This window comes from Amia ocellicauda, chromosome 3 (genome assembly GCF_036373705.1).
Source record: "Amia ocellicauda isolate fAmiCal2 chromosome 3, fAmiCal2.hap1, whole genome shotgun sequence".
Lineage (NCBI taxonomy): Eukaryota > Metazoa > Chordata > Actinopteri > Amiiformes > Amiidae > Amia > Amia ocellicauda.
This window is the reverse complement of record NC_089852.1, coordinates 31,766,077-31,838,165: the sequence shown is the minus strand read 5'-3', so window position 1 is coordinate 31,838,165 and position 72,089 is coordinate 31,766,077. Positions and strand designations below refer to the sequence as shown.

At 41.9% G+C, this 72,089-nt stretch overlaps 4 protein-coding genes across 4 annotated transcripts in view; all 4 read left to right on the top strand.

Moving 5' to 3' along the window:
* Positions 1-33,108: 33,108 nt before the first annotated feature.
* LOC136747309 (olfactory receptor 52J3-like) lies at positions 33,109-34,041 on the top strand. Its single transcript, XM_066700246.1, has one exon. It carries the CDS (start codon positions 33,109-33,111, stop codon positions 34,039-34,041), a length of 933 nt encoding a protein of 310 aa, XP_066556343.1.
* Positions 34,042-38,338: 4,297 nt separating this feature from the next.
* LOC136747048 (olfactory receptor 52E8-like) lies at positions 38,339-39,271 on the top strand. Its single transcript, XM_066700003.1, has one exon. It carries the CDS (start codon positions 38,339-38,341, stop codon positions 39,269-39,271), a length of 933 nt encoding a protein of 310 aa, XP_066556100.1.
* Positions 39,272-64,304: 25,033 nt separating this feature from the next.
* Positions 64,305-65,237, top strand: LOC136747047 (olfactory receptor 4K14-like). The gene has a single exon (XM_066700002.1). It carries the CDS (start codon positions 64,305-64,307, stop codon positions 65,235-65,237), a length of 933 nt encoding a protein of 310 aa, XP_066556099.1.
* A 6,566-nt stretch (positions 65,238-71,803) lies between these two features.
* LOC136746536 (olfactory receptor 52J3-like) overlaps positions 71,804-72,089 on the top strand; it is a 933-nt gene continuing 647 nt past the window's right edge. The window contains exon 1 of the mRNA XM_066699107.1: positions 71,804-72,089. This exon is cut by the window's right edge and continues 647 nt beyond it. Coding sequence (XP_066555204.1) covers positions 71,804-72,089 — 286 coding nt within the window.

Sequence of the window (72,089 nt, the reverse complement as noted above, 5' to 3'; positions counted from 1 at the left end):
CCTATTTTAGTATCATCTGCAAATTTGACAAGTTTGCTAACTATCCCAGAGTGCAGATCATTAACCCTGCTGTGGTACCATGGGGTCTCTGTGACCCTACCCCAATGGTACTTTCAATGCAACTTTTTTCATGGTACCAGAGCAGGGTTAATATAGATTAGAAAAAGCAATCCCTGTGGAACTCCACTAACAACCTCACTGCAGTTAGAAGCAACTCTAATCGACACCCTCCGTTTCCTAGACATCAACCAGTTCATAATCCATCTACTTACATTACAATGAATGCCTGCAGCTTCCAAATTGAGGATCAGTCTTTTGTGTGGAACCTTATCAAACGTTTTTTGAAAATCTACGTCTATCATATCATATGCTTTCACATGAACTACAGCTGCAGCTGCATGTTCAAAAACTTCAAATAAATTAGTAAGACATGATCTGCCTCATCTAAATCCATGTTGACTATCTCCAAGAATATAGTTTTCATTAAGATGCTCCTCTATTTTCGGTCTAATCATTTTTCCCAACATTTTACTGGTGATGCAGGTGAGACTGATTGGTCTGTAATTTCCTGGCTCAGTTTGGTCCCCTTTCTTGTGGATTGGTATGACATTTGTCATCTTCCAGTCAGTTGGCACATCCCCTGTTCTAAGTGTCTTTGGAATATTTGAGTTAGCAGCCTATAAATATTAAGTACTAATACGTACTGTTGGAAATATGCCATCTGGCCCAGGTGATTTGTTTGTTTTTAATTCTGCTAGTCCCTTTAGTACCTCCTCCTCCTCCTCCTCCTCATTTATCCTGATCTTTCTTAGGGTTTGACTGGACTGATTGTTAACCTGTGGCATGTTATCTGTTTTCTTATTTTGTAAAAATACTCATGTAGAACATTTGCCACATCTTGTCTGTTTTCAAAGATACTTCCATTTTTACCCTTTATCTGTTTCACTTCCTCCTTTATTGACCTCTTACTGTTGTAGTATTGAAAAAAAGCTATTTGCATTAGGTTTAGCTCCAAGAGTTATGTTTCTTTTCATTTCCCTCTTTGCTTTCCTGATTCCTTTCTTAAGATCTGTTTGCATTTCAACATATTCTTTGTATTTTGTTTAATCTCTATCCCTTTTTTATGCGCTATACAACATTTTCTTTCTCTTGATATTTTTTGCATGCTATTAAACCATTTTGGCCAGTGTTTTTTGGTCCTCAATTTGCTAAGTTTTGGTACAAATTACTCCTGAGCCTCAAGTAGTACATTCTTAAAATATAACAGTAAGATATTATTTGTTAGAATATATTTTTCTATGGGAAATTCTATACCATCTGGTTTGGTAGAGGAAACAAACTTCCTCCCTTTTATCTGGTAGCCCCAGTAACCCCATATAACCTTATCTGTATGTCCAGAAGACCAAAATGGACCTGTCCTCTGATTGGCTCCTAGCCAAATTGGAAATGACCCCCACTTCTAAATTACTTTAGCATAAGGCACCCAAGTCATGGTGGTGGCAAAATGCTATTGGTTGGAAGGAAACCTTATAAAAGGGAAAACAAAGAGAATTTTAGTTCTCTTAACTTCTTCATTCTGCAACGAGACACACCGCTTCCTGCCTGACCAGACTGACCTATAAGCTGTACTGTGAGGAGAAAGAAGAAAATGGGTATTATCTGTTTCTTACTGTAATCCAGCAGAAGGTTAATATTACTTAAGTAGTAAACAAGTCCAAAGAAGATGTGAGATAGAACAGTGCAGTCTGAATAAGTAAAAGAATACCCTTTTACTGTGTTCACAGGTAGGCTGGCATTTATATTATTATATATAATCTACTTAAACATGTTTAGGACCATTTTCATTTTTTAATTGCATGTTAGATTGTTGTATTCAATCGATAAAACTACCACGTGAATACCCAATAAGATGTTTATGTTTAGCCTAAGGCCTAGCGAGTTTCATGCATAATGATAGTTCTTGTTATGTCGATATGTTCCTAAATTATTTCATAGTGTAAATAACTTAATGTTATGAGGTTGATAAGGTGCTGCTTGATTGTATAGAGTAAATAACTGACTGTTATACTGCTAATAAGATATTACATGACTTGAAAGTGTAGCTCTGAAATGTGTCAGTAACGCAGTAGTCCAAAGAAGACGTGATAGAACAATAGGTTGCGTATGCAACCCCGGTTATCTGAAAAAGCAAGCACTGCCCAAGGGGGAGGGGTTTCTGCGTACTTCAGTAGGAACCAATCGAAACGTCACTCTGTCAAAGCTGCTATTGGCGCCTGCGCTCGTCACTCAGAACATGTCCCTTCCCACTTCCTGTTCTATAAGACGTGACGTCAGTGCAGGTTCGTCCTCTTTTGCAGGGAGCCAGGACTCCCGCGCGACCTTGCAACCCTTGGGCAGTGCTACCTTTTTCAGATAACCGGGGTTGCATACGCAACCTATCACTATCTTTCAAGTTGGAAGCACTGCCCAAGGGGGAGGGGTTACTGCATAACAAAACCGTCACAAGCGAGGAGGCAACAAGCTGATAACGGAACCTGCCCCGAGGTGCAGGGGGCCTCGGCAACACAACTCCAGACAGTAACCTCAGGGTCCCCATAGGGCTGCACCTGAGCCGTCCAGGAGCAAGGACTGTAGTCACGCTCTACTGTGAACTGTCTGAAATCAGCATATACAAAGTGGGGCTACAGAGGTTAACTCCTACACCCTCCGCTTACAAGAGCAAGGCCGGCTGCTCTACAAGTGCAGCTAGGAGCGAGGCCGTAATTTACTTGCACAATGTCTGGCGCGGGCAATCAAGCACTTGTGCGGCCTCCGCGCAATATCATGGCAGTGGAACCCTGATCCAATAGGATCGGGGCCACAGACCCAATGAGAAAAATACAATATTATACTTAGCTGGCTAGTCAACAGAGTAGCCGAGCTGAACAATATACAATGTATACATATCGCCTGACAGCAAGACCTTCATGCTGTCAGCGTGCAGCACAAGAGCATCCAACTCAACTAAACATTACAGAGAGGAAGAGCTCCATTGTGCTGACAATTTTGATTTCGTACAAACGATCTATATAAACCATGGGGCGCAGGAACAAACTCATGCGCTGCCCATGGAACACAGGAGCAGTTGATTATATACACAGTGAGGCAGCGAAACTCAAGTGCCATCAGCTGGGAACAGCGTCAGTGAGCTCCATCCTACAATTTCAGAATGGAGCCACAGTCCTGCTGTTTAAAGAGGAACTCCCTGAGGTTGGTTCACAAGTTATGTTTAAAATAATCCCAATCAGACCAGGGCTCAGGCCCAAATGGACAGGACTACATAATGTCCTTCTTTTTACAGACACTTCAGTCTGTATTGACAGACAGGAGGGGGGTACTAGGTGGAAACATTGGTCACAAGTTAAAAATTATAATCCAAGAGAACTGTGTACTAAACCTCTATCTTTTGTCATTCCTAGGAAAGCAACAGTTGTGGATTTCCTGACCTTTGAGCGTCAATTCCCTAACTCGTAAAGATTTTGTCCCCCTGCAGGTACTAAGAGATAATCCAGCATGAAGATGGCTGTGTACACCACAGTATTTGGACCTGCCTGTCCTTAGCTGAGTCATGGACAGATAACAAATTCATCCAAATGACAAGCACCTATGCAAATGCCCTCAACAAAACAAAATGTTGGGTTTGCTCCCACATTCCACACGACACCAAGAAAGGGGTTCAAATGATCCCCATCTCCATTCCGGTAAGCTTTAATTATTCACATCTCAAGGCAATCTCTAATGTACGGTATGCATATGGTTATATCACAGAGGGGTGGTACCTTAGACCAAAGATTAATCGGAGTAGAAGGAATTTTAAAATGCCATACATCGACCTAGCCCACAGTAACATAGGATCTGTGTGCGTCTCATATTATAACCAAACCTGTCAACAGTACTTTTAATCACATTGTATGCATAAATGGTTCTGAACTAGTATATCAGACTTGTAATTTCTATTCCCCCTGGAACAGGACCTATTGGGTGTGTGGCATGCGGGCATATTGGGAACCCCCCTGTAAGTTCACCGGTTCTTGTTATATAGGGTATGTTGTGCCAGCTATGCCCCACACCAAAGATAAATACCTTCTAGATGCAGAACAATTTACTCACCTTAAGATTGAGATAGGGGAAGGGGGCCTCCATACTATTCCATATGTATGAGCAGAGCAATAAAATAAATCAGATTAATAGCTAGTATGTTAGAAACTGTAAGAAACACCACAACTGAAGCTCTCAGCAATATAACAACTGAAATGGTGAAATGTGAACTGTTGCCCTCCAGAACAAGCTAGTTCTAGATTTCTTGCTAGCAGCCCAGGGAGGGACATGTGCCATTATAGGATGGGAATTTTGTACCTACATACCAGATAACTCAGAATATATTGATAATCTTATAGAGCACATTAGGAAAGCAACTACAAAGATACACCAGTCCACAGGAGGGGGAATCCCCTGGGGATGGCTCGCTGACACCTGGGTATGATTCTTCTGCATGGATTGATAACTGTAGTCGTTATTGTGTTATGCCTGTATGTTTCTTTTTTTTGCCTTAAAAGCACTGTTCAAAGAGCATCTCAACAATTATGTTAAACTTATAATGGATCTTCTCCTGAAAGGTCACTTTGGTCCATGTGATGCCCTCAGAACATTCTGCACATTCACATTGATGGGCACACACCTATCGCTCTCTCCAACAGCAGGGACACGCTTACACTCGCTGAACATATACACCCCACGGGGAAGGGTTGGGATGAAGGAGCTGAACACGCAGCGTTCAAGCTTCCTAACCACTCAGGGGATTTGCTTGTAACATCTTCTTTCCGCTATGCTCTATTGCCAACAGCAGGGATTGAAGAACCTGTATTGGAAAGTTGAAGAAAGTGTTTTTTAAGTAACTATATGATGTTTTATATTAAATGCCTAATGTTTTATATTAATGTTAGCATTATATATAATAGCATGTATAAAGACCTAGCAAATTGGATTCATCAAGCTTGCAAAAGCCAATAAGGTGGTTGTTAAGGGTACATCCTCTTGAAGTTCCTCTCTCTGCTTCCATTTCTGTTTTTTTATTTTTTATAAGTGAACAACCAGTTTGCTTAGTGTCCGTTTGTGGATTTCCTGTTCTTTTCTCAAAGCTGAAGATGTTACCTCATTGTCCATCATTAAAGAAAACCGTGAGATCGGGCAGTTTGTATGCCATAACAGGAAGACACCTGTTTCCATGATGACCCTCCAACCTCTGGGAGAACAGCCTACAAACTTTGCAGAACTTGTACCATTTGAAGCTTTTGATGGGATAAACAGTCACAGTACCCGACGTCATTTTTCCTTTAAAACTGTACTAATTTCTGTTAAGAATTAAGTCTGACTGAGGGAATGTCCCTGATGTGATGCTTACAACTACCTACAAGCACCAAAGCTTTGAAACCGATAGCTCTTTAACAGCTGTGATATGACAATCAAAGGCAAACCGTCGTATAAAACTCATACGTTTTATTCATGAACATCAAATCCAACATTTATGTAGCACAAATGTAGTATTTAAATTGAAATATGATCATAATACATTAATATTATTGCTATAAATAACAACACACTTTTTTCAGTCAAAGCATGAATAACTATATAGCCTACAATGAGCAAAAAGCTAATAAAATTCATACAATAAGAGAATGAAACAAGTGTAAACTTTAATATTGGAATAATGCTCAAAAGCAATTTTTTATAGTTCAAAAATAACTATTGCATTTATCAAAACATAATTGTACACTAAAGTAAACATTTTCAACACCGTGTAAACTTTCTTTTCAACAAACACTGCTTTTATTCACTGTAAGCTTTGTATTTCAATAAACTATTTACTCTATTTATATAAAGCCTGCATACCTGACCGCTCGGGATAGTCCACACAGGACATGTTTCTGCACTTTTCCTGCATGAGCTTGTACCTCACACTGCATTGACAGCCTCTCCAGGTCAACTCTTTTTCTCCACGAATATATAGCATTTCAATACATGCTCCTCCTCTGATAATGTCCATGAATCATAATTGTGCGTGCAATGTGCTGCGCTATTGCACTCTGTACTATGTGCAGCAGCAATCACGTATTGATCAGTGGAGTAAAAGCACTAGGTGCCATTTGGACCTGGTGTTTCACTCGCAATGTTTTCACAACACTGGCACAAACCCATGAATGATCATTGCCAGTATCACTGATGCCCCTGAATCAGTCATGTTCATATACAGGGCATTTCCAAAACATGCTCTCTTCAGTCTCCATTTCAATCCATGTTTATTTGCGGGTAATCACTGTATCCACTCAATCTGAATACAGCTGTAAGAAAACACCTGTAATGCTGTACAATGCGTGTGTTTTTCAAGAACATGAAAGGCTGTAGACAGGTAGAGATCACCATTGGAGCACCAGACTGTTTTGTAATGAGAACACAGGATTATGTGTTATATTTGAGTTATTATGTATTTAAATGACCGGTCAAAATAACCCGATTTTGACTATTCTAGGTAAATGTGTTAATAACTTATTTATTTTCACATTTATGCAGCTAAAACACTGTAGGCATGTTTAATACATATAGTTAGGAAAAGTCACGCATGGGTATGTGCAGTGTATTTAGGAACACAGAGTAATTCAAATTTTAATATCCAAATCGGTCAAATTGACCGGCTTGGCACTTCTAGTGTTAATAGAGTTTCTATTTGCTTTATTTCAACAAACTTTTCCATTAATTTACAAGAAAGGCTCAACAGGTACCATATGATGTGAGCAGATAAAACAAACGTCAATATTTACAAGTCAACTGTGTGTTTAATCTCATCCATTTTGTTTTAAAATAATTTATAAAATTGTTGACAGTAATATTAATCACATTGCAGACAGAATAAGCATTACAGTATCAACAAACACACATTACTAGCAGATAAATAATCAGGGTTGAGGGGTTGTTTATTAATGTTCAGGCATTGAAATACACATAATTGAATAATAGGGCTTTTTTCAATGTGGTGCCTGTTATTTCACCAGGGACACCTCTGAAATGTTAACAAACCTTTAAATTGGATTATAAACTTAAAAATCTCATGTATTTATTATTGAACATGTTTTATCACTCAATCAATAAAACTTTAGGTTGTGAATGCAACCCCAGTTATCCGAGAAAGAGAAACCCCACAGAGCTGGGTTGTCGCGTGAAAGTCTAGCTCTGGCAAAAGAGGAAGTATAGGGGTGTGTGTCTCACTATATATACCAGACACAAGAGGGGGTCTGCTGGGGTGTCACACTCCCATGGTTCAGTACACAGCTTTGATACACATACATTCCCATGGGTAACTGCATAGTCCCTCCCCATCTGGGTGGTTTTCTGACTCAATGGATAACTCTATTCCACTTTCTACACTTGAAATCATTCTGCAGAATGGGGTCTTATTCTTCTGCTCTTTTTCTAAACTTTGACTAAAACGCTAATCACATGTTAGAATTCCAACACTAGATAGAGGCATTTGTGTCTCAGAAGATTCTTCAATCTACAGTACCTAATGCAAACCAGCTATCAAGTACTGTCTTCTTCACTTGTGATTGGCGTGTAGGTCAATATTATGAGGTGCTCCAGGCCCACCATTTTATATGAATTGGCTGTAAGTTGTTTTCCTATCCTGTACATTTTCAGTGATTTTGTAGGGTAATTTAAAATACTCAAAATACATATTGTCTCTTTCACAAACCTAACACCCTGTGGAAACGGTACCTGATTTGTGTAGCAATGCAGTAAGGGAAGGTTTAATAATGAATGACGTTGGAGCTCCTGTATTAAAGGGGAAGGGAACCCCATTCATACGAGCCTGTGGTTTCCTAGTAGGAGGGTTTTAGAAACAAAGTATTGAGCAGTGGTGAGTAATCAGACAGTCTCTTTTACATTTTTGAATGCTTCCTTCTGTTTTATAGGTCTGTTTTAACTCGCCACTTGTTTGCTGATGAGTTTGCTTTATTTTAATTTAGGATGGTGATGAATTGCTAGTCGAGATCTTATAGACACAGGAAGGACAGAAAGGGGGGTGAAATGCAAATGTTTTATTTAAACTTTAATTAATGGGGATTTGCTGACCGATGTTTTACACCATATTACCAGCTGTGACCAGGATGTGCTTCGTGTGGGGAGTTTAATTAAAGCTGCTTACGATTGGGGTATGTTTTTCAACATTTTAATCATCTCTTATTGATGAAACTGTAGTTTTAAAATGTATTTTATAATAGAAGCAGTTTTGGGAATATGGTTTTCATTTTCTGAAGTTTAGATTTGGTTATCTCATGGTTTGGTTAAATGTTGTCTTTTCATTTTCTTTCAGAATGGAGAGTCATGCAGGGGCAGAGCCAGGGGTTGGGCCCATGCTGAAATCTGATTGCTCCCCTGTTTCATATTGGAGTTTTGATTAACGGGTGTTGCAGAGGGAAGACCTCAGATATACGACTTTGTGTGAAGGGAACGTCCATGCAACAGTTCAGCAGGAGACATTTGTGTGTTAGGATGTGGAGTAGTGAGGTATGTTTGTAAAAACTCAGTCACAAAGGACATCCATGGTTTCCCTTCAATTTCTGCAGTCTGTAGGCAGTATTTTAGCACTCTGTTGAATCTCTCAATTTCCCCATTGGCCTGTGGGTAATATGCGGAGCTGTGGCAATGTCTATATCGCTGTCAGTCAAAACCTTTTCTAATTCAGCTGAGACCAATTTAGTTGATTTCTATCTTCTCCCAAGCTGCATTGGGAGTGGGCACAGGGTGCAATGGAGCAGCTTGTGTGATGGCAGTCTTTAAATGCTGAAGTAAAGTAATGCAGGACTCAACGGCAGCTTCAAATTGAGAGTACATGCATGGCCACCAATAAAGATCCCTGCTGCTTCATTCTCACAATTCCTTGATAGGAGCCATGAGACAGCTGACTGAGTCTTGATTGTAAGTTTGTTGGTACAATTACAGAATGAGTGCCACGAATTATGCAACCATCTTGTATTGCATGTGCTGTCTGTATCTGGAAGTAGGGCATGATAGCAGGGTCCAGGCCTTTTGAACTGCGTGGAAACCCTTTCAACTTTTGCAGCACAGGGTGTGAGCTTGAAGAGCTCTTGAATTATTCAGCAGTAACAGCGGCAAAGTCAGATACCAGGGCAACCATTTTAATGTCTAGGTCCTGGTTGAGCTCATTGTCAGGAAGCGGCAAGCGTGATAAGCAATCAGCAGTAACGTTTTCACGTCCAGGTTTGTATTCAATGTTTAAATTGAAACAAAGCAATTGCGCAGACCATCTCGCAATTCTCATACCTGCTCGTCCAAGACCCTTAGTAGAAAACAATGTTGGAAGTGGGCTATGGTCCATCCGTAGAGTTAACTGGTAACCCCAAAGGCAAGTACGCCATTTTTCTGTCACCCAAATGCAGGCGAGGCACTCTTTCGCGCTCTGATAATGTACGAGAAACAAATGCAATGGTTTTCTCAGTGTCCCCATGAACTTGGGCAAATACTGCTGCAACACCATAATCTGAGGCATCTGTAGTAATTTTTGTTGGCAATGACGGTTCAAATAATGCAAGGGCTGGGCTATTAGAAATCAGGTCTTTGTCATGGTCAAAAGCTCTCTGAGCAACGTCTGTCCAGAGAAACACAGCAGATTTGTGCAGAAGAGCACAGAGGGGCTCCACCATCATGGCATAGCTGAGAATTAATTTGGAGTACCAGATGGTCAATCCCAGGAAAGAGTGTGCATCATGAAAAGCTTGTGCATCATGTGGAGGAGGAACATGTCTGACAGCAATCACATGGTTTGGGTTAGCAGCTGACTCAGCAGCTGAACTGAAATGACTTCAATTAAGGCAACTACAGACAATGGTAACTTCAATTAAGGCAAACTTAAAACAAAATGAGGAATGCTAAGACAACAAGAAGGTTGCCTCTAACCTGTACTCTCCTGTGTCTGTCTGTGGCAACTTGTAAATATACAAGTGTCTCTCATTGAAGAAACCCTCTTGAATTGACGAAAACGGCAGCAGAGTTGTGTTGCAAATGGTAAAGAAGTCTTTTAATCAGGCCGGCCCGGAAGAAAACCAGAGTGAACTCGTGTTCAAACAGCTTTCTTACAGATCTCTTCCGGGTTTGCATTTTTATACAGTTCTAAAAAAAAGGTGAATAATGTCCAATCAGCAGATACTGTTTTATTCTCAATGATGCCCTCTGTCTCAAATCTCTGTAGTTCTGTAGCAGATGACGTAGTTCTTGTTGAATTGGTAACAATCTTGACCTTGTGCTCAAAGCCATCAAGCACACCTACAATTTTAGATGTGTCTGTATTAACCACAGAGGTTTGGTGCACACACTCACTTGGGGTAGTAGCAGGAAAAATGCATCCCTCCTTAATCTCCATCTGAAGTGCAGTAAAGAGATCCATTCCAAGCAGGGGTGTTCCAGATGGTACAATGTAGAAATCTGCTGCTGTGCAGTGATTGGAATGTGTGACATTAAGGACAAGGCATCCTAGCACTGGAATAGGCTTCTGCATGTAAGTCACCAAATGCACTTTGGGCTCTGTTATTGGTGTGTTTTGGAAATATTGCATGTGAATGTTGTAACCCTGAAAGTAAAGATGATTGTGAGAACAAGACTCAGCACAGTGTTTCCTCAACAAAGGCTTGAATGAATGAGGAAAAACAGCATAACTAATCAATCCTGGTGGATTAGTTTCTACCAATCGATAAATGATATAGGACAATTATATTTTTTAAGAAAACAGCATGAATTCCCACCAACCAACATAAAGCATATGCATATACTGTTAATGGCATAATGTGCACTGATTGGATTTCAAGTGGCAAATGGTCACATGGCATGAAAAGATTGTGATGTAAGACTCTGGATCGCCCTTTACCTTGTTCTGGCTTTACTTCATAGATAGGTAAGTCACTTGTCATCTGATGTACTACAATGTGAATGCAGTCTTCCCAATAATTGCACAGTTACTTGGGCCTACTCTGGGTGTACATTTTAAGTACTCGATCACCTGGCTGGAGCACAGAACTTCTCACCTTGCTATTGTAATGTTTCTTGCTATTTTCTGTGGACTTCTGAGCTCTATTCCTTGCTATCTCATAGGCTTCTTCCAATCCATGTTTCCACTTTTACACATAATCTCTCAGATTACTGGCACTGATCTCCAAGTTCAACCCAAAAAACATATCGACTGGTAGTCATGGAGATCTCCCATATAACAAGTAAAATGGAGTTGGACTTGTGTTTCTGTGAGTGTTTTGAGCATTTGCAATAGCGTTCTATTAAAACGCTCCACCTGTCCATTCCCTTGCGCGTGGTAGGGCGTAGTTCTGAAGCTGGCAACACCGCAGTGCTTCTGTAACTGTGCAAAAAGTTGATTCTCATACTCTCCACCTTGATCATGGTGAATATGAGAAGGAAAGCCAAACTTTAAAGCAAAATCATTAAAGATGCGGTCTGCAGCAGTCTTGCCTGACTTAGATGTGGTTGCATATGCTTGGGCAAAGCAAGTAAAATGATCTATAATGACAAGAATATACTCGTATCCTCCTTTGCATCTGTCGAGATGGAGAAAATCAATCGAGACAAGTTCGAAAGGCTGAGTGGTCACAATACTTGTTAGTGGTGCTCGTGTTTCATGACAGGGCTTTTTCTGTTTTAGACAGACACAGGCTTTTGTGATGTAATACTCAATGTCAGCTTGCATATATGGCCAAAGAAATGGCCACCACAAGGGATGTGGTATGGTCGATGCCTTAGTGGCCCATCTCATGGAGTTCTCTAAGCACTGTAGCTTTGTATTGCTCAGGTAGGACTAATTGTGTGCAGGCTGTTGTTTTGAGCTGCAGGATACCATCATCATCCAATATTAGTTTCTCCCACTCATGAAACAGGCACTTAGCTTTAGCACTGAGTGTTTTACGCTCTTTTACTGGTGGCTTATATCCTTATCGTTTACATTTAATAATGGGACTAATACTCTGATCATTCTTTTGTACATCTCTCAATTCCTTTGTGACAGTGGCATGACAGGTATGTTTGTGGATGGAGTTTCAGTTGTGGGACACTCACCAGATGCTGAGATGGACAAGGACCAAGGGACGGATAGTTCGGCTACCCATCCGCACCCTGTTTGCATTTTACTTGGCTGTAGACAAAACATATGTGAGTGGGTTATTGTCACTAGAAACTGTAAATGTTGGGGCATAATACAAATAGTCTCTAAACTTTTCTATGATTGACCATTTCAGGGCGAGCAATTCGAGTTTTCCTGAATGGAGATGGTAGTTTTTCTCTGCATTTGTTAGGGTACGGGATCCATAAGCAATCACTCGCAGTTTCCCGTCTGCTTTTGATATAAAACTGTGCTTAGGCCTTGGTTAGATGCGTCCGTGTGTAGAATAAATGGCTGTGAAAAGTCACTGTTCTAGTGTGCTCTGCTGCAGGCTAGTCCAAATAATTGGTTTACTCAAAGGCGTGCAACTGGGTTTGTTCTTTGACTAGGCTGTTCTAGCATTATGTAGTACAGGAGTGAAATCTCCTGGATTTGCCTTAAGTAGGTCATAAAGGGGGTTGGCTATAAAGGAAAAGTCACAAATATATTGCCTGTAGTAGCTCAATAGGCCTAGAATTTTCCTAAGCTCACCTACAGTTTTTGTCTTTTTGTCTTTAAGAGCTCTGACAGCTTCAGTATCGGCGGGATCAACTGTACTTCCCTCAGACTATTCTACGTAGTGGACTTCAGATTTGAAAAGGTCACACTTGCTTGGCTTTAGTTTAATGCCATGCTCTCTGAGGCATTACAGCACTGTTCTTACGTCATTGACATGGGATTTGAAGGTTTTGCTGATAACCAAGGTGTTGTCGAGGTATGGTATGCAGATTTCATCCCTGAGACCTTCTAAGCACTCTTCCATACAACGCTGAAAGGCTGCAGGGGTATTCATCAATCCAAATGGGACCCTTACCCATTCTTATAGCCCCTAGGGGGTCACAAAGGCAGTCATAGGCTTGCTATCCTTTGCCATAAACCCCAGGTTATATGCTTTTCTCTGATCCAGTAGGGTGAACCAAGAGTTACCTCCAAGGCTGTCCATGATGTCCTGAACTCTGGGGATGGGTTGGCCATCTGGATGTGTCTTCGGATTTAAGTCTCTGTAATCAATGCAAAGTCTGAGACTGACATATTTTTTCCGGATACACACTATGGGGGAAGAATACGGGGAAGTAGACTTCTCAACCCAGCCTTGTGTTTTGAGATCCTGCAAATACTCCTTCATCTCACGATATAAGGGCTTAGGGACAGACATGCATGTGCATGAGACTGGCTCAGTATTTTTCAGTGCGATGCTCAATTGTAGGTTTTTAATGCAACCAATGTCATTATCTGACCTTGAAAATGAATGGCACTCTTCTCTGAGCATCTGCTGTACAATCTGTCTCTCTTGTTCACTCAGGTGACTAAGGCCAATGGGTAGAACCCACACATCTTCAGTGGTTGCAGCATTGAGAGCCATGTCAGTTTGTACGCTGTGAACGGCAACAGGAGATGCTGAGGAGGTGGGAATGCCTAAGATGCTGGCAGGAAAGACTGTTTTAACTGGCTGTACCGTTCCAATTAGTGTTTGCCCTCTTAACATGAGGTCATGATCGATAGCATTATACACAATAATGTATATGTGGGGTAAAGTAAATTTTTTTAGTTAAACTACGGTCTCAAAGCACTCAAGTCCTTCTGCCCACTGATTAATATCTGGCTCAAAGATGAGAGTTGAGTCATCTTTGAAAGGCTGTGAGTACACATGACACTGGATTTGAATGTCACCGTCTATGGGGTGCGTAGGGGCGACATACTCACGACCATGCCACCTCTTTTGTTTAATGAGAGAGCACCTCATTCACCCCCGTCAGTTCTCTCCCCAGGCAGGCTCGACCAGACCCCAGAACACCACCACACGGAAGGCAAGTTCACAAAAAGTAACAATTTATATTTAGCTAGAACAGGGTATGAAGACTGTACTAGCACAGAACCTTAGGAATTTGGCATACATGTAATTCTAAAACCCTATATTAAAATGCCTTTAATAAAATGGGCACATAAAACACTAAAAACCCTACCCAGAATAACACAAAGAAAATAAGAAAAAGACTGAATAGAATAAATAAAACCCAAGTTCCTAATATACAATACAGAATGCAATGACAAGGTTTTAAAGTCTCTTCTGTTCACAATAGGTGACACCACATTGAAGAATCCCCCTTCCCCTCGGAGGAAACCCGTCTCTTTGCGGCTGGGTTGGAACCCCGTATGCCAATTGGGACCCCAGCAACTGCAGGTAGGAACATATATTATCAAATCTCAAATTACACTAATTCAAATATGATTAATGAATGTCTTTTCTTCTATCCCGCAGTCACCTCTCTGCCTCACAAGGACCGTAAAATAAATCACAACAGGTAAGTCTCTAACCTCTGGCAGAGTAGATCTCAACAAAGTCTTAATAAAGAAAGTTCAACCTCCACGGCGTGTGGCTTCTCCTTTCTAATTATTCCTTGCTAAATAAATACAACCAGGTACTTAACACTCCGTAGCATGTGCCGTCATCTCCAGCAATCCAATGTCCGTCGTTTTCAAAGCTCCCTTTATAATCCGTGCTTGGAGAAATCTTCGCCATTCACTGCTTTCCCAGTCTTCCACTCACTCTGCCGGTTACTTGACTCCAGCATTGCGGCTTGGTTCCTCTCTCCGCCAAATGTCCCACTCAATAATCCATTGCTCTCTCTCAAATGACCATTTCCCCAGGCTTATATACTAAAAAGAGAAATAGGGGCACAGGTAAGGCGACCAATGAGAAAACGTGCAGGTAGTCCATGTGGGAAAATGGTCTGGCAGCTTGTCTTTGGCAACAAAAGCAATGAATCAATGAAACCAATAATAACCCAATTACCAAATTAACCATAAAAATAGAAACAATAAGGAAGTAAAAGGAACATACTTCATAAATAAAACAATCGTGAATAATAAACACAGTGCACAACACAATAATTAAATTAAAAGAGTGATAATAAGTAAATAAATAATAAGTGATCAATTAACGCTAATGGCCAATCACGCCCCGCCTGTGACACGAACACTGCTGTGTTTTGGGACAATTACTGGTTCTTTTGCTGTTTTGATTGCATATTCACACGGCTGCTCCGTGCTAATCAGTTTTATGAAGGCATTGACTTTGTTTTTCTTAAGGCTGGGGAAGGCTGCTCTCACGGTTTGATTCAACTGACCAATACTTTTGCTATGTGACTGCTGCTGTTCCGTACACTTTACAATCTGCTCAATTACATTAAAGCCCATAATGGGGCGAAAGAGATGTGTACATTTCATGACGAGCACTGGGCTGCTTCAGAAGCGAGCTTGAAAGTGACTTCAATCCAACCTGTGTATGGTATGTTCATCCCATTTGCAGCCACAAGTGTCAGCGCATCAGGCGTATCCAGGATCTCTGAAACATTTCTGATGCGGGACAGTGCCCTGTCTGAAAGCCAAATATATTATATTCACACCATTGTTGCAGCAAGATTGTGTAACCCATGTATGAATTTAAGCTTTGTGTATTGCTCCGGAGACGCCAGGTGCAGTAGTTCTGTATAGCTGATTTTTAGAAAAACATTTTCATCCAAGGCCAAAGAGAGGACAGAAGACAAAGGATAAGTGTGTGATCAAGTTAAGGTACCTCACTGATGTCATCTAGTTGCCCAGCAACCAAAGGGAGTCATCTTGTGTATGATAGCATGTTCTTTAGAAAAACTTTAGATGTGTCTTGCCAACTGACCATCTCCGGAGCGCTTCGTTGTAGCTGAATAAACTATTTTGGTATTATTTCAGTTAAATCGGGTCCTGAGTATTCCTCGTCCGCCTGTTTATTGAGGGAGTAAAATTTCTCCCTATCATTTGGTGCCGAAACCCGGAAAGCCAACAAACTGTCTGCGCAGATATCAACAAAGCACAGTAAGAAGTATTACTTGTGTTGTTTATGTGTGTGTGTGACCGGTCGCTTTTGTGTGAGAGTGTTGATTGAGTTTTGGGCTACGTTGTAACCGTTTTTACGTGTCTTTTGTGTGTGTGTCTGGAATTTGGAGGGAGTGCAGCTAGTGATCATAGGTCACTGAAACAGTCTGCTGAGTCCAAGCTGCGCAGAGGAGTGCCTCTGTATATGGCAGCCGGAGTCAGTGACTGTGATCAGGTGATTTCTGATGTACTTAGACGTCCGTTCAATAAGGCTGGCTGGACGGCACTATAGAGTATTGTAGAGAATAAAGGAATTAATATGAGGTGTAAATCAATAATAATTATAATATATATATATATATATTATAATTATAATAAAACAATATAAAATAAATACATAAATAAATAAAATCAGAAGACTATGGCAAGTTTAAAGTTACCAAACTCCATGGAGGTTGTACATTTCATGAAAGAAAAGTTGTAGACAATAAGAAACAAGGCTGTAAGTAAAGGGTGGGACCCTGAATCTCCAGTTCAGATACAAGTTCAGTGGTGGAGAGGTTTACAGTTGGGGGAAAAAGAAAAATATGCTGTGGTGTTGTTTATTCAGTGGATAGAGGGACAGGAGGGAGTCTGCTGTGGAGTGGTAGGCACAGTTTGTAGCTTGGAGGCTGCGATAAGGGAAACAATGGGGATGGTGCAACAGAAACTGTACAGAGTTATGTGACTCAAACCAGGAAGTCTGAGAGAGGGGAATGAGGAAGGTGGAGACTGGGAGAGAGGATGGGATGACATCATAGCTGAAGCAGAAAGGCAGTACCAAGCTGATAAGGGATACGTTCCACCTCTCAGGAGAGGGGGTTAGTTACAGTAGCTGCAGCCTCTGCTCCCCCGCTGAATGCTTGCAGGCTCAGATACAGAGAGAGCTAGTAGCTGTTGGAGAGGAGAAAACAGCCACCCGCCAAGCGGCAGGCCAAGAGGCATCCCTATGGCACCATATCGGGTAACAGGACACCGAGGAGGGGAGGAATTACAGACAACATATCCCTTGAGCCCTGTTGAACACCCTTCCTAATCTTAAATGGGCTAACCCTAATACCAAATTTTGGAAGGGAATTGAAGTTTTGGGTAAAGCACATCAGTTAACATTGAAGAATGTTCACACATTGATCAAAGCTAAGTGTCCACATGACAAATGGGAAGAAATGTCTGATATAATCAGATGGGGAACATGGCCAGAATGGGTAGGACATGATGGGGAGTCAGTGGGATACTGGCAGGCAATATAAAGACTGAGAGAGGAAATGCAAGGTGTGTTGGGCAATGGACATGCTAGTTGGTCTTATGTTGTGGGCATAACTCAGAAACCAGATGAATCTGTTGTTGATTATGTGGAAAGGAAATTTCAAGCTTATGAAGAATGTAATGAAGCAAGTGACTCCCGGTGCCAAGTTCACGTTTGTGAAAATGCTCAATGGAGGGCTGGGCCCAGAGCACAGGAAAATTGTAGATATGGGAATGCCAGTGGGAAAGGATTATGATGCAGTCATGACATGGGCCACTGAATTGGAAAACAAAATAAATACAAAAAGCATGAAAGGGAGAAAGAGAAAAGAGATAAAGGAAAAGATAAAACTAAAGTTGCAGTAACATGAGGACAAGAAGAGTGTGGTGATGAAATGACACGTGTCAGCAACAGGGCCTGCTGATTCAACATGTCACGTGTGTAAACATGCTGAAAGAAGGGAGGGAGGAGCAGAAGTGCTTAAATGGAGTGAACAAACCAAAAAGGCCTATGAAGACCTTAAAGGGGCCCTTGCTATAGCCCCAGCTCTTGGACTGCCAAATGGCACTATACCTTTCCTCTGTGGACAAATGTGGGACAAACACATTATAGTGCAGTTTTGGCTCAAACACATGGAGACAGCTATCAACCTGTGGGATATTATTCAGCCAAAATCCCTGGAGCAGTCAAGGGCCTACTGCCTTGTGTGCAGGCCCTTGACCGTGCATCCTGGGCCATTCAGACTACAAAGTCATTGGTGGGAGCCAATAAAGTTGTATTGCACACCCTGCATGGTGTAGTAGCACTTCTGCATAATGCTCGAATCAAATCAGTGACGGATGCTCAAAGAGCCAAGTGGGAAGCTACCCTGCTGTCCAAAAATGTGAATAAGAGATGTGAATTTGAATCCTGCCAGCATGATGTTGGAGGAAACTGAAGGGGAGCCACACCAATGTGTTCTAGTAGTAGAGGAGGAAGAACAAGGGCCACTTCAGACAATTCCAATAGCAGACACAGAACTGATGCTCATTGTAGATGGTTCTTGGAAATGCAGGCAGCAATGTGGAGTAGTGGTTAGGGCTCTGGACTCTGGAAGGTTGTGGATTCAAATCCCGGGTGGGGCAGTGCTGTTGTACCCTTCAGCAAGGTACTTCACTTAGATTGCTCCAGTAAAATACCCAGTTGTATAAATGGGTACAAATGTAAGTCGCCCTGGATGAGAACATCTGCTAAATGGTAAATAATGTATATATGGATGGAAAACTATACACTGGGTGGGCTATGACTGATGGACATGGAGAGGTGTGTCACTCTGGACCCTTATTTGGCCCTAGTAGTTCTTATGAGGGCCCTAGAAATGGAGTGAGGCACAATCTGCACAGACAGCCATTGGGGTGGTACATGATTATGCTAAAACCTGGCAATGATGTGGCTTTTGTACTGCAGAAGAAAGTGAGATTAAGCACCAAGATATAATTAGAAAACTTGCTGCTGAAATAAAGGTCAAAGCTCACCAGAAGGAAGACACAATGGAAGGGAGAGGAAATGCAGCTGCTGACAGGTCAGCAAAGGAGGCAGCGCATGCAGTCCCAGCTTCACCAGTAAAAGTACATTCACCAGGAGAGGGAAGATTAACACTAGAAGACATTAGAGACTGAGAAGAGAGGGCTGAGATGGAAAAATGGAAGAAAGCAGGAGTTGCATATGAGGAGGATGGACTCTGGAGGGACCCTATGGGTAGAGTTGTTGCTCCCACATGCATTCGACTGGAGTTGTTAAGCATGTACCATGGGATAGCCCATACAGGACGAAATGCTATGCTACATCAATTAACGAATACTTGGTGGTGGCCTGGGGTGGGACGTGAAGTTGCCAAGTACTGTCAGCAATGCCTTGTGTGCGCAGCCTGTAATGGAGGAAAATTCATCAAAGTGAAACTTAAACACATGCCTCGACCCACGGGGCCTTGGACCCAGCTTTAGATAGGTTTCACAGAGCCTTTACCTCCCAGCAAAGGCAATCAATATATTGTTGTCATTGTTGACCAGTTCACACGATGGGTAGAGGCATACCCCACCAGAAACTGTACTGCTGAGACAGCAGCACAGATATTGGCAGAAGAATTGTTCCCACGATGGGGTGTACCCCTCCAAATAGACTCTGATAATGGCACACATTTTGTGGGAAAGCAGAAATTCCACATCCCCTATTATCCCCAGAGCTCTGGGATGGTGGAGTGCATGAACAGAACAATTAAAACTGGATTGATCAAAGCCATACAGACTGCAGGGGAAACCTGGGCTCAGGTTCTCCCAGCCATTTTATGGAATATCAGGGCACCGAACAAAACCACACACTTGACGCCCTATGAATTGATGACTGGCAGAGCTATGAGACTACCACCCAATGCCCCTCCAGGGGGCACAGGATTGTCAGGACCTTTCCGAGACCAATTGAGACATTATCTGGTGACATTAGATAATGTCTTAAAGACCTTTCCAAAGCTGCGAGGTCAGAACAAGCAGAAGTGAACACTAAAATGGATGACGCACAATCAGATCTTAAAGGTCAACTTCCTGAGGTGGGCAGTCAAGTCATGGTTAAGCGCCTGCCTCGCAGGCCAGGACTAGAACCCCGTTGGGAGGGACCATTTGAGGTCAGGTTAACAGACACATCTGTGTGTGCGGAATAAGGCTGGCGAGCGATGGAAGCATTGGACCCAAGTGAAGCCATATTTGGCTAATTAAAAGGGATTCAAGTTAATTTTGTGTACTAATACTAACCTAAGTTCAAGTGTGTTTTTCTTATTTTACAGATTTTGGGCCCACAACGAGATGATCAAGGAGAACACTTCAATACAGCAGTGCACTATAAACCAAATTCATATAGACAATGGGGATAAGCCAATCCTTGAGCCCAACTGTATGTTTTATGTTGTGTCTTGTCCTGTGTTTGTCTTGGATCCACCAATAGTTAATATTACTCAGTCAACATGTCTAAAGATAGGTCAGTGTAGAACCGTGTGGGAAATAAGTGGAGAAGTCGTGGAGATAAAGCAAATAGAACTTTAATCGAGCCGACTCAGAAGCTCCACGTCAGAAATAATTCCTTCAGTGAGACTTAATGTTTACAAACATGAGTACAACTTTATAGGAAAAATGACGTAACATCTTATGGCCGTTCATCCAATCAGAAGATACAAGTCCGGGTCCGTTTTACGATCTGTCCTCCCGTGAAGAGGTGATGGATCCAAAGCAGATGTCCGTCTTTGATGTGCACTAGGAAGATGTGATCCCACGGTCGTCATTTACCTAGTGTCAATCGTTCTTTAACAGAAACAATTCCTGCCTATCTGGAGAAACGTCATAAACAAATTCTCAGCAGACAGCTGTAGGCTATTTCGGCACTGTGTAATCTTTCATTACTGACAGGAGTTTCTAACAAATCGACCTTGTTGACCCTTTACTTGTCCTGCTAAATCGAATCTGCTCAGTCTGTATACAAAACTACTTCTAATGCTAGTATTAATATAAAACATTATATAATAATCACAAAAACACTTTCTTCAACTTCCTATACAGAGTCTTCATTCCCTGCTGTTTGGCAATAGAGCAAAGCGGAAAGAAGCCAGAAAGTTATGTTTATCAGTTACAAGCAAATCCCCTTAGGGGTTAGGAAGATTTGACGCTGCGTTTTCAGCTCCTTCATCCCAACCCTTCCCCGTGGGGTGTATATGTGTGTACGGCGAGTGTAAGGGTGTCCCTGCTGTCGGGGAGAACGATAAGTGTGTGTCCCTAAATGTGAATGTACAGAATGTCCTGAAGGCGTCTCATGGAGCAGAGTGACTTTTGTAATAGTATCTTTCCAATGCATCCTTTGGTTTTCCTTGAGTCATGAGATTTATTGCCTTTGATACTAAATCCATTTGTCCTCAGTCACATGGAGCCTCCAGAACCAAGGGGATAGAATAAGATTTGTGTCAATGGGTGTGTGAGTTTTGCTCCTCCCGAGTGAGGGACGGTGTCGTTTAGTAGAAATTTAGAGAGTCTGCCAACGAGGGTGTTTTAATTGCAGCTGTAACCATAGTAGATACATTATGAGGTTTACAAAGTTGTTGAGATGCTCTTTGAACAGTGTATTTAAGACATAAAAAAGAAACATTCAGACATAGCAGAATAGTAACTACCAATATCAATCCTTGTAACACAATCATACCCAGATTACCAAAGGTATCAGCAAGCCATCCCCAGAGGGTTTTTCCTCCAGAGGACTGGTGTATCTTTGTAGTTGCTTTCCTAATGTGCTCTATAAGATTATCAATGTGTTCAGAGTTATCTGGTATGTAAGTACAGCATTCCTGCCCTATAATGGCACATGTCCCTCCTTGTGCTGCTAGCAAGAAATCTAGAGCTAGCCTGTTCTGGAGGGCAACAGTTCGCATAGCCACTATTTCAGTTGTTAAATTGCTGAGAACTTCAGTTGTAGAAATACTTAATGTTTCTAATATAGCAGCTACTAATCTGATTTCCTTTATTGCTCTTCCGACTCCATACATAGGAAATAGTATGGAAGCAAACCTGTCTCCTTCCCCTATCTCACGTTTAGGGTGAGTAAATTGTTCTATATCTGGAAGGTATTTATCTTCAGTGTGGCGCAAAGCTGGCACCACAAATCCTAAATAACAAGAACCTGTGAACTTACAAGGAAGTTCCCAATATGCCCGCATGCCGCATATCCAATAAGTCCCATTCCATGGAGCGTAAAATCGACAAGTCTGATACCTAAAGTCAAGACCATCGATAGCCACAGTGTGATTACAAGTACTATTACCTATAAATTGGGATTGCATGGTTTGGTTATAGTATGAAACACACACAGATCCTTTGTTACTGTGAGCCAAGTTAATATATGGCATTTTAAAATCTCTTCTATTCTGATCCATCTTCGGTCTAAAGTATCATTCTCCTGTGATGCCTAAGGCATAATCATATGCATACCGTACATTAGAGGCAACTCTAAGTTGTGAATAATCAGAAAATACTGGAATTGGAATGGGGATCATTGGAACCCCTTTCTTAGTGTCGTGTGGAATGTGGGAACAAACCCAACATTTCGTCTTGTTAAGGGCATTTGCATAGGTGCGTGTCATTTGGATCAATTTGTTATCTGTCCATGATTCAACTAAGGACAGGCAGATCAGTCCAAATACTGTAGTGTACACAGTCATCTTCATGCTGGATTATCTCTTAGTACCTGTAGGGGGACAAAGCCTTTACCAGTTAGGTGAATGTCTCTCAAAATTCAGGAAATCTGCAACTGTTGCTTTCCTAGGAATGAGAAAAGATAAAGGTTTAGTACACAGTTCTCCTGGATTATAATTTTTAACTTGTGACCAATGTTCCCATGTAGTACCCCCCTCCTGTCCTGTCTGAAGTGTCTGTAGAAGGAAGGACATTATGCGGTCCTGTCCATTTTGGCCTGAGCCCTGGTCTGCTTGGGATTATTTTACACATTACTTGTGAACCAACCTCAGGAAGTGTTGTTGGCATTTCCTCTTTGAGTTCCAAGTCTCTGAGGGACTGGAGATCACGTGCTTGTGATCTAAGTTTTTTTAAGTGTGTACATAGCTGTGCCACATACTGTTTAAGATAGTCTTTGAATGGACCACTGGGATCAATGGGACCCCAGAGGCCAGCAGGGAGTTGCATACCTCTCCCTGTCATTAACTCATATGGAGAAAGCTGAGTACACCGATTAGGTGACGCTCTAAGTTTATACAGCACAGCGGGGAGTGCTACTGTCCATCCCTTGCTTGTAGTTAACAGGGCTTTTGCCAAACTTTCCTTCAGTGTCCGGTTAGTGCGCTCCACTAAGCCTGAACTCTGAGGGTGATAAGGTATATGAAATCGTTGTTTTACCCCTAGCAGTAAACATGCTTTCTTCATTACCTTACCGGTGAAATGAGTCCCTTGATCTGAGTCCATTTGATGGGGCACACCCCATCGAGGAATAACCTCAGTTGCTAGGACTCGTGCTGCAGTGGTGGCAGAGCAGTCCCTGCAGGGGAAAGCCTCAACCCATTTTGTGAAATGGTCAATTATTACCAAGCAATAGGATTTCCCATGACATTTTGTCAGGGGTCCTGTAAAGTCAATTTGAATATTTTCCCACGGACCTTGAGGCTGGGGCTTGTGTGATTTAGTGACTTTGATCGGTTTACCTGGGTTTACTTGTGCGCAAGGAATACACTGTTGACACCACTTCGCAGTGTCCCTGCCTATGCCAGGCCACCACCAGTGTTCACGCAATTGAGTTAACATGGCCTTGCGACCCGTATGAGCTGGCCCATGGTACTGGTCCAAAAGCGTTGACCTAATACACTGGGGTGCTAATACACATTGTAAGTTAGGACTTCGCCACAAACCGTCTGAGTGTACTGCACCTCCCTTAACCCACTCTTGTACTTCATTCTCCTCACAGTCTTTCTGTAGCTGTGCGAGGTCAGTAGTTTCTGGTTCTAGGATACTCGCAAGTTTACTAGAGCAGGGGAATCCTGCTAACGTCACATGACTGCCTGTCTCTGCTGCCTTTTTCGCAGCTAGGTCTGCAAAGTTATTCCCACAGGTGCGCGGGCATCCATCATCAGAAAGACTCTGATGAGCTTTCACTTTAACTACTGCTACCTTTTCTGAAAGGTGTGCCGCCTCAGCTAGGGCTATAACATACTCATAATTTTTGATTACTTCTCCTGCTGTTGTTATAAACCCTCTACGTTCCCAGGTTGCCATATAGTCGTGTACTACTCCAAATGCATAGTGACTGTCAGTGAAAATATTAACTTTAATGTCTTTCGCTATTTTTAATGACTCAGTCAACACCACGAGTTCTGCCACTTGGGCTGAACAGTGTCCTGGCAGGGATCCAGATTTTACAACGGTGCTGTCATCCAATACCACCGCCCACCCAGTGTGGAGGATTCCATCTATTATTTTCCTGGATCCATCAACATATAGTTCCAAGTCAGGGTCTGTGAGGGGGTTTTCTAGGAAGCGACTGTGGTCCTCCTGGAGCACCAGCTCAGAGCATGTATGCTCTTCTCCCTCCCCTAACATCCCATCTGCTGGGTTTACTCGTGTGTCTTTTATTATTTGTATGGATTTATCTCTGGGGAGCAAAACGGCTTCCCATCTAGCTCGTCTACTATCGGAGACTGAACGCAATTTGCCGGTGTGTAATAATTCAACTAACGTGTGTCCTGTATGCAGAATCAACTGTGTGTTCATTACAATCGGCTCGCATGCCTGCACTGCCCAAGAGGCGTAGTCTACTGCTGCCATACAGCGATGCATGCCTGCTGCTACCGTAGGTTGCTTTGTGGAGTAATAGGCGACGGGACATTATCCCCATGTTCCTGTGTCAGAACTGCTGTATAATAGATCTCATCTTGGGAACAGTAGAGGTGAAATGGTTTAGTATGATCTGGTAACCCGAGGGCGGGGGCATTGCTGAGAGCCTGTTTTATTACATGATAGGCTATTTCCTGTTCATGTCCCCAGTCTATGGGGTCCAAGGGAGCCGGGCTTCCTTTGATTAACGCCTGTATCAGACCTGTGGCTTGTGTGAAATTAGGGATGAAAGTGCTGCAATAATTAAGGAGCCCCATAATTTTACGCACAGCCCTAACATTATGTGGTTTTGGCATATTTAGAATGGCTTCTTGCCTATTATGCGTCATAGATGTTGTGTCCGAGATATTCAACCTTAGTTAGGCCTATTTGTGCTTTCTTAGGGTTTGCTTTAAATCCTGCCTTTTGTAAGACACCGAGGACTGTAATTAATGCGCCTAAGTGTGCGGTCTCATCAGGAGACGCAATCAAAAGATTATCCACGTACTGGATGATTAAACTATCCCAGGGTGTCAGATCCATTCCTTCTAAAGTCTTGGCCATTGCCTGGTGAAAGAGTATCGGGCTGTTGTGAAATCCCTGTGGCACTCTAGTCCATGTGTACTGTTTGTCGCATACAGTAAACGCACATTTATTTTGGGAATCAGAGTGGAGTGGCAGGCTCCAAAATCCATTGCTAATATCCAGGACCGTAAAAATAGAGTGTTCGGGTTTCAAATCGTTTAATATAGTGTTGGGATTGGCTACAATTGGGTGTAATCGGGGTGTAACTTTATTCAATTGTGTGTAATCAATTGTAAGTCACCATGAGCCGTCTGGTTTTGCCACTGGCCAGATTGGAGAATTAGTGGTTGAATGCGTTTCGCGTATTATTCCTTCATTTTGCAATGTTTGAATAATTGTCTAAACTGCCGTAAAAGCTTCTGGTTTAATAGGATACTGTTTATGTGCTTTGTGTACTGGACCTGGGATAACTATAGGTTCAATTTGTGCCAGACCACAATCTTGTTTATGTGTTGCCCAAACATCAGGAAATGCCTGACATACGTGTCCAAGTGGTGTGTCTGGCCATATATGAGGTGTTGACGGTGTGAGTGAGATACTAGCACAATTTGTTGCGTATCTTTGTGTATCCTTTTTATTCCCGTGTGTATTGGTCAATATTATGCGATTATTATTAGCATCCACTAGTGCGCCAGCTTCTCTAAGGATATCTATGCCTAATATTGTCCCCTCTGGGTTTTTAAAAACGCAAAAAGACACTGGAATTAGGAGAGCGCCTATTTCTAGAAGTTGAGGTGTGCTGAGTGTGGCTGTGATACATGCGCCGCCTACACCTGAGATCTGTAGTCTGCGTTTAGTCAGTGGGAGGGGGAGATCGGTTATCGAGACAGAGGCGCCTGTATCCATCAACATTGAACACTGCCGACCCCCTAACAGTGCGGTTATGTGGAGGCGGGGATCTTCCACTGTACCGACCTCGGGGGCCGAGGCGACCTATTTCCTATTTAGTTTCTCTGTCAGATCTCGGATGATCTGCAGAAGCTCTGCGTTTCCACTCGGCTGACCGGGGTTTATCTTGGTCTGATTCCAGGGTGCTTCGTGTTCGCCTGGAGCGCCTGCCTTCCAGCAATTGTCTCCCGTGTGCCCTGTCCTCCCACAGAAAGTGCACTTAGGGCAGGTTGATTTAGACCGACAGTCTTTAGCGACATGTCCTATTTTTCCGCAATTGTAACATTTACCTCCGTTTTGTGTTATGGCAGATATAGCTGCCACAGCATTTATTTTAGCTTTTGACTGCTTGTTTTCTACCTCTGAAGCCCATTGTACAATCTGCTGATATGTATTTCCTACAGGCACACCCATATTGAGGAGGTCTTGGTGTGCTTTACTAAACCCTTCTTGTAGTAATTTTAAAAAGATCGCATTATCATGTTCGGTGTCCGGCATTCCGGAGTGTTCTCTAAAAGTAGTGTACTTTCGTTCCGCATAATCGTAGCAAGTCTCTCCTGGCTTCTGTACGAGGCCACAGACTATACCCCAATTTCCCTGTTCTGCTCCGAGAGCTGGAAGTTAGTGATCCTTAGATTATTATTATCATTTCCAGCTGTTACCCAGGTACCATCCTGCTGGGCGGCGGTTAACCCGTCCCAGATTGGCCTTGGACATTTAGTTTTAATTATTATTATTATATATCTAACATCTCATTAAATTTTTCCCAGAAATCCAGATTCCCATGATTGGGTTTAAGTTTTAAATTGTGTGTTTCTCTCCGGGTGTGAAGGGGCGATGCACCGACGTTGTTAATGCATAAAATTGTCCGTCAGCATCGCGGTGTTGTCTAGTGCGCGTGTCTATAGGTGCTAATTTTACTTTCTCTGACTTGAATGAACTCAAATCTGGGTAAAGTTTAGACTCTGTTCTTTATCAGTGGGGTTGTCTGAATGTTTATATGGTGGAGGGGCAGAAGCAACAAATCCACATCCCCCATATTTTTTGCATTCATGTTCCCAGGCTTTCGGTCTAAATCGTCCCAGTCGGGTTAATCGCCTTCTATATGTGCCCCCAGGGTGCTTGTGCATCGTTTCCCTACATTATTAGTTCGTTCTTTATTTTTCTCTTCCTCATTTCTAATTCTTTTCTCATTATCTCTATTTGCATCTTAGCGACTTTCTCTTTTAATTATTTTATTGTTGCTGTATTTTCCTCATCCATTGCGATTAGTTTCTTCTCTAATTTCGCACTATATTGACAAAGAATTACGGAAGCTTTATTGGTTTTCTCTCTCTTTTCCTTATTCCACCATTCTCTATGCTGTTTGGGAACCCAGTTAGGATCCCATCCTGCCTTTTCCATCTTAAGTTGAAGTTTCTTAAACATCTCTTGTAGGTATTCACATATAGACACGTCTTGTAATGCCATAATGCCAACCCTATCTTTGCCAACGATGGGGCTATATCGTTGGACTTTACAGTACCTCCGGTTCCGTCTGGTTACTGACTGCCACTAACTCTGGCCCTGGCATACAAGGATATCCTTGCTTCGTCGTACCTTTCGGTTCCTTTGGTATCTCTCCCCGCAGATCTGTCTTACCTGGAGTTCACCCTACTGTGAACCTCCGCTGTACAGTCAACCTTTCTATTTGTTTTACCTCCACCTCTCCACAGGTTCTCTATAAATTACAATCTGATAGCCAAACACAATCCCGAGATCAAATCTAAATATATAGGCTGGTAATTTTTAAAGGTACTCACCCTTGCTTTGGTCCCGGGAGTGGAGGCAAGTTCAGATTCTCGTTCGTGACACCAAGTTGTAGAACCGTGTGGGAAATAAGTGGAGAAGTTGTGGAGATAAAGCAAATAGAACTTTAATCGAGCCGACTCAGAAGCTCCACGTCAGAAATAATTCCTTCAGTGAGACTTAATGTTTACAAACATGAGTACAACTTTATAGGAAAAATGACGTAACATCTTATGGCCGTTCATCCAATCAGAAGATACAAGTCCGGGTCCGTTTTACGATCTGTCCTCCCGTGAAGAGGTGATGGATCCAAAGCAGATGTCCGTCTCTGATGTGCACTAGGAAGATGTGATCCCACGGTCGTCATTTACCTAGTGTCAATCGTTCTTTAACAGAAACAATTCCTGCCTATCTGGAGAAACGTCATAAACAAATTCTCAGCAGACAGCTGTAGGCTATTTCGGCACTGTGTAATCTTTCATTGATGAAAAGATTGAGTTTCTAACAAATCGACCTTGTTGACCCTTTACTTGTCCTGCTAAATCGAATCTGCTCAGTCTGTTTACAAAACTACTTCTAATGCTAGTATTAATATAAAACATTATATAATAATCACAAAAACACTTTTTTCAACTTCCTATACAGAGTCTTCAGTCAGTATGTTAGGTTGCCCCAAGGGGAAAAGGGGAACGGTTAAAGAAACCGAATATGTGGCTATCCACCTTTAGTAATAAGGCTCAGTTGTAATAGGCGATACTTCAGCTCAGACTGTGTTTATTCCCCAGGTCGGTATAGGACTATGGTTACCTAAATGTGACCCTGCTGGAAATAAAAATGATACCTCCTTAGAGAAAATGTCATGCAGCTGGAGGTACTGTCCTCAGTCTCTTATCATTTACTATGACATGACCTGGTCTCAGATCCCCGTTCCTCTTGGTACAGACCCTTTGGGGGCATTATTCAAACCCTTATCTTCAACCAATATTTCTCACATTACAGCTTCAGATGGAACAGTTGATATTCGGAATGTATATGATGAGGATACAGGATTAGGTAGTTGTGTATGTGTGTGTGCAACTTTTTCTTATCTTAACTCCACCCTCCTTGATTTTGGACAGATAGTTAATGTCACAGCAGGCTGGACCCACCTGCCACCAATCTTATGGGAAAATGGCATGTCAGGACAATATTGTCAGGAGTATTGTGTAAAACCCTACAACCCACCATGGGTGTACAGATTTAGCTGTTTTAATTTGTTTACATGTGGATATGAGCCTCCAATTACATGTCACCACTTATATGACCCACCTGTGGATGGCATCATCCGAATAGGCCCTAATAAAACTCTTTTATATGGCGTTGTCATTCTTAACTGTGCAGGTGGAGTATGACCTTTCAACTGTAGAAGCACCTCTCTTAAACATTTGTAAAGATCATCTAGCTTCGGCAAAATGGCTTCAAAGGCAAATCAGAACACAAGTAAAAGCTTATAACACTCACGCATCACATATCCAAACACATACATCAGGTAGTAGGAAGAATTATTGGCGATATTGGCGGATTGTTTGGTAGTACCAAGTCAATGATGAACTCTGTTAATGCAGATATAGATCGGCAATATGTCCAGTGGATTAGATCCAAGACCGCACAAGGGCTGGGACACAACTTGAGGAGCCTTACACACACTCTTACTGCAGTGTAAATGACAGGGAATTCATTTATACAATATTCAGAAGCCATGATTTATGTAATCACAAACATTACTATTTCAGTCTAAAGGTCGAGCTTGTGATGTTTTAGCGAGAGACCTTTTAGATATGTTAAAGGATTATATGCTAGATGTGAGAGTGGGACTGCCACCTTCTTATACTACAGCAGACACCACTCTTGCATTTTTGGCAAATGTTTCTACTCTACTGATTGTAGCTATACCTCAGATTTCCTCTACATCTTCTTTTCGTTACCTTTTAGTCTATCCTGCAGTTATAGCTTCCCAGACCTTCTCTAACTCTTTTCACTTTAGATCTATAGGTAACCCTTCTAACGGCACTGTATATCACCTGGGGACCTCTGGATACATGTCTCCATCTTTTGCAGGGTTGCTTATGACCACTGCTGACTGCTGCACAGAAACAGTCTCTTTTATAATTTGATCCTGTTCTACCCTTTGGCATTTTAGTAATACTTCAGCAGCCGTGATCACAGTTACCCCTCTGTCTGTTTCTCAGACTGCTGTACAAGTTTCAGTTATTCAGTGGTGCTTTATTACTCCCCTGCTATCCTATCAGTATGGGCCTTTGACATGCCCCCCTCAACCTGCTATGTGTCTACAGATCTCGGACTCATTTGCTTTTGGGGATTTTCATCTACCAGGCAGGGTGTTTACTGGCATGATTGCTCTGCCTTGGTGGCACGGGCATCTCATTGAAGACGGTACTCCTGTTGCTATAGCCCGCCGGTTGCTCAGTGTCACTCTACAGGATGTGTGGAGGGTGGTATCACTGGTGGTGGTCCATGGAAGGTACCAGGTAAAATTGGGAAATAGTGTGGTCATGGCCTTGTCTTCATCATTAAGTGCTGAGGGGAATCGAACATATATTACTTGGTGGAATATTTGCCGTATGTTAGCGGCTGCCGCATCAGTAGTGGTCTTAATGATAACCCTGTGTCTATGTTGTTATTTTCTGTTTGCTTACTCACGATAACAAATTTACTCCATATTCAGAGCTCAGCTATACTTCTGCTACTACCAGGGAACTGCCCCTTAAACGCCAATATGCTCAAATAGTGTAGTTTTCTTTTATAGCCGATAAAACTCCGCCGTAATTATTCACATAATTGCACACACATAGGTACAATTTTATACACTACATACACCCTAGGGAAAGTTAGCGGGCAGAGGAGCAGAACACACAGTGCTGCTCGCTGTCAATCCCCAAAGGAAAAGAAGAGGGAAGAAGAATATAACACAGGGATGGGGATTGTAATCTTTCTCTTTGTTTCCTTTGACAAAGCAGTGTTTCTCTGACCTGGTGTCCCTGTCCAGCAACGTGTGGCAGGGCCAAAGGGGGGTCTGATGTGGGACAGTGCCCTGTCTGAATGCCAAATATATTATATTTGCACCATTGTTGCAGCAAGATTGTATAATCCATGTATGAATTTAAGCTTTGTGTATTGCTCCGGAGAAGCCAGGTGCAGTAGTTCTGTGTAGCTGATTTTTAGAAAAACATTTTCATCTCCGGAGCTCTTAGTTGTAGCTGAATAAACTATTTTGGTATTATTTCAGTTAAATCGGGTCCTGGGTATGCCTGTTTATCGAGGGAGTAAAATTTCTCCCTATCAATTTCTCAACATCACATCAGGTAAATACTCATTTTTCCACAGTTCATCAATGATGCACACTTGAGAGCCAGTATCCCATAGAGCTTGAACCCTCTTGCCCTGCAAATAACATTCAACAAGACATTGCCTTCCCACTAATGACGTGACAGTGGAGTGCAAGTTTACTTGTGAGCACTAGCTTTCATACATGAATATTGTTTATTTGGTTTTGGCAAATGAGCACATTCTCTTTTGTGGTCAGCCCAGTGACATGTCTGACATGTTTTAGAGCAGTACAGAGTTATTTTGTATGCAGAGCACTGTTTCAGTCTTTTGCTTCCATTCAAAATTCCACAGTTGGCACATTTTTGGGACTGATAAACAGCTCTGATTACTCCCTGTCACACGGCGGAAACCACTGTGAGTTTAAAGCACGCTCGTTGGATGGTTATATCCCTATGCTATGACAGCCTGCTTGGAAATGCTCACTACTGCCACACCTATAGCAATGTGTGCAATGGTCCTCTATTAATCTTTGCTGACAGTTAAAGCATCTCCTAGTTGAAGCTCGAGGAGTAGCTGGGTGAAACTGCCCAAGCATGTTGGGGTTGGGCGTGTTGGGGTTGGAACTGCACAGGCTCTCTGGCTTGGCTGGGGCTGTGGCTTGGCCAGTACTCACAGGGTGTAGTAAGAATGTGGTGAAGTGCAGGTTCTCTATCAGATACTCTTGTGACAGGTGCAGGGCATGGCTTTGGCACAAAAATGGGCTAATGCATTGTTTCTCTAATTTGAGCTATCTCAGCACTGTGAGTCTTCAATGAAGCAACATCAGTCCTCAGTTCATTGAATTAAGCATTCAGAGCAGCTGAAAAAGTATTGCCATCAACTGTAAACATGTAGAAGATTCACTGAGTTTCAGCTACAAAGCAGTGGATTAACAGAACTTGTATCAGAAATGTCTGTATCAGTAAGAGCAAGAATGTAATGATCAAACAGGCAAATCCAAGAATTAAACAATATTGTTGGCACACCCAGGGTTTTGGGGGAATGCAGGAGGCAGCGAAAGTGCAAACAGAACCATCCTTGTCGCCAATATGTTATATGTTTGTAAATAAAAGCTAGGCAGATGGGCATAAAGTAAACTGGTATTTTATTGATGTAACTCTGAACTCAACTGAAATTGTCCTACTTCCTTAGGTAGCATCCTATCCATTCCTTTAATTCCTTTTGAATGTCTATTGACACATATTGCAATATACCACAGTACAACTCTGGTATATTCCTTAATTAGGACTGGTACTGTACCAATGCAACACTTATTTGTAATATTTTCTACCTATTTAGGGCTAATTAACTGGGCTAATTAACCCAGTATTATAGAGCCAGTCTCAAAGGCCTGTTTTCAGGCTGCAAATCTCAGTAGCCTCCCTCCTGAAGGAGCTCCATATATGAAGCTTAACACTGAAGTGCAGACTAAGAAACAGGGACTCTGCAGCAATCCTTTTTCAGATTAACATCTGTGAGTATTTTCATACTTTGTCTTAGTAAAGAAGATATAGAGTCTATAGAAACAACAGAAGACCAGAATTAACTGAAACATTATGGTTCATTGCAGTGCTTCTTATATTTTAACCATATTATTGTTATTATATTTTCACTTAATTGATCTTCTACTTATGTATGAAGGGACTTATTGTTTCTCATTGCTTATTTAGGTAAAGGTTTATTTGTATATTCCTGAAACATCTCTAACTACAATGCAGAACTCGTCCAGTGTTACAGTCTTCACACTCCATGGATTAAATGAAACAGCATCTCATGAATACACCTTTTTTGCATTTACTCTTCTGGTTTACCTTTTCATATGTCTTTTCAATTTGACACTGATCATTACAATCTTCATTGAGAAAACCCTCCATGAGCCCATGTACATCTTCCTCTGTAACCTGTGTATCAATGGACTGTATGGAACTGTTGGTCTGTATCCTAAACTCCTGTCTGACTTCCTCTCTGACTCACATGTGATCTCATACGCTGAATGCTTGACTCAAGCATATGTGATCTACACGTCTGTTCTGTCTGAATTCACAATTTTAACAGTGATGGCTTATGACAGGTATGTGGCAATATGTAAACCTTTACAGTACCATTCTATTATCACAGCTCGAACTGTCAGCAAGTTTCTGTTGATTTCTTGGATTCTTCCTTTCTGTGAAACAACAACTGCGATATTGTTAACTATCAGACTGCCTCTATGTGGATCCCACATTGATAAGTTGTACTGTGATAACTGGTCAATTGTAAAGCTGTCTTGTGTAGATACAACTGTTAACAATATCTATGGTTACATTTTATTACTTATACACATTTGTCAAGCCCTTTTTATTGTATATTCATACTTCCACATTGTTAGAGCTTGTGTTAAATCTAGTGAAGAGATGAGTAAATTCATGCAGACCTGTTTTCCCCATTTGACATCATTAATCAGCTTTACTATTACCATACTTTTTGATATATTGTACAGTCGCTATGGCTCAAGGAACATGCCACAGGGTCTTCGCAACTTCCTGGCAGTGGAATTTCTAGTCATCCCTCCTCTTTTAAATCCCTTCATATATGGCTTGAAACTGAGTCAGATTCGCAGGAGAGTTATGTTGGTGTTCAGTAGAAAAGTACATTTTCTGAAGTGAGGGACAGCAAAATCAGCAAAACGTTAAATTTGGAAAACATAATATATATGTATATATATATATATATCTTGGATATTTTTCTTCCCTTTTTTCTTGAATTTTCTTAACTGATTTAATTTGCTTTTATAACTAAGTGTATGTTATATTAATATACAGTAATGATAAAAACATAGTTTAAACTATTGATTAAAACATTCATCACCAACATTGGTTTTAATTAAAGTTAATTGCTTCTTGAATCAGATAATGGGGTAATAGATCTTAAATACATAGGCTGCGACAAGGATTTGAACACTGGATTTTAGCCTGTATACATTATATTCAAATCTCAACCAGCACAATAATGTACTGAATCACTCTCTTGTCAACATCAATACAATTCAGCTGTGTGTTTAATCTCATCCATTTTGATTTAATTTAATTTACACAATAGTTCACTTAAAAATAATATTAATCACATTACAGACAAAAAAGTATTACAGTATCACCCAAGACACATTACTAGAAGATAAATAATCATGGTTTGGGGGTTGTTTATTAATGTTCAGGCATTGTAAATACACATAATAGAAGAATAGGGCTTATTTCAATGGGATGCTTGTTATTTCACCAGGGACACCTCTGACATGTTATCAAACCTAAAGGATTATAAACTTCGAAATCTCAGGTATTTATTATTAATCCAGTTTTATCTTTCAATCATTAAAATGATAGGTTGGGATTGCAACCCCAGTTATCCGAGAAATAGAAACCCCACAGAGCTGAGTTCTCACGTGGAAGTCTAGCTCTGGCAAAAGAGGAAGTATAGGGGTGTGTGTCTCACTATTTATAACAGGCGCAAGAGGGGGTCTGCTGGGATGTCACACTCCCATGGTTCAGTAGGCAGCTTTGATACACATACATTTACAGAGTTCCCATGGGTAACTGCATAGTCCCTCCCCATCTGGGTGGTTTTCTGACTCAATGGATAACTCTATTCCACTTTCCACACTTAAAATCACTCTGCAGAATGGGGTCTTATTCTGCTTGTTTCGATGCTCTTTTTCTAAACCTTGACTGAAACGCTAATCACATGTTAGAATTCTAACACTAGTTAGAGGCGTTTGTGTCTCAGAAGATTCTTCAATCTAGAGTATCTAATGCAAACCAGCTTTCAAATAATCAAATGAATCTTTTCAACATGGAACAGAGGAGACTACGTAGGGACTTGATTCAAGTCTTCAAAATCATGAAAGGCATCGACCACATCAAACCAGAGGAGTTTTTCCAGATCAGAAGGGATACACAGGCCCGGGGACACAAATGGAAATTGGGCTGCAAGGCATTCAAGACAGAAAACAGGAGAAACTTCTTCACACAGAGAGTAATCACAATCTGGAACTCCCCAGCAATGTGGTTGAAGCTGAAAATTTGGGAACATTTAAAAATAGACTGGATAGTATCCTTGGATCACTAATGCTGGGGTCAAACTACATGATTTCTACAATCCGACTCAATTTTGTGAACAGTGGGCAGATCACACTTAACGACTATTTTGCACCGAATTTATGTCTTTTGCATCGTGAAGGAGTGCACACTACATGATCGCTTAAGTACAGGGGAACACACTCTTATCGACTGATCTGAAATCCTTTGTCGTGGAAATCTCCGACACAGCCTCTAAACTCCCCACATCTCGCAGAAACACACGTGATCCATCCAGAGAAAAGGTAAACAAACACGGACGTGGACATTTACAGGTCACGTTTGTGTAGCGCAGATCTGCGCTGCTCCACCAATGGGATCAATGCATTCTTGCAGATCTGTGCAATACTGCGGAATGAACGCACCAACGAGCCGCTGTTGCTGTTTGTGTTAGTCTGTGCGGACAATCACAAAAAGCAGAAAAAAACAACAACAGGATGTGTGTGAAGACATGGCTGGGGAGGCAAGAGCAATAGCCTGTGTTTAGAGCTGGAGGTGAGCAACACACAGGCTATATCCATCCCACAATATGACCATCACATAGGGATCGATTTTGCACAGACCTGGGTCAATTACAGATACTAATTGGTATTTATATTTGAAAATATTATTTTCCCTGTATTATAGTATTTTAAAATAACCTGCCCCGAAACAACCATTGGTAGTTGAAGTATTTTAATATATACTTCGGAAAATGTTATTCTCCTGTCATGTTTATTCGTCCTGTTTCTTTTTTTTTCTTCAGTCAGCTCAGCTCTCATTCACTGCTGATTACATCACCCTCCACGATCCGTGCCGATTGAATTGTAAATATTGAACATGTTTAATAAAATCATGTCGGGGTTCCGACTAGCTTACGATCTAATTAATTGGATGGCAAGCGATTGCATCGCAGCCGGTCTCACACTACACAACCATCAGTGGTGGGGACGCACCCCGACCAGGCTTCTTGTCATGACGATCAGTGCCGTGAGGGCCAAATCGGGCTCAAATCGGGCTTAAAATCTTGTGTGACCCCAGCATTAGTTATTAATGGACACCAAACAAGCACCATAGTTCGAATGGCCTCCTCTCATTTGTTAACTTGCTTGTGTTCTTTTGTTCTAATCAGAGGTTCTCTTTTACTTTGTAATACTCCCTTCTGTTTGTAGGTCTGTTTTAAATATTGTTGGCTGACGAGTGTATTTTAATTCATAATGGTGAAGAATTGCTAGTCGAGATCTTATAGACACGGAGAGGAAATAAATTAGAGTAGTAGGCAGACCTAGCAGAGGATAGGGCCTTCTTATATCTTATTATACTGTCATTCCATGACATATGGGAGACCTCTAATTTTTATGCTCTCCATTTACATTAATATCTATGGCATTCTGTTTTGAGTGAGCAAGGTGACAAACGCAGGGAGCCTGCGTGGGGGGCATTGCCGGATGGTCCCAGGTGGCTCTCAGGTCATCCAGGAGGTCAGGTAGCAGTGTGAGGGACTGCGTGGGCTGCTGCGGCCGGTGCTCCTTCTCGAACCTGGGGCGTCGGGGGGTGGGGTCAGAGGACCGGGAGATCTGTGAGCAGGCCACGGCCCTCTGGATCAATGCCCAAAACTCAGAGTCCAGCGGCACATGGGCCAGTGGTGGAGACTCGAGATATGGGGGGGTCAGGGCCTGGGCTGCTGTCTGTGCTGCCTGCATAGAAAGGAGGGCGCATATGTGGTCCATCCTACTATTCAGCACAAAGATGGCCACATCTCACTCTCTGTCTGTGGAGCTGGACCTCTGTCCCTAAAGAGGGGGAGGGGGCCCATGGTTGTCGCTAAACCACTCTTCCCTGTTCATGTGCTCAATCATGGCAGCGATGTGCACTGGAGCCAATTGCAGCTTAGATAGAGTGATGTTTTCGATCGTGTTCCTACGGAAGTACGTAGAAACCCTTCCCCCTTGGGCAGTGCTTCCGACTTGAAAGATAGCCTGGGTTGCATTCGCAAACCTATTCTTATGAAAATTGAACAAGTTTTATCTATTCTATTCTATTATATATTCCACATTCCACAATTTAAATCATTCTGCAAGATTCTGATTATTTCATTGGTTTGATTATATTTTTCTAGACATTGACCCAAACGCCAATCATGTTAGAATTCCTGCACTAGATAGTGGCTTTTGTGTCACAGAGGATTCTTCATTCTACAGTACCTGATGTAAACCATCTATCAAACTGTGTCTTCTTTAATTGTGATCAGCATGTGGGTCAATGTTATGAGGTGCTCCAGGACTAACCACTGTATATTAATTAGCTACAAGTTGCTTTTCTATACTATACATTTACACTGCATTTTTTGATCATTTGAAATACTCAAAAGGCATATCTTATCTTACACAAAACTGAAACTTCTGTACCTACATACAAACATTTTCTGGTAAATAAAAACCCAGCTTGTTTTAATAATCCTATTTGTAATTTCTTCTAACTCTGGCTAATTAACCCAGTATTACAGAACCACAGGCTCAAAGGTCTGTAAATCTCAGAAGCCTCCCTCCATATATAAAGCTTAACACTGAAGTGCAGACTAAGGAACAGGGAATCATTCTCTCTCTGCAGCAACCCTTTCACAGATTAACGTCTGTGAGTATTTTCATAATTTGTGTCATTAATGAAGAAAATATATAAAACCTACAGCTCAAACATTATGGTTCATTGCTGTGCTTGTTATATTATCACACTATTATTCTTATTATATTTCCACTTAATTGATCTTCTATTTATATATGAAGGGACTTATTGGTACTCTTTGCTTCTTTAGGTACAGGGTTGTTTGTATATTCCTGAAACATCCCTTACTGCAATGCAAAACTCCTCCAGCGTTGCAGTCTTCACACTCCATGGATTAAACGAGACGGCATCTCATAAATACATATTTTTTGCTTTTACTCTTTTGGCTTATCTTTTGATATGTCTATTCAGTATGACACTGATCATTACAATCATCATTGAGAAAACCCTCCATGAGCCTATGTACATCTTCCTCTGTAACCTGTGTGTCAATGGACTGTATGGAACTGCTGGTCTGTATCCTAAACTCCTGTCTGACTTCCTCTCTGACTCTCATGTGATCTCATACACTGGATGTTTGATTCAAGCATATGTGATCTACACTTCTGTTCTGTGTGAATTCACCATTTTCACGATGATGGCTTATGACAGGTATGTGGCAATACGTAAACCTTTACAGTACCATTCTATTATGACAGCTCGAACTATCAGAAAGTTTCTGTTTATTTCTTGGATTCTTCCTTTCTGTGAATCAGTAATTGTGATATTGTTAACTATCAGATTGCCTCTGTGTGGATCTGACATTAACAAACTGTACTGTGATAATTGGTTAGTTGTAAAGTTGTCTTGTGTAGACACAACTATTAACAATTTATATGGTTATACTGCATTAATGTATCATCTCATGCAAGCCATTTATATAGTATTATCTTATATCCAGATTATTAGAGAATGTTTAAAGTCTAGCAAAGAAAGGAGTACATTTTTGCAGACCTGTTTGCCCCATTTGATATCATTAATCAGTTTTACCATTACCATACTTTTTGATGTATTGTACAGTCGATATGGTTCAAGGAACATCCCACAGGCTCTTCTCAATTTCATGGCAGTGGAATTTCTAGTCATCCATCCTCTTTTAAATCCCCTCATGTACGGCTTGAAACTGAGTCAGATTCGCAGGAGAGTTATGAGGGTGTTTAGCAGAAATGTAAATATTCTGAAGTGAGGGACATCACATATTAGCTACATCTGAATTGTAAAACATATTATTTGTATATCTTGGAACAATTTATTTTCCCTATCCTTGACATTTGCTCACTAATTTAATTTACTCTGAAATTTCTTACTTCGTCTGTGTTTTTTTCAATAAAGCTAAATACTATTGTATAAAATAATATCATCATCATGGAGTATTAGATCTTCATACAGAGGATGCAACAAGTGGTTTGAATTCTGGATTCACAATTGTACATGTTCAGATTTTGAGCTGTGCTGTACTGTTCTCTTTTTAATTATATTTATAACTCAACCAGTACAACAATGTTCTGCAAATATTTGTCATGTCTATGTCTAGTCGGTCACTTTTCACGGCATAACCGGTCACAGGATCTCATAATCCAGATCTGATGTCCATTAAGCCACTGTGGGTTTGTCCTAGAACTAAAAGCACAAACACACATTCCACAGAGCCTTCCACTGTGCTGAGGAGAGAATGATACATTTCATTGGGTACTTTTAATCATATTTGAAAGTATATTTAAAAAGAAATTCACAACATTTTTCTGGATTATTTTCTATATAGCTTTTTTCATTACCTTATTTTTTAGTACCATGTAATCAGGTTTGGGGGGATTTTCATCTATGTACAGGCATTGTTACAACACACAAGGCTACTTTCAATGTATTCTAGTATTTTACCAGGGATACCACTGAAATCCTTTCAATCTTACGGTTGAAAAATCATAGGGTTATAAAAATCTAAATCTCAGGTTTCTTGGATATTGAACATGTTTTCCTTCAATCATAAAAACTGTAATTCATGTTCCAGAATTGAAATCACTCAGAATTCAGTTTTAATCTGATTGTTTTCATGCTCTTTTTCAAAATGTTGACAACTAACACCAATCACTCAACACTAGCCAATCAAATTCCAACACTAGATAGTGGTTTATGTGTCACAGAGGAATTTTCATTCTAAAGTACCTAATGCAAACCAGCAAACAAATTACTAAATATTTAATCTTAAATTGGGCCACATAATCTAATGCATTACCGATAAACCAGTAACGATTTAGATCACATGGCCCAATTTAATATAAAATGGATATTCAATTGATAATCTATTATCAGTCAACTAATTTCCAAATATATATCAATAGAATATTAATGTAAAAGCTATCTATACCAGGAATGTTGTCAGCATGAAAAAACACGTTACAAAATCGCTCAGCCATGTAAAATGGAGATTTCAAACCCATAAGCCAAGTCACAAGAAACAATTGTGTCAAACATTGACTACTTTATCTCCACTAAATTGGTGTAGCCATTGTTTTCTCCACATTTACAAAGTTTTTGGTATAGAAAGATATTATATTAACATTTGAACTTCAGTTATTAAGTAATTGAATGTTAATAGATTTTCTATTGAATATATATTTAATATTAAACTGGGCTATGCAATCTAAAGCATTACCCTGAAAACCTTTGCAAATTGTAGGAAAAATTAAATGTACTGTGTACTGAATTCTATCAAAGTTTTTCCGTCTTTTTTTCAATCCACATGTATATTTCTTTTGCCATACATAATCCAGAAAGGATAAGCACTGAGAGGACTATCAAAGTCAGCAAAATTATTAAACCTTACATAGCGATCGTGTCACGTGGGGTGACAAAGACTATTTATCATGATTGGATTTATGTAATTTTCTCAGGGTTTACTATATTTCTATGTTTTATGAACATAAGAACATTAGAACATTTGCAAACGATTTCCATTCGACCCATCATGCTCATTTGGTGTCCATTAATAACTAAGTGATCCAAGGATACTATCTAGTCTGTTTTTAAATGTTCCCAAATTTTCAGCTTCAACCACATCGCTGGGGAGTTTGTTCCAGATTGTGACAACTCTCTGTATGAAGAAGTGTCTCCTGTTTTCCGTTTTGAATGCCTTGAAGCCCAATTTCCATTTGTGTCCCCAGGTGCATGTGTCCCTGCTGATCTGGAAACGCTCCTCTGGTTTGATCATGCCTTTCATGATTCTGAAGACTTGAATCAAGTCCCCACATAGTCTCCTCTGTTCCAGGGTGAAAAGGTTCAATTCCCTCAATCTCTCAGTAGGAATTTCCCTTCAGACCTGAATAAGTCGTTTTAAGAACATAAGAACATAAGAAAGTTTACAAACGAGAGGGGGCCATTCAACCCATCGTGCTCGTGTTCATTAATATCTAAGTGATACCTAAGTGATGCCTTTGTGCCCTATTTGTGTCCCTGGGTGCGTGTGTCCCCGCTGATCTCATGTGGTTTCATGTGGTCGATGCCTTTCATGATTTTGAAGACTTAAAGTCCCCACATAGTCTCCTCTGTTCCAGGGTGAAAAGGTTCAGTGTCCTCAATCTCTCCGAGTAGGACATTCGCTTCAGACATGGAATAAGTCTGGTTGCTCGCCTCTGAACTGATTCTAGAACAGCAAAATCTTTCTTGAAGTGTGGAGCACAGAACTGTACACAGTATTCCAGATGAGCTCTAACGCGTGCATTGTACAAGGGGGAGGGGTTACTGCATAATGTCTTAACATTATTTCCTTTGTTTTAAATTCTACACTTTTGACAATATACCTTAAATTCTGTTTGCCTTTTTTATTGCTTCCCCACATAGTTTGGATTAAAAAGTGAGGAGTCCACATAGACTCCTAGATCTTCATCTAGTTCTATTCCTCCCATAGTGTAAATATAGTGGACATTTTTGTTACCTGCATGTAATACCTTGCACGTCCACATTGAATTTCATCTGCCAGTTGTCGGCCCACAACTGAATATTATCCAAGTCCCTTTGAATAACCTGATTGTATCTGCTGAGCCACCTACTTTAGTATCATCTGCAAATTTGACAAGTTTGCTAACTATCCCAGAGTGCAGATCATTAACCCTGCTGTGGTACCATGGGGTCTCTGTGACCCCACCCCAATGGTACTTTCAATGCAACTTTTTTATGGTACCAGAGCAGGGTTAATATAGATTAGAAAAAGCAATCCCTGTGGAACTCCACTAACAACCTCACTGCAGTTAGAAGCAACTCTAATCGACACCCTCCGTTTCCTAGACATCAACCAGTTCATAATCCATCTACTTACATTACAATGAATGCCTGCAGCTTCCAATTTGAGGATCAGTCTTTGGTGTGGAACCTTATCAAAAGCTTTTTGAAAATCTAAGTATATCATATCATATGCTTTCACATGAACTACAGCTGCAGTTGCATGTTCAAAAACTTCAAATAAATTAGTAAGACATGATCTGCCTCGTCTAAACCCATGTTGACTATCTCCAAGAATATAGTTTTCATTAAGATGCTCCTCTATTTTCGGTCTAAAAATTGTTTCCAACATTTTACTGGTGATGCAGGTGAGACTGATTGGTCTGTAATTTCCTGGCTCAGTTTGGTCCCCTTTCTTGTGGATTGGTATGACATTTGTCATCTTCCAGTCAGTTGGCACATCCCCTGTTCTAAGTGTCTTTGGAATATTTGAGTTAGCAGCCTATAAATATTAAGTACTAATACGTACTGTTGGAAATATGCCATCTGGCCCAGGTGATTTGTTTGTTTTTAATTCTGCTAGTCCCTTTAGTACCTCCTCCTCCTCCTCCTCATTTATCCTGATCATCTTTCTTAGGGTTTGACTGGACTGATTGTTAACCTGTGGCATGTTATCTGTTTTCTTATTTTGTAAAAATACTCATGTAGAACATTTGCCACATCTTGTCTGTTTTCAAAGATACTTCCATTTTTACCCTTTATCTGTTTCACTTCCTCCTTTATTGACCTCTTACTGTTGTAGTATTGAAAAAAAGCTATTTGCATTAGGTTTAGCTCCAAGAGTTATGTTTATTTTCATTTCCCTCATTGCTTTCCTGATCCCTTTCTTAAGATCTGTTTGCATTTCAACATATTCTTTGTATTTTGTTTAATCTCTATCCCTTTTTTATGCGCTATACAACATTTTCTTTCTCTTGATATTTTTTGCATGCTATTAAACCATTTTGGCCAGTGTTTTTTGGTCCTCAATTTGCTAAGTTTTGGTACAAATTACTCCTGAGCCTCAAGTAGTACATTCTTAAAATATAACAGTAAGATATTATTTATTAGAATATATTTTTCTATGGGAAATTCTATACCATCTGGTTTGGTAGAGGAAACAAACTTCCTTCCTTTTATCTGGTAGCCCCAGTAACCCCATGTAACCTTATCTGTATGTCCAGAAGACCAAAAGGGACCTGTCCTCTGATTGGCTCCTAGCCAAATTGGAAATGACCCCCACTTCTAAATTACTTTAGCATAAGGCACCCAAGTCATGGTGGTGGCAAAATGCTATTGGTTGGAAGGAAACCTTATAAAAGGGAAAACAAAGAGAATTTTAGTTCTCTTAACTTCTTCATTCTGCAACGAGACACACCGCTTCCTGCCTGACCAGACTGGCCTATAAGCTGTACTGTGAGGAGAAAGAAGAAAATGGGTATTATCTGTTTCTTACTGTAATCCAGCAGAAGGTTAATATTACTTATTTAGTAAACATGTCCAAAGAAGATGTGAGATAGAACAGTGCAGTCTGAATAAGTAAAAGAATACCCTTTTATTGTGTTCACAGGTAGGCTGGCATTTATATTATTATATATAATCTACTTAAACATGTTTAGGACCATTTTCATTTTTTAATTGCATGTTAGATTGTTGTATTCAATCGATAAAACTACCACGTGAATACCCAATAAGATGTTTATGTTTAGCCTAAGGTCTAGCGAGTTTCATGCATAATGATAGTTCTTGTTATGTCGATATGTTCCTAAATTATTTCATAGTGTAAATAACTTAATGTTATGAGGTTGATAAGGTGCTGCTTGATTGTATAGAGTAAATAACTGACTGTTATACTGCTAATAAGATATTACATGACTTGAAAGTGTAGCTCTGAAATGTGTCAGTAACGCAGTAGTCCAAAGAAGACGTGATAGAACAATAGGTTGCGTATGCAACCCCGGTTATCTGAAAAAGCAAGCACTGCCCAAGGGGGAGGGGTTTCTGCGTACTTCAGTAGGAACCAATCGAAACGTCACTCTGTCAAAGCTGCTATTGGCGCCTGCGCTCGTCACTCAGAACATGTCCCTTCCCACTTCCTGTTCTATAAGACGTGACGTCAGCGAAGGTTCGTCCTCTTTTGCAGGGAGCCAGGACTCCCGCGCGACCTTGCAACCCTTGGGCAGTGCTACCTTTTTCAGATAACCGGGGTTGCATACGCAACCTATCACTATCTTTCAAGTTGGAAGCACTGCCCAAGGGGGAGGGGTTACTGCATAACAAAACCGTCACAAGCGAGGAGGCAACAAGCTGATAACGGAACCTGCCCCGAGGTGCACCGCTAGGGGGCCTCGGCAACACAACTCCAGACAGTAACCTCAGGGGCCCCATAGGGCCGCACCTGAGCCGTCCAGGAGCAAGGACTGTAGTCACGCTCTACTGTGAACTGTCTGAAATCAGCATATACAAAGTGGGGCAACAGAGGTTAACTCCTACACCCTCCGCTTACAAAAGCAAGGCCAGCTGCTCTACAAGTGCAGCTAGGAGCGAGGCCGTAATTTACTTGCACAATGTCTGGCGCGGGCAATCAAGCACTTGTGCGGCCTCCGCGCAATATCATGGCAGTGGAACCCTGATCCAATAGGATCGGGGCCACAGACCCAATGAGAAAAATACAATATTATACTTAGCTGGCTAGTCAACAGAGTAGCCGAGCTGAACAATATACAATGTATACATATCGCCTGACAGCAAGACCTTCATGCTGTCAGCGTGCAGCACAAGAGCATCCAACTCAACTAAACATTACAGAGAGGAAGAGCTCCACTGTGCTGACAATTTTGATTTCGTACAAACGAACTATATACACCATGGGGCGCAGGAACAAACTCATGCGCTGCCCATGGAACACAGGAGCAGTTGACTATATACACAGTGAGGCAGCGAAACTCAAGTGCCATCAGCTGGGAACAGCGTCAGTGAGCTCCATTCTACAATTTCAGAATGGAGCCACAGTCCTGCTGTTTAAAGAGGAACTCCCTGAGGTTGGTTCACAAGTTATGTTTAAAATAATCCCAATCAGACCAGGGCTCAGGCCCAAATGGACAGGACTACATAATGTCCTTCTTTTTACAGACACTTCAGTCTGTATTGACAGACAGGATGGGGGTACTAGGTGGAAACATTGGTCACAAGTTAAAAATTATAATCCAAGAGAACTGTGTACTAAACCTCTATCTTTTGTCATTCCTAGGAAAGCAACAGTTGTGGATTTCCTGATAATCCAGTATGAAGATGGCTGTGTACACCACAGTATTTGGACCTGCCTGTCCTTAGCTGAGTCATGGACAGATAACGAATTCATCCAAATGACAAGCACCTATGCAAATGCCCTCAACAAAACAAAATGTTGGGTTTGCTCCCACATTCCACACGACACCAAGAAAGGGGTTCAAATGATCCCCATCTCCATTCCGGTAAGCTTTAATTATTCACATCTCAAGGCAATCTCTAATGTACGGTATGCATATGGTTATATCACAGAGGGGTGGTACCTTAGACCAAAGATTAATCGGAGTAGAAGGAATTTTAAAATGCCATACATCGACCTAGCCCACAGTAACATAGGATCTGTGTGCGTCTCATATTATAACCAAACCAGTCAACAGTACTTTTAATCACATTGTATGCATAAATGGTTCTGAACTAGTATATCAGACTTGTAATTTCTATTCCCCCTGGAACAGGACCTATTGGGTGTGTGGCATGCGGGCATATTGGGAACCCCCCTGTAAGTTCACCGGTTCTTGTTATATAGGGCATGTTGAGCCAGCTATGCCCCACACCAAGGATAAATACCTTCTAGATGCAGAACAATTTACTCACCTTAAGATTGAGATAGGGGAAGGGGGCCTCCATACTATTCCATATGTATGAGCAGAGCAATAAAATAAATCAGATTAATAGCTAGTATGTTAGAAACTGTAAGAAACACCACAACTGAAGCTCTCAGCAATATAACAACTGAAATGGTGAAATGTGAACTGTTGCCCTCTAGAACAGGCTAGTTCTAGATTTCTTGCTAGCAGCCCAGGGAGGGACATGTGCCATTATAGGACGGGAATGCTGTACCTATATACCAGATAACTCAGAACATATTGATAATCTTATAGAGCACATTAGGAAAGCAACTACAAAGATACACCAGTCCACAGGAGGGGGAATCCCCTGGGGATGGCTCACTGACACCTGGGTATGATTCTTCTGCATGGATTGATAACTGTAGTCGTTATTGTGTTATGCCTGTATGTTTCTTTTTTTTGCCTTAAAAGCACTGTTCAAAGAGCATCTCAACAATTATGTTAAACTTATAATGGATCTTCTCCTGAAAGGTCACTTTGGTCCATGTGATGCCCTCAGAACATTCTGCACATTCACATTGATGGGCACACACCTATCGCTCTCTCCAACAGCAGGGACACGCTTACACTCGCTGAACATATACACCCCACGGGGATGGGTTGGGATGAAGGAGCTGAACACGCAGCGTTCAAGCTTCCTAACCACTCAGGGGATTTGCTTGTAACATCTTCTTTCCGCTATGCTCTATTGCCAACAGCAGGGATTGAAGAACCTGTATTGGAAAGTTGAAGAAAGTGTTTTTTAAGTAACTATATGATGTTTTATATTAAATGCCTAATGTTTTATATTAATATTAGCATTATATATAATAGCATGTATAAAGACCTAGCAAATTGGATTCATCAAGCTTGCAAAAGCCAATAAGGTGGTTGTTAAGGGTACATCCTCTTGAAGTTCCTCTCTCTGCTTCCATTTCTGTTTTTTTATTTTTTATAAGTGAACAACCAGTTTGCTTAGTGTCCGTTTGTGGATTTCCTGTTCTTTTCTCAAAGCTGAAGATGTTACCTCATTGTCCATCATTAAAGAAAACCGTGAGATCGGGCAGTTTGTATGCCATAACAGGAAGACACCTGTTTCCATGATGACCCTCCAACCTCTGGGAGAACAGCCTACAAACTTTGCAGAACTTGTACCATTTGAAGCTTTTGATGGGATAAACAGTCACAGTACCCGACGTCATTTTTCCTTTAAAACTGTACTAATTTCTGTTAAGAATTAAGTCTGACTGAGGGAATGTCCCTGATGTGATGCTTACAACTACCTACAAGCACCAAAGCTTTGAAACCGATAGCTCTTTAACAGCTGTGATATGACAATCAAAGGCAAACCGTCGTATAAAACTCATACGTTTTATTCATGAACATCAAATCCAACATTTATGTAGCACAAATGTAGTATTTAAATTGAAATATGATAAAAAACATTAATATTATTGCTATAAATAACAACACACTTTTTTCAGTCAAAGCATGAATAACTATATAGCCTACAATGAGCAAAAAGCTAATAAAATTCATACAATAAGAGAATGAAACAAGTGTAAACTTTAATATTGGAATAATGCTCAAAAGCAATTTTTTATAGTTCAAAAATAACTATTGCATTTATCAAAACATAATTGTACACTAAAGTAAACATTTTCAACACCGTGTAAACTTTCTTTTCAACAAACACTGCTTTTATTCACTGTAAGCTTTGTATTTCAATAAACTATTTACTCTATTTATATAAAGCCTGCATACCTGACCGCTCGGGATAGTCCACACAGGACATGTTTCTGCACTTTCCCTGGATGAGCTTGTACCTCACACTGCATTGACAGCCTCTCCAGGTCAACTCTTTTTCTCCACGAATATATAGCATTTCAATACATGCTCCTCCTCTGATAATGTCCATGAATCATAATAGTGCGTGCAATGTGCTGCGCTATTGCACTCTGTACTATGTGCAGCATTAATCACGTATTGATCAGTGGAGTAAAAGCACTAGGTGCCATTTGGACCTGGTGTTTCACTCGCAATGTTTTCACAACACTGGCACAAACCCATGAATGATCATTGCCAGTATCACTGATGCCCCTGAATCAGTCATGTTCATATACAGGGCATTTCCAAAACATGCTCTCTTCAGTCTCCATTTCAATCCATGTTTATTTGCGGGTAATCACTGTATCCACTCAATCTGAATACAGCTGTAAGAAAACACCTGTAATGCTGTACAATGCGTGTGTTTTTCAAGAACATGAAAGGCTGTAGACAGGTAGAGATCACCATTGGAGCACCAGACTGTATTGTAATGGGAACACAGGATTATGTGTTATGTTTGAGTTATTATGTATTTAAATGACCGGTCAAAATAACCCGATTTTGACTATTCTAGGTAAATGTGTTAATAACTTATTTATTTTCACATTTTTGCAGCTAAAACGCTGTAGGCATGTTTAATACATATAGTTAGGAAAAGTCACGCATGGGTATGTGCAGTGTATTTAGGAACACAGAGTAATTCAAATTTTAATATCCAAATCGGTCAAATTTACCGGCTTGGCACTTCTAGTGTTAATAGAATTTCTATTTGCTTTATTTCAACAAACTTTTCCATTAATTTACAAGAAAGGCTCAACAGGTACCATATGATGTGAGCAGATAAAACAAACGTCAATATTTACAAGTCAACTGTGTGTTTAATCTCATCCATTTTGTTTTAAAATAATTTATAAAATTGTTGACAGTAATATTAATCACATTGCAGACAGAATAAGCATTACAGTATCAACAAACACACATTACTAGCAGATAAATAATCAGGGTTGAGGGGTTGTTTATTAATGTTCAGGCATTGAAATACACATAATTGAATAATAGGGCTTTTTTCAATGTGGTGCCTGTTATTTCACCAGGGACACCTCTGAAATGTTAACAAACCTTTAAATTGGATTATAAACTTAAAAATCTCATGTATTTATTATTGAACATGTTTTATCACTCAATCATTAAAACTTTAGGTTGTGAATGCAACCCCAGTTATCCGAGAAAGAGAAACCCCACAGAGCTGGGTTGTCGCGTGAAAGTCTAGCTCTGGCAAAAGAGGAAGTATAGGGGTGTGTGTCTCACTATATATACCAGACACAAGAGGGGGTCTGCTGGGGTGTCACACTCCCATGGTTCAGTACACAGCTTTGATACACATACATTCCCATGGGTAACTGCATAGTCCCTCCCCATCTGGGTGGTTTTCTGACTCAATGGATAACTCTATTCCACTTTCCACACTTGAAATCATTCTGCAGAATGGGGTCTTATTCTTCTGCTCTTTTTCTAAACTTTGACTAAAACGCTAATCACACGTTAGAATTCCAACACTAGATAGAGGCGTTTGTGTCTCAGAAGATTCTTCAATCTAAAGTACCTAATGCAAACCAGCTATCAAGTACTGTCTTCTTCACTTGTGATTGGCGTGTAGGTCAATATTATGAGGTGCTCCAGGCCCACCATTTTATATGAATTGGCTGTAAGTTGTTTTCCTATCCTGTACATTTTCAGTGATTTTGTAGGGTAATTTAAAATACTCAAAATACATATTGTCTCTTTCACAAACCTAACACCCTGTGGAAATGGTACCTGGTTTGTGTAGCAATGCAGTAAGGGAAGGTTTAATAATGAATGACGTTGGAGCTCCTGTATTAAAGGGGAAGGGAACCCCATTCATACGAGCCTGTGGTTTCCTAGTAGGAGGGTTTTAGAAACAAAGTATTGAGCAGTGGTGAGTAATCAGACAGTCTCTTTTACATTTTTGAATGCTTCCTTCTGTTTTATAGGTCTGTTTTAACTCGTCACTTGTTTGCTGATGAGTTTGCTTTATTTTAATTTAGGATGGTGATGAATTGCTAGTCGAGATCTTATAGACACAGGAAGGACAGAAAGGGGGGTGAAATGCAAATGTTTTATTTAAACTTTAATTAATGGGGATTTGCTGACCGATGTTTTACACCATATTACCAGCTGTGACCAGGATGTGCTTCGTGTGGGGAGTTTAATTAAAGCTGCTTACGATTGGGGTATGTTTTTCAACATTTTAATCATCTCTTATTGATGAAACTGTAGTTTTAAAATGTATTTTATAATAGAAGCAGTTTTGGGAATATGGTTTTCATTTTCTGAAGTTTAGATTTGGTTATCTCATGGTTTGGTTAAATGTTGTCTTTTCATTTTCTTTCAGAATGGAGAGTCATGCAGGGGCAGAGCCAGGGGTTGGGCCCATGCTGAAATCTGATTGCTCCCCTGTTTCATATTGGAGTTTTGATTAACGGGTGTTGCAGAGGGAAGACCTCAGATATACGACTTTGTGTGAAGGGAACGTCCATGCAACAGTTCAGCAGGAGACATTTGTGTGTTAGGATGTGGAGTAGTGAGGTATGTTTGTAAAAACTCAGTCACAAAGGACATCCATGGTTTCCCTTCAATTTCTGCAGTCTGCAGGCAGTATTTTAGCACTCTGTTGAATCTCTCAATTTCCCCATTGGCCTGTGGGTAATATGCGGAGCTGTGGCAATGTCTATATCGCTGTCAGTCAAAACCTTTTCTAATTCAGCTGAGACCAATTTAGTTGATTTCTATCTTCTCCCAAGCTGCATTGGGAGTGGGCACAGGGTGCAATGGAGCAGCTTGTGTGATGGCAGTCTTTAAATGCTGAACTAAAGTAATGCAGGACTCAACGGCAGCTTCAAATTGAGAGTGCATGCAAGGCCACCAATAAAGATCCCTGCTGCTTCATTCTCACAATTCCTTGATAGGAGCCATGAGACTGCTGACTGAGTCTTGATTGTAAGTTTGTTGGTACAATTACAGAATGAGTGCCACGAATTATGCAACCATCTTGTATTGCATGTGCTGTCTGTATCTGGAAGTAGGGCATGATAGCAGGGTCCAGGCCTTTTGAACTGCGTGGAAACCCTTTCAACTTTTGCAGCACAGGGTGTGAGCTTGAAGAGCTCTTGAATTATTCAGCAGTAACAGCGGCAAAGTCAGATACCAGGGCAACCATTTTAATGTCTAGGTCCTGGTTGAGCTCATTGTCAGGAAGCGGCAAGCGTGATAAGCAATCAGCAGTAACGTTTTCACGTCCAGGTTTGTATTCAATGTTTAAATTGAAACAAAGCAATTGCGCAGACCATCTCGCAATTCTCATACCTGCTCGTCCAAGACCCTTAGTGGAAAACAATGTTTGAAGTGGGCTATGGTCCATCCGTAGAATTAACTGGTAACCCCAAAGACAATTACGCCATTTTTCTGTCGCCCAAACGCAGGCGAGGCACTCTTTCGCGCTCTGATAATGTACGGGAAACAAATGCAATGGTTTTCTCAGTGTCCCCATGAACTTGGGCAAATACTGCTGCAACACCATAATCTGAGGCATCTGTAGTAATTGTTTTTGGCAATGACGGTTCAAATAATGCAAGGGCTGGGCTATTAGAAATCAGGTCTTTGTCATGGTCAAAAGCTCTCTGAGCAACGTCTGTCCATAGAAACACAGCAGATTTGTGCAGAAGAGCACAGAGGGGCTCCACCATCATGCCATAGCTGAGGATTAATTTGGAGTACCAGATGGTCAATCCCAGGAAAGAGTGTGCATCATGAAAAGCTTGTGCATCATGTGGAGGAGGAACATGTCTGACAGCAATCACATGGTTTGGGTTAGCAGCTGACTCAGCAGCTGAACTGAAATGACTTCAATTAAGGCAACTACAGACAATGGTAACTTCAATTAAGGCAAACTTAAAACAAAATGAGGAATGCTAAGACAACAAGAAGGTTGCCTCTAACCTGTACTCTCCTGTGTCTGTCTGTGGCAACTTGTAAATATACAAGTGTCTCTCATTGAAGAAACCCTCTTGAATTGACGAAAACGGCAGCAGAGTTGTGTTGCAAATGGTAAAGAAGTCTTTTAATCAGGCCGGCCCGGAAGAAAAGTGAACTCGTGTTCAAACAGCTTTCTTACAGATCTCTTCTGGGTTTGCATTTTTATACAGTTCTAAACAAAAGGTGAATAATTTCCAATCAGCAGATACTGTTTTATTTGTTTAAGTATTTTACATTACACATAAAAACATTCAAAATTGTAATACTTGTGATTTAAAAAAATTAAAAACAATTTCTAAAATCACTTAAGTTTTTTAAAATCTTAACGTGACAAAATTACATAAACTCAAATAAACATGTGCATAAATCAATAAAACAATAAACTGCCAAACCAACAAAAAAAAGTCAAATACATGAAAATGCATCAGATAAATCATAAAACAAATAAAACCATAAAATAAAAAACAAAAACAAAAGTCTGATGCATTTAAAATTAAAATCCAAACAGCCAATGTATTTGACAAAGAAACAAAACAAAACCAACCAAATACCAAAACAAAACAAGTGCATTTAAAATCAAATCATTCTTTAAAAACATTTTTTTTTTTTTTAATAAATTCTAAAAACAATCATTCATTAAAAAAGGTTAAAAGATCTTGAACTCAGGCTCCAGCAGGGGGAGATGGCCGTCCCTGGAGGTGGGTCCAATCACGGGATCCTGAGCTCCCCCAGATCTTGTATTTGCCAGTTCTTGACTTCCTCCTTGCCCTCTGGTGGACCTCCAGATTGACATTGTCCTTAACTGGGACCATGCCCCTCCTCACGATGATGACTGGGTCCAGCTCCTGCTTGTTGAATAGACACATGTTCCGTCCCTATCACAGGGCCTGTTTCACTGCGCAGACGAAACGCCACCAGCACCTTAGGGTTGATGATGTTATTCCCCTGGCTGGACCATAAAGGATCTGCTGGGCGGTCGCCCGTCACAGGAACGGCAAACCCGTGGAAGAACGGAGAAAACAGGAGCCAGACCCTGCAGGCAGAGGGGCAATCCCTAAAGATATGAGCCTCCGTCTCCTTTCCCAGGCAACCCTTGTAGGGGCAGATGTCAAAAGGGGCCAGGCCCCTTCTGTGCATGAACACTCGGGTAGGGAGACACTGACTCACAGCCATCCAGGAGATATCTTTCTGCGTGTTTATGAGGCAAACGTGCGTAGCGTTAGCCCATATAAACCGGCAGGTTTCGTGAGGGTAATCTTCTATCCGGCTGGTCTCCTGGGTAGATCTCATCTGACTACAGATGGTTTTATAATCCCAGGAGGCCAGGACAACTTTATGGAGGCCTACTTCGAGCGCAAAGGCTTGGAGCGCCCTGTAGAACGGCGGGGGATCCCATGATTGGATGTTCTTGACCACATATGCCAGCCCCTGCGCCTTTATAAGCCGCACAACGTCCAGGACCCCCCTGCCTCCATCCAGGGTACCCTTCACCATCTACACTCTTTTCAGCCTCTCCATTTTGCTCCCCCAGACAAACCGAAATATTATTCTGGTCACTAGTTTTGCGATGACCTTGTCTGGGGGGAAGATCATACCTACGTAGAGAAGTATCGGGAAGAGGATGGCCTTTACGACCAGCACCTTACCAGCCATTGTCAAGGTCCTTGTGCTCCAGCCATGGATCTTTCTTTGGACCTTGGATAAGGCTTCCTCCCAGCTCCGGGTGCCCGTGTTGGTCTTGTCGATCGTGATCCCCAGAACCTTGATGAATGGCTTCACAGGGAACACGGTCGGCGGGCCCCAGCCAACAGGCCATGCCCTAGAGAGGTAGACCTCGCTCTTGGCCTTATTGACAGCGGCCCCCGTCGCCCTGCAGAAGCCGTCCAGCAGTTCCTCGACTATGGCCACGTCGTCCATATAGGCCAGGGCTTTCAGTTGCTCTCCGCCGGAACCCGGGAGATGGAAACCTGTTACCCGGACGTCCCGGCGGATCGCCTGCATGAACAGCTCCAAACAGAGGACGTACAGCAGGGCCGACAGGGGACAACCCTGTCGGACCCCCGACCTGACCGGAAATGGTTCGGTCAGGTGGAGGTTAACGAGGACCCTGCTGCTTAGGCCGCTGTAGATGATCTTCACCCAATTCCTCTGGCCAAGAGCGAGACCCATCCTCTCCATGACAAGCTGCAGGTATTTGTGGCCCACTCTATCGAAGGCTTTCTCCTGGTCCAAACTGATTAGGACCTGGGGAATCCCTCTCTCATTCGAGTAGGCCACGACATCCCTGAGCAGCATGGCGTTGTCGGCCACTGATCTCCCCCGGGCACCACAGACCTTGTCGGGACCCACGACTTGAGGGAGTGGCCGCTGCAGCCGGAGCCTCAGTGCTTTGGTCAGTATCTTGTAGTCGGTGCACAGGAGGCTGACCGGCCGCCAATTTCTCAGATCCTTTGGATCTCCCTTCTTATGAAGAAGAGAAAGGATACTCCTCTTCATAGAAGGGGCCAGTTTACTCTCTCTGTACATCGACCCCAAGACCTGAGCCAGATCTTCCTTAAGCACCTCCCAAAAAATCTTATAGAATTCAGCAGGGATCCCATCGGGACCCGGTGTCCTTCCAGAGTTAAGACTCTTTATCACCTGGGAGGGTTCAGTGGTGGTGATCTCTGGATCCTCCTCCGCCTCCTCGTCCCCCTCGTTGCGGGACTCCAACAGGGACAGAAAGTGATGGATCAGATTTTGAATCACCACCTTCAGATCGTACAACTCCCTGTAGAAGTCCCGCACCACTGTCTCAACAGCCTCTCTGGCCTCCACCTCCTGCCCCGAGGAGTCGATCATGGAGGACATTGCAGGCTGCCTCTCCTTCGTTTTCTTGAAGAAGAAGTGGCTGCACTTCTCATCGTCCTCCATGATGCGGACCCTGGAAAGGACCTTGATCTTTTCTTGCTCCTCCCGATAGAGCGCGGAGAGACTGAGTTTGACCCGGGCCACCTCCTCAGCTAGGTCGAAGCCTCTGAGCTGTAAAAGACTCAGTCTCTGGAGGCGGGCGTTTAGATGGGAATATGTTGCCCGCCTCTCACGAGCTTTCCATTTCCCCAACTGAATGAAGTAGCCCTTGGTTCTTTTCTTCACCATCTCCCACCACTCTATGGGAGAATCAAAAAGTTCCCTCAGGGTCCTCCACTCCTCGAGGTGTCTGCTAAAGGTCTTAATAACAAGAAGGTCATCGAGCAGAGAGGTGTTGAGCTTCCAGACCCCAGGCCCCGAATCCTGTGTGCTCGGAATGAGCACCTCTGTCGTCAGGGGCCTGTGGTCTGAAAAGAAGACTGCCTCCAAAGACATGGCGGTCCTCTCCAGTGGCTTACTGAGGAGGACGAGATCTATCCTGGAGAAGGAGGAGCCAGAAGAACTCGCCCAGGTGAACAAGGGGACCAGGTCCCGACCTGCATCACAGAGTTCAAAGTCCTCCACGAACCCTGCTGGATCTATCGTTGCGGAGCTTACTCCGGTCTACATCCCTCAGAGCACAGTTGAAATCACCTGAAATGATAACTGGTAAGGTGCCGATCAGGAGCGGGCATAGCTGAGGGAGAAAGAGGACTCTCTCTCTCTGGCTGGTGGGGGAATATACATTGACCAGCCTCAATACAGCCCCCTTGTATTTAAAGTCGAGGCTGGCCAACCTGCCCGCCTCTATCACCCTACATTTTTGTACTTGAATGAATGGATTCTTCAGGAGTACGGCAATCCCATCCGCTCGGGACACATTGGACCCCGACCAAAAGGATTCGCCTAGTGTCCAAGTGTCCCGGAGATCTTTGTATTCCTTTTGGAACGGGATATCTGCTTTCATACCAGCCAGAGAGTTTAAAACATCGGCCCTCTTTTTCACCTCAGCAATGCTCCTCACATTTATAGATATAATAACTAAGGCCATAATGGCGGTAAGGGCAATTACCCGCTCCGTAACAATCATGTAAAGAAACCTTCCTCTTCCCCACTTCTCTCTTCTCCCTCACCTAGCTTAGCGCTCGCACCCATCATTTCAACCATTTGCCTCACCGCTTGATCCTCTAGGAAGACCATGGGGGGGGCTCGGCTCCCACCACCCGGTAAGGCTGGCAAAACTCCACTGGGCTCAGGGCCCGTGGTGCTGGAGGTTCTCCCTGGTTCCCTTGCATCCGAGGCCTGACGAGCAGATGGCAGAGCAGAGGCCTTGTGTGCAACTGAGGAGAGAGCTGGATAGACCCCGCTAGTTGTTCTTTTTACTAATGGTGGGGGAGGGGGTGGTCTCTCCCTTCCCGGCTGTCTACTGCCGCAGGCCTCCTCCCCTAGCGCCAGTGACTCCGCCATTGCGGCCCTGAGGTCTTCTTGGCAGAAGACACTGGCGCTGACTCTCCTCTCCTGAGGACCTGCTGCTCACCCACTACTGCCGGGATGGCATACCTGTCCCCTCCCCTGAGAGAGTCTAGGGCATGGGGCAGGAGGGATATTACTATTAGGGGACCGGTCCTCCACCAGGCTGCCCACTAGGAGGAGTGGAGAAGGCCCACAGCTCTCTGCTCCGGACTTGGAGTCGGGCATATAGAACTGAGAGGGAGAGGTCTCTGCAGCGGGGGGCGAGCTGGCGGGGGGGAGAGCCAGCAGAATTAATCCGCTTGCTTTTCGCACCCCCCCTACCCACATTCCTCTTTTCTGCCCTTCTCCTCTTCCCCGCCACAACTGTCCACTCCCCCTCTGCCTCCACTTCCGACCCAGAGTCGGAGAGGGAGCCTATGAGACTCCTGAGGACTGTTTCCTCTCTACCCCCATCTTGGGGTATTTCCTTTGGACGAGCCTCCACTTCCTCTCTCTTCCTCTCCACTACCCCTGAGGGCCCGCGCCCTGTTTGCATAGGAGGAGGGACAATTCCTAAAAAGGTGCCCTCCCCCACCACACAGGTTGCAGGCCCTCTCCTGCTTGCAGGCCCTGGTCAGATGTTCCCCGCCGCAGACCTTGCACTTAATAACAGTGCAGGTTGTGGCTAAATGACCCAGGGCCCCGCAGTTTCTACACAGTTTGGGCATGCCATGTTTGCTCCTAATACTACGGTGCTCGGCAGGTGGCGTACTCCGCCGATGGCAGCCACTTCCACCTGCAGGTGCACCTGCCACCGTCAAGCACCGGTCCAAACCCCATCCTCATCATTGACCCTCTTACTTTCAGAAAGGATCTCACAGTGTCTCCTCAGCCATACCTCTACATCGTACTCTGCCACTGCTTCATTATAGAACTGAATTGTCACGATTTTAATCTCTCTATTTGTCAAGGCGTCGACTACAAAGTCACTTAGGGGCATACATTCCTTTTTCTCTCTATAGATGTTCCAAAAACACTCCAGCACTTGAGGGTTCTTAAAACTCACCTCAAACACGTCCCTAGGTCCAGGCAGTTTCACCACGCAGTTCAGCTCAGAAGCCCAGGCCCCTCTTGCAGCACGGACCTGCTGAACTCCAGCCGGGTGAGGGCCGCGGTCTTGACTCCAGCCTCTCGGCTGAAGTGCACCGCATTGTGGCGCCTCACACCGGCGTTCGCTGGGCCATGCTGCACTCTCCTATCTGGGAAAGGGTCCAGAGGCTCTCAATCCGGAGGTCGGAGCAAGTCCACCTGGCTGGGCAGCAGCTTCCACGGGGCTCTTGCAGGGAGTGGGCCTTGCGGGGAGAAGTCCGGACCCTGGCTGCAGGAGGCCTCCCTCAAGGCCGTTCGCCGTTCGGTCCCTGGGATCCGAGGCCTCTCCTGGATCCTGGCTGGTGACGTCAGCGGGGAGCAGTCCTGGTCAGGCCGGGCTCCGGGTAGATGGTCGGCCGGGCTTCTGGTTGGGACCCACTCCGTGAGGAGTCCACCGACACCTCTGGCTAGGTCATTGTCGCTCCCAGTCCGTCCCAATCTCCACTTGCCTCGGCCTCCAGACCACTCCAAGGACCCAGGACTCTGCAGCTCTGTCAACTTGAATCTCCCCGTCTCATCTCGTCTGGCCTGGTGGAACAGCTCCCTGCAAACAGAAGAAAAAAGACTGTCAAAAAACAGTTCAAAGCCCCCTGCTGGACAAAGGTTTCACTCGCAATTGGACTGTCCAATCAGCAGAGGGCAGTGTCCCGGATGTGCATGTGGATTGGCTCAGCCCTCTGCTTCTCTACTTCCTCTTCCTCCTTTGGAGTGTAGGGTTACCTAGCACCGGGGGTGACGTCGCCGTTTCCTCCGCAAAGCATTCTGGGATGTGCAAGGACTGTGGGGGAGAAAGTGGTTCGACGTGTTTAGCACGTGGAACCAGACATAGAGAAAAGTCGCTGTGCAGGGGGAGGGAAGAGTTGTTCCAGAAAAGTGGGTGTGCAGGGGGAGAGAGACAGACAGACAGAACTATACAACAACATTTTATATATTCCATTCAAGGAAATATATATACATATTCATATATATTTTAATATTTATGCTGAGCTGATATGTCATTTATTGTATTTAAATTTGACAAGACCTCAGGTCTTTCACTCATTATTCGTGATTTCAATTTAACTGTATTTGCCATTTCATGATAGTTAATAGTTAAAGTTAATACAGTTAAAACAATTATGAATATGTTTATAATGCGGTAGATTGCAGGTTTGGCTTATTGCGCAGCCCCAGACAAGAGTGTAAAGCTTGTGCATCATGTGGAGGAGGAGCATGCGTGACGGGTTAGGGTTAGGGTGTAGGCCTGTTTCAGAGATGGCATGACATAGAAAGGAAAGTTCAGTTTTCCTGAAGGGATATTTGTCCTCATTAAGTTTTAAGTCATTAGTTTGAAGGCTATATAGCACAGACTTTAGTCGTGTCTCGTGTTCCTCAGTCGTATTGACATAGACAATTATATCGTCCAAGCAGAGGCGATTGTAGGGTATGTGGGGGCCCCAGACAAAATAATTCCTGATGGTGATGCTGCGGGGGGGGGGGGGGGGGGTGCAGTGGAGTTTTCTCCCGTGAGAGTGGGGGGGGGGGTCGGTCGGTGGAGTTTTCTTCCGTGAGAGTGGGTGGCAGTGGACCAAGGGGCCCCAGGCAATTGCCTAGGATGCCTACCCTCTTGTGACGCCCCTGCGTCCAAGTAACACTGAACGCCATCTTATCCTGCCAGTATTTGAGACATCAACCTCTGAAATGTACTTGGAGCTGATGCAAGACCATAGAGAACACTGGTTAAATGGAATAGTCCTACATGGGTTATAAAAGCAGTGGTAAGCATTTTATAGATCAATGGTGGAAAACATCTTGGCTCCCCTAAGTTCAGCAAAAACATCCTCAATATATGGTAGAGGGTGGCTGTTGATCACTACAGCCTTATTGAGTTCACGAAGGTCTACACAGACTCTCTCCTGACTTTTTTTGAATGACCACTAGGGGAGACACCCAGGCACATGAGTCTATTTTCTCAATGATGCCCTCTGTCTCAAATCTCTGTAGTTCTGTAGCAGATGACGTAGTTTTTGCTGAATTGGTAACAATCTTGACCTTGTGCTCAAAGCCATCAAGCACACCTACATTTTTAGATGTGTCTGTATTAACCTCAGAGGTTTGGTGCACACACTCACTTGGGGTAGTAGCAGGAAAAATGTATCCCTCCTTAATCTCCATCTGAAGTGCAGTAAAGAGATCCATTCCAAGCAGGGGTGTTCCAGATGGCACAATGTAGAAATCTGCTGCTGTGCAGTGATTGGAATGTGTGACATTAAGGACAAGGCATCCTAGCACTGGAATAGGCTTCTGCATGTAAGTCACCAAATGCACTTTGGGCTCTGTTATTGGTGTGTTTTGGAAATATTGCATGTGAATGTTGTAACCCTGAAAGTAAAGATGATTGTGAGAACAAGACACAGCACAGTGTTTCCTCAACAAAGGCTTGAATGAATGAGGAAAAAATGAATGATATAGGACAATTATATTTTTTAAGAAAACAGCATGGATTCCCACCAACCAACATAAAGCATATGCATATACTGTTAATGGCATAATGTGCACTGATTGGATTTCAAGTGGCAAATGGTCACATGGCATGAAAAGATTGTGATGTAAGACTCTGGATCGCCCTTTACCTTGTTCTGGCTTTACTTCATAGATAGGTAAGTCACTTGTCATCTGATGTACTACAATGTGAATGCAGTCTTCCCAATAATTGCAAAGTTACTTGGGCCTACTCCGGGTGTACATTTTAAGTACTCGATCACCTGGCTGGAGCACAGAACTTCTCACCTTGCTATTGTAATGTTTCTTGCTATTTTCTGTGGACTTCTGAGCTCTTTTTCTTGCTATCTCATAGGCTTCTTCCAATCCATGTTTCCACTTTTACACATAATCTCTCAGATTACTGGCACTGATCTCCAAGTTCAACCCAAAAAACATATCGACTGGTAGTCTTGGAGATCTCCCATATAACAAGTAAAATGGAGTTGGACTTGTGTTTCTGTGAGTGTTTTGAGCATTTGCAATACCGTTCTATTAAAACGCTCCACCTGTCCATTCCCTTGCGGGTGGTAGGGCGTCGTTCTGAAGCTGGCAACACCGCAGTGCTTCTGTAACTGTGCAAAAAGTTGATTCTCATACTCTCCACCTTGATCATGGTGAATATGAGAAGGAAAGCCAAACTTTAAAGCAAAATCATTAAAGATGTGGTCTGCAGCAGTCTTGCCTGACTTAGATGTGGTTGCATATGCTTGGGCAAAGCGAGTAAAATGATCTATAATGACAAGAATATACTCGTATCCTCCTTTGCATCTGTCGAGATGGAGAAAATCAATTGAGACAAGTTCGGAAGGCTGAGTGGTCACAATACTTGTTAGTGGTGCTCGTGTTTCATGACAGGGCTTTTTCTGTTTTAGACAGACACAGGCTTTTGTGATGTAATACTCAATGTCAGCTTGCATATATGGCCAAAGAAATGGCCACCACAAGGGATGTGGTACGGTCGATGCCTTGGTGGCCCATCTCATGGAGTTCTCTAAGCACTGTAGCTTTGTATTGCTCAGGTAGGACTAATTGTGTGCAGGCTGTTGTTTTGCGCTGCAGGATACTATCATCATCCAATATTAGTTTCTCCCACTCATGAAACAGGCACTTAGCTTTAGCACTGAGTGTTTTAAGCTCTTTTACTGGTGGCTTATATCCTTACCGTTTACATTTAATAATGGGACTAATACTCTGATCATTCTTTTGTGCATCTCTCAATTCCTTTGTGACAGTGGCATGACAGGTATGTTTGTGGATGGAGTTTCAGTTGTGGGACACTCACCAGATGCTGAGATGGACAAGGACCAAGGGACGCTGGATTATTTTTGCACCTCGACAGCTTGTACTGTGGCTCCTATAGCATCAGAAGGCATTTCCTCAGAGTAGTCTCTCATCATCGTTTCAATGTCAACAATGTTAACAACGTATCCGCATCAATGTTTTCTTTACATGGACGATACTTAATTGTGAAGTGAGTCGGATAGTTTGGCTACCCATCCGCACCCTGTTTGCATTTTACTTGGCTGTAGACAAAACATATGTGAGTGGGTTATTGTCACTAGAAACTGTAAATGTTGGGGCATAATACAAATAGTCTCTAAACTTTTCTATGATTGACCATTTCAGGGTGAGGAATTCGAGCTTTCCTGAATGGAGATGGTAGTTTTTCTCTACATTTGTTACGGTACGGGATCCATAAGCAATCACTCGCAGTTTCCCGTCTGCTTTTGATATAAAACTGTGCTTAGGCCTTGGTTAGATGCATCCGTGTGTAGAATAAATGGCTGTGAAAAGTCACTGTTCTAGTGTGCTCTGGTGCAGGCCAGTCCAAATAATTGGTTTACTCAAAGGCGTGCAACTGGGTTTGTTCTTTGACTAGGCTGTTCTAGCATTATGTAGTACAGGAGTGCCATCTCCTGGACTTGCCTTAAGTAGGTCATAAAGGGGGTTGGCTATACGGGAAAAGTCACAAATATATTGCCTGTAGTAGCTCAATAGGCCTAGAATTTTCCTAAGCTCACCTACAGTTTTTGTCTTTTTGTCTTTAAGAGCTCTGACAGCTTCAGTATCGGCGGGATCAACTGTACTTCCCTCAGACTATTCTACTTAAGTAGTGGACTTCAGATTTGAAAAGGTCACACTTGCTTGGCTTTAGTTTAATGCCATGCTCTCTGAGGCATTACAGCACTGTTCTTACGTCATTGACATGGGATTTGAAGGTTTTGCTGATAACCAAGGTGTTGTCGAGGTATGGTATGCAGATTTCATCCCTGAGACCTTCTAAGCACTCTTCCATACAACGCTGAAAGGCTGCAGGGGTATTCATCAATCCAAATGGGACCCTTACCCATTCTTATAGCCCCTAGGGGGTCACAAAGGCAGTCATAGGCTTGCTATCCTTTGCCATAAACCCCAGGTTATATGCTTTTCTCTGATCCAGTAGGGTGAACCAAGAGTTACCTCCAAGGCTGTCCATGATGTCCTGAACTCTGGGGATGGGTTGGCCATCTGGATGTGTCTTCGGATTTAAGTCTCTGTAATCAATGCAAAGTCTGAGACTGACATATTTTTTCCGGATGCACACTATGGGGAAAGAATACGGGGAAGTAGACTTCTCAACCTAGTCTTGTGTTTTGAGATCCTGCAAATACTCCTTCATCTCACGATATATGCATGTGCATGAGACTGGCTCAGTATTTTTCAGTGCGATGCTCAATTGTAGGTTTTTAATGCAACCAATGTCATTATCTGACCTTGAAAATGAATGGCACTCTTCTCTGAGCATCTGCTGTACAATCTGTCTCTCTTGTTCACTCAGGTGACTAAGGCCAATGGGTAGAACCCACACATCTTCAGTGGTTGCAGCATTGAGAGCCATGTCAGTTTGTACGCTGTGAATGGCAACAGGAGATGCTGAGGAGGTGGGAATGCCTAAGATGCTGGCAGGAAAGACTGTTTTAACTGGCTGTACCGTTACAATTAGCGTTTGTCCTCTTAACATGAGGTCATGATCGATAGCATTATACACAATAATGCATATGTGGGGTGAAGTAAATTTTTTTAGTTAAACTATGGTCTCACAGCACTCAAGTCCTTCTGCCCACTGATTAATATCTGGCTCAAAGATGAGAGTTGAGTCACATGACACTGGATTTGAATGTCACCGTCTATGGGGTGCGTAGGGGAAAAACTTTATGGCTTTGGCACAAAAATGGGCTACTGCATTGTTTCTCTAATTTGAGCACTGTGAGTCTTCAATGAAGCAACATCAGTCCTCAGTTCTTTGAATTAAGCATTCAGAGCAGCTGAAAAAGTATTGCCACCAACTGTAAACATGTAGAAGATTAACTGAGTTTCAGCTACAAAGCAGTGGATTAACAGAACTTTTATCAGAAATGTCTGTATCAGTAAGAACCAGAATGTAATTATCAAACAGGCAAATCCAAAAATTAAACAATATTGTTGGCACACCCAGGGTTTGGAGGAATGCAGGAGGCAGCGAAAGTGCAAGCAGAGCCATCCTCGTCACCAATATGTTCTATGTTTGTAAATAAAAGCTAGGCAGATGGGCATAAATTAAACTGGTATTTTATTGCTGTAACTCTGAACTCTACTGAGATTTTCCTACTTCCTTAGGTAGCATCCTATCCATTCCTTATGACACATATTGCAATACACCACAGTACTACTCTGGTATCTTCCTTAATTAGGACTGTTACTGTACCAATGCAACACTTATTTGTAATATTTTCTACCTATTTAGGGCTAATTAACTAGGCTAATTAACCCAGTATTATAGAGCCAGTCTCAAAGGCCTGTTTTCAGGCTGCAAATCTCAGTAGCCTCCCTCCTGAAGGAGCTCCATATATAAAGCTTAACACTGAAGTGCAGACTAAGAAACAGGGACTCTGCAGCAATCCTTTTTCAGATTAACATCTGTGAGTATTTTCATACTTTATCTTAGTAAAGAAGATATAGAGTCAATAGAAACAACAGAAGACCAGAATTAACTGAAACATTATGGTTCATTGCGGTGCTCCTTATATTTTAACCATATTAATGTTATTATATTTTCACTTAATTGATCTTCTACTTATGTATGAAGGGACTTATTGTTTCTCATTGCTTATTTAGGTAAAGGTTTATTTGAATATTCCTGAATCCTCCCTTACTGCAATGCAGAACTCATCCAGTGTTACAGTCTTCACACTCCATGGATTAAATGAGACAGCATCTCATAAATACATATTTTTTGCTTTTACTCTTCTGGCTTACCTTTTGATATGTCTTTTGAATTTGACACTGATCATCACAATCATCATTGAGAAAACCCTCCATGAGCCTATGTACATCTTCCTCTGTAACCTGTGTGTCAATGGACTGTATGGAACTGCTGGTCTGTATCCTAAACTCCTGTCTGACTTCCTCTCTGACTCTCATGTGATCTCATACGCTGGTTGTTTGACTCAAGCATATGTGATCTACACGTCTGTTCTGTCTGAATTCACAATTTTAACAGTGATGGCTTATGACAGGTATGTGGCAATATGTAAACCTTTACAGTACCATTCTATTATCACAGCTCGAACTGTCAGCAAGTTTCTGTTGATTTCTTGGATTCTTCCTTTCTGTGAAACAACAACTGCGATATTGTTAACTATCAGACTGCCTCTATGTGGATCTGACATTAACAAACTGTACTGTGATAACTGGTCAGTTGTAAAACTGTCTTGTTTAGACATAACTATAAACAATTTATATGGTTATATTTTAATTCTCATACAAGTTTCTCAAGCACTTTTGATTGTATATTCTTACAACCAGATTATTAGAGCTTGCGTAAAGTCAAGTGAAGAGAAGGGTAAATTTCTGCAGACCTGCTTTCCCCATGTATTTACAGTAATCAACTTTACCACAGCTATAGTCTTTGATGTATTGCACAGTCGATATGGTTCAAGGAACATCCCACAGGCTGTACGTAATTTCCTGGCAGTAGAATTTCTAATCATCCCTCCTCTTTTAAATCCCCTTATATACGGCTTGAAACTTAGTCAGATTCGCAAGACAGTTATGCAGTTGTTCAACAGAAAAGTAGAAGCTCAATACTGATCCATATGAGACATAAGTAATGTTTGTAAAATAAATTGCTTTATATACAGTGAGGGAAAAAAGTATTTGATTCCCTGCTGATTTTGTACGTTTGCCCACTGCCAAAGAAATTATCAGTCTATAATTTTAATGGTAGGTGTATTTTAACAGTGAGAGACAGAATAACAAAAAAACAGCATTTTCAATGCCCTGGCTGAGGGAAGGAGGTTCTCACCCAAGATTTGACGGTACATGGCCCCGTCCATCGTCCTTTTGATGCGGTGCTGTTGTCCTGTCCCCTTAGCAGAAAAACACCCCCAAAGCATAATGTTTCCACCTCCACGTTTGACGGTGGGGATAGTGTTCTTGGGGTCATAGGCAGCATTCCTCCTCCTCCAAACACGGCAAGTTGAGGTGAGAACCTCCTTCCCTCAGCCAGGGCATTGAAAATGGGTCGTGGATGGGTATTCCAGCATGACAATGACCCAAAACACACAGCGAAGGCAACAAAGGAGTGGCTCAAGAAGAAGCACATTAGGGTCCTGGAGTGGCCTAGCCAGTTTCCAGACCTTAATCCCATAGAAAATCTGTGGAGGGAGCTGAAGGTTCGAGTTGCCAAATGTCAGCCTCGAAACCTTAATGACTTGGAGAGGATCTGCAAAGAGGAGTGGGACAAAATCCCTCCTGAGATGTGTGCAAACCTGGTGGCCAACTACAAAAAACGTCTGACCTCTGATTGCCAACAAGGGTTTGGCCACCAAGTACTAAGTCGAAGGGGTCAAATACTTATTTCCCTCATTAACATGCAAATCAATTTATAACTTTTTTGAAATGTGTTTTTTTTTGTTATTCTGTCTCTCACTGTTAAAATACACCTACCATTAAAATTATAGACTGATAATTTCTTTGGCAGTGGGCAAATGTACAAAATCAGCAGGGGATCAAATACTTTTTTCCCTCACTGTAACATTGTTATATATTGTTCATGTTTTGAGTTTTTTGTGATTCTTTAGTTCTGACCTTTATGTCATTATACAGGGCCTACATCAAACATGTGAACATGGGATTTACTCCTGTATAACTCTGGTTTGAGACAATGCTGTACTGTTTTTTGCAGGATTATATTACTTTGGCTTTAGCAAATTTGACAGTACAGTAATTGTTGGTTTAATTCATGATAATGAGACAAAATATCAGAGAAGAGAAGATGAGTTTGTGGGTTGGTGTAAAAACAATTTCCTTTAGTTGAATGTCAGGAAGACTAAGGAAATCATCTTTGACTTCAGGACTAGCGCCCATAAACACAGTTGAATATTTATTGATGGAGAGGGTGTATAAATTAGCAAAGAATATAAGTACTTGGGCTCAGTGATTGATTCTAAGCTGACATGGGGCTCAGACTTCGATGCCATTTATAACAAAAGTCTACAGAGACTACACTTTATGCAGAAACTGAGACAGTATAGGGTAGATAAGACCATAATGTTGCTTTTCTACCAATCTTTTGGCTCACTATCCGTGACCAATAAAAACATCCATCTATCCATCCATCCATTTTTGAAACTGATTATCCATGTGGGTCGCGGGAGACATTGGAGCCAATCCCGGCAGGCATAGAGCGCAAGGCAGGAATACACCCAGGACAGGATGCCAGTCCATCACTGGGCACACACACGCACACAGGGCAATTGAGCGTGGCCAATTAACCTAACCTGCATGTCTTTGGACGGTGGGAGGAAACCGGAGTACCCGGAGGAAACCCACACGGACATGGGGAGAACATGCAAACTCCACACAGACAGGCACCCCAAGCCGACACTCAAACCCAAAGACCCCTGGAGCTGTGAGGCAGCAGCGCTAACCACTGCACCACCATGCCACCCCACCAATAAAAACAAACTCCACAAAATAGTCAACATTTGCAGTAAAATAGTTGGGGTAAATCTTGACTTTATGGTGTTCATATATATGAGTCATGAGTAGGTAAATAGGGAGAACTATCATTAGCGACAAAGCACACCCACTACCCAACCAATATCACCTGCTGCCATCAGGAAAACGGTACTATGTACCAATATTAAGATTGAATCAGGCCTGTAGGTCTTTTGTCCCCTCAAGTATAGCACACAAACTGTATTTAAATGTTATTTATGTTACATATCTGTATTGTCTGATGTGTTAGATGTAGGTTATGTCCAATTTGATGGAATTAACTTTCATTGGGTTGTTTTGTGTTTTTATTCTGGATTGGCTGTAGGAATAAAAAATAATTTCCTAATGGACTAATAAAGGAATCTAATCTAATCAATATTCACATCTCAACCATCACAATTATAAACTGAAATAATCTCTCAAGCCTGTGAGACTTCACTGGTCACTTTCTTGTCACAGAATCCTGATCTGATGTGCATTAAGCCGCTCTAGGTTTGTCCTAGATCTCGTAACACAAACACACATTCCACAGAGTCTTCCATTGTGCTGAAGAGGGAATGGTACACTGTGTTAGATGCTCAAATAAATGTCAATTTCAATTCAGCTGTGAGTTTCATCTCATCAATTTTAATCAAGACTTAATTTGTAAAATTTATTAGAAAAGAAAATTAATAAAATTGCCTGTGAAATTAACTTAAACTAATAGGAGAACATGCTTTTATTTTATACTTATTTTTCATGACCTTATTAGTTAGCAGGGTAATAATCGGGGTTTAGAGTATGTTCCTTGGTGTATAGGTCACTACAGACAATAGAAAAATATTAATAATTTCAATGTTATACATGTAGTATATCACCAGAAATACCTTTCAAATGCTTTCAGTCCTGTGGATTTATTATTGAACAAGTTTTATCTATTAATCATTAAAACCTTAAAAATCACTCTGCAGAGTTAAGAACATAAGAACATAAGAAAGTTTACAAACGAGAGGGGGCCATTCGACCCATCGTGCTCGTTTGGTGTTCATTAATATCTAAGTGATCCAAGGATCCTATCCAGACTATTTTTAAATGTTCCCAAACTTTCAGCTTCAACCACATCGCTGGGTAGTTTATTCCAGATTGTGACTACTCTCTGTGTAAAGAAGTGTCTCCTGTTTTCTGTTTTGAATGCCTTGAAGCCCAATTTCCATTTGTGTCCCCGGGTGCGTGTGTCCCTGCTGATCTGGAAAAGCTCCTCTGGTTTGAGGTGGTCGATGCCTTTCATGATTTTGAAGACTTGGATCAAGTCCCCACGTAGTCTCCTCTGTTCCAGGGTGAAAAGGTTCAGTTCCCTCAGTCTCTCAGTAGGACATTCCCTTCAGACCTGGAATAAGTCTGGTTTCTCTCCTCTGAACTGCCTCTAGAGCAGCAATATCCTGCTTGAAGTGTGGAGCCCAGAACTGTACACAGTATTCCAGATGAGGTCTAACTAGCGCATTGTACAGTCTTAACATTACTTCCCTTGTTTTAATTACACTTTTGACAATATACCCTAGCATTCTGTTTGCCTTTTTTATTGCTTCCCCACATTGTTTGGATGGAGAAAGTGAGGAGTCCACATAGACTCCTAGGTCTTTCTCATGCGTTACTTCATCTAGTTCTATTCCTCCTATAGTGTAATTATAGTGGACATTTTTGTTACCTGCATGTATTACCTTGTCCACATTGAATTTCATTTGCCAGGTGTCAGCCCACAACTGAATATTATCAAAGTCCCTCTGAATAGCCTGTGCTGCCAAGATTATATCTGCTGAGTCACCTATTTTAGTATCATCTGCAAATTTGACAAGTTTGCTAACTATCCCAGAGTCCAGATCATTAATACAGATTAGAAAAAGCAAAGGCCCTAATACTGATCCCTGTGGAACTCCACTTACAACCTCACTCCAGTTAGAAGTGACTCCTCTAAACCACACCCTCTGTTTCCTATACATCAACCAGTTCATAATCCATCTACTTACATTACCCTGAATGCCTACAGCTTCCAATTTGAGGATCGGTCTTTGGTGTGGAACCTTATCAAAAGCTTTTTGGAAATCTAAGTATATCATATCATATGCTTTCACGTGATCTACAGCTGCAGTTGCATGTTCAAAATGTTTTAATAAATTAGTAAGACATGATCTGCCTCGTCTAAACCCATGTTGACTATCTCCAAGAATATGGTTTTCATTGAGATGCTCCTCTATTTTCTGTCTAATCATTTTTTCCAACATTTTACAGGTGATGCAGGTGAGACTGATTGGTCTGTAATTTCCTGGCTCAGTTTGGTCCCCTTTCTTGTGGATTGGTATGACATTTGCTGTCTTCCAGTCAGTTGGCACATCCCCTGTTCTAAGTGTCATTTGGAATAATCGAGTTAGCGGCCTATAAATAATTCCCCTCATTTCTTCAAGTACTGTTGGAAATATCCCATCTGGCCCAGAATTTGTTTTTAATTCTGCTAGTCCCTTTAGTACCTCCTCCTCATTTATCCTGATCTCTCTTAGGCTTTCACTGGACTGATTGTCAACCTGTGGCATGTCATCTGTTTTTTCTTTTGTAAAACCCTCTGTGAAATACTCATTTAGAATATTTGCCACATCTTGTTCATTTTCCAAGATACCTAAATTTTTGCCCTTTATCTGTTTCACCTACTCCTTTCTTGACTGCTTGCTGTTGTAATATTGAAAAAAGCTCTTTGCATTGGTTTTAGCTCCAAGAGCTATGTTTCCCTCTTTGCTTTGATGATCCCTTTCTTAAGATCTCTTTGCAGCTCAACATATTCTATGTATTTTGTTTCGTCACCATCCCTTTTGTATGCGCTATACAACATTTTCTTCTTCTTTATATTTTTTTGCATACCTCTATTAAACCATTTTGGCCAGTGTTTTTTGTTCCTCAATTTGCTAAGTTTTGGTACAAATTGCTCCTGAGCCTCAAGTAGTATATTCTTAAAATATACCCATCCATTTTCAACTAACTCTGTATCCAGTGTGCTACTGTCTACCTCTTCTAAGTGCCGTCTCATGCCTTCAAGGTTTGCTTTTCTAAAATTGTAGACCATTGTTTTAGACTTGGACCTTGTTTTTTGAAAGAATGCCTCAAAGCTAACCATATTGTGATCACAATTTGCCATTGGTTCTCTAACTACTGTCCCCCTGACTCTATCTTGGTCATTTGAAAAGATCAAGTCAATACATGCACTCTCTCTGGTTGGTTCCCTGACAAATTGAGTTAGAAAGCAGTCATTTACCATCTCAACCATTTCCATTTCTGCTTCTGTAGTACCCACTGGGCTTTCCCAGTCTAAGTTTGGGAAATTGAAATCCCCCATTATAACAACCACATCCTTGCTACATGCAGTCCTGATTACACTGTACAATGCAGCATCTTTCTGAATATCTGAGTTTGGTGGCCTGTAACACACTACTACCGCTAATCCTCCAGATCTCTTGTTCAAAAGTTTCACCCACAAAGATTCTGTTCCGTTACTGGGATCTAATACAAGTTCTTCTGCCTCAATGTCATTTTTCACATATAATGCTACCCCACCCCCTCTTTGATTTTGCCTGTCTCTCCTAAACTGTGTGTATCCTTCCAACTTGTATTCATCCCCATCATTTTCTGTAAGCCATGTTTCTGTCACTCCTACAACATCATAGTCACGCGCCAGCACTGTGGCTTCCAAGTCTAACATCTTGTTCCTTATACTCCTGGCATTGAGGTACAAACATTTCAGGACTTTCCTACTGGCAGTTTCCCTTGGTTTTCGTTCCTTAGTGGAACATCTCCCAATGTCAGAGCTCCCTGTCCCCCTGGTTCCTAGTTTAAATGATTCTCTTTTCAGCAATTGGTTGTTTTTATGCTCTTTTTCTAAACTTTGACCCACATACCATTCACATGTTGGAGTTCCAACACCAGATAGTGTTTTGTTTCACAAAGGAATCTTCAATCTACAGTATCCAATGCAAACCAGCTATCAAGCACTGTCTTCTAGGCAGGTGGGTCAATGATATGAGGCGCTCCAGCCCCAACCACTATATATTAAAATACTCTAATCCAAGTTTCCTATCCAACACATTTACAGTGGATTTTTGATTATTTAACATTCTCAAAATACATATTGCTTTTATACATACACTTGACAGTTTTGTACAAATATCTTATAGAAAAGCAACTTTTTTAGTCTTTCTTACATTCTTTTTAAAAATGCTTTCTAAATTGGACTCATTAACAGTTATCACAGCACCACAGTCTCTAAGGCCTGTTTTCTGGCTACAAATCTCAGTAGCCTCCCTCCTGAAGGAGCTCTATATATAAAGTTTAACACTGAAGTGCAGACTACAGAACAGGGACTCATGCTCTCTCTGCAGCAACCCTTTTTCAGATTAACATCTGTGAATATTTTCATCCTTGATGTCAGTAAAGAAGAATATCTATAAAACCAACAGAAGACCAGAATAAACTCAAACATTATGGTTCATTGCAGTGCTTGTTATATAATAATTGTATTATTGTTATTATATTTCCACTTAATTGATCTTCTACTTATGAATGAAGGGACTTATTGGTACTCTTTGCATCTTTAGGTACAGGTTTATTTGTATATTCCTGACACATCCTTTACTGCAATGCAGAACTCGTCCAGTGTTACAGTCTTCACACTCCAAGGATTAAATGAAACGGCATCTAATGAATACACATTTTTTGTATTTACTTTTCTGGCTTACCTTTTGATTTGTCTTTTCAATGTGACACTGATCATTACAATCATCATTGAGAAAACCCTCCATGAGCCTATGTACATCTTCCTCTGTAACCTGTGTGTCAATGGACTGTATGGAACTGCTGGTCTGTATCCTAAACTCCTGTCTGACTTCCTCTCTGACTCTCATGTGATCTCATACGCTGGATGTG

What these genes read in the sequence shown, in the direction of transcription:
- LOC136747048 (XM_066700003.1), top strand. Translation starts at nt 38,339, where the DNA reads ATGCAAAACTCCTCCAGCGTTGCAGTCTTCACACTCCATGGATTAAAC.
- LOC136747047 (XM_066700002.1), top strand. Translation starts at nt 64,305, where the DNA reads ATGCAGAACTCATCCAGTGTTACAGTCTTCACACTCCATGGATTAAAT.
- LOC136747309 (XM_066700246.1), top strand. Translation starts at nt 33,109, where the DNA reads ATGCAGAACTCGTCCAGTGTTACAGTCTTCACACTCCATGGATTAAAT.